The sequence below is a fragment of the Panicum virgatum genome, chromosome 9K (genome assembly GCF_016808335.1).
Source record: "Panicum virgatum strain AP13 chromosome 9K, P.virgatum_v5, whole genome shotgun sequence".
Taxonomy (NCBI): Eukaryota; Viridiplantae; Streptophyta; class Magnoliopsida; order Poales; family Poaceae; genus Panicum; species Panicum virgatum.
In genome coordinates, this window is record NC_053144.1 from 49,007,445 (window position 1) to 49,075,146 (window position 67,702).

The 67,702-nt window shown below is 47.7% G+C and overlaps 9 protein-coding genes and 1 pseudogene across 11 annotated transcripts; 6 read left to right on the top strand and 4 right to left on the bottom strand.

Annotated features, from left to right (window-relative positions):
- Positions 1-661: 661 nt before the first annotated feature.
- Positions 662-2,794, bottom strand: LOC120651912 (RHOMBOID-like protein 2). Its single transcript, XM_039929547.1, has 5 exons — positions 2,327-2,794; positions 1,781-1,944; positions 1,523-1,686; positions 1,170-1,423; positions 662-968 (listed from the first exon to the last, which is right to left on the bottom strand). The coding sequence occupies exons 1-5, from the start codon at positions 2,629-2,631 to the stop codon at positions 857-859; spliced, it is 999 nt and encodes a 332-aa protein (XP_039785481.1). The 5' UTR covers positions 2,632-2,794; the 3' UTR covers positions 662-856.
- Positions 2,795-7,034: 4,240 nt separating this feature from the next.
- On the top strand, positions 7,035-8,217 carry LOC120651913 (dentin sialophosphoprotein-like). Its single transcript, XM_039929548.1, has 2 exons — positions 7,035-7,984; positions 8,069-8,217. The coding sequence occupies exon 1, from the start codon at positions 7,118-7,120 to the stop codon at positions 7,973-7,975; it is 858 nt and encodes a 285-aa protein (XP_039785482.1). The 5' UTR covers positions 7,035-7,117; the 3' UTR covers positions 7,976-7,984; positions 8,069-8,217.
- Positions 8,218-11,558: 3,341 nt separating this feature from the next.
- On the top strand, positions 11,559-16,106 carry LOC120651914 (shaggy-related protein kinase alpha-like). Its single transcript, XM_039929549.1, has 13 exons — positions 11,559-11,978; positions 12,640-12,897; positions 12,984-13,076; positions 13,438-13,497; positions 13,610-13,882; positions 14,001-14,075; positions 14,336-14,392; positions 14,474-14,614; positions 14,864-14,914; positions 15,001-15,096; positions 15,179-15,262; positions 15,513-15,615; positions 15,698-16,106. Exons 1-13 carry the CDS (start codon positions 11,919-11,921, stop codon positions 15,757-15,759), a joined length of 1,413 nt encoding a protein of 470 aa, XP_039785483.1. The 5' UTR covers positions 11,559-11,918; the 3' UTR covers positions 15,760-16,106.
- Positions 16,107-17,938: 1,832 nt separating this feature from the next.
- On the top strand, positions 17,939-21,905 carry LOC120651915 (probable E3 ubiquitin-protein ligase XBOS33). Its single transcript, XM_039929550.1, has 10 exons — positions 17,939-18,310; positions 18,385-18,444; positions 18,848-18,919; positions 19,036-19,241; positions 19,310-19,470; positions 19,556-19,614; positions 19,727-19,773; positions 19,893-20,036; positions 20,591-20,682; positions 21,003-21,905. Exons 1-10 carry the CDS (start codon positions 18,134-18,136, stop codon positions 21,536-21,538), a joined length of 1,554 nt encoding a protein of 517 aa, XP_039785484.1. The 5' UTR covers positions 17,939-18,133; the 3' UTR covers positions 21,539-21,905.
- Positions 21,853-25,339, bottom strand: LOC120651916. The gene is made up of 3 exons (XM_039929551.1): positions 24,722-25,339; positions 22,460-22,939; positions 21,853-22,365 (listed from the first exon to the last, which is right to left on the bottom strand). The coding sequence occupies exons 1-3, from the start codon at positions 25,103-25,105 to the stop codon at positions 22,066-22,068; spliced, it is 1,164 nt and encodes a 387-aa protein (XP_039785485.1). The 5' UTR covers positions 25,106-25,339; the 3' UTR covers positions 21,853-22,065.
- Positions 25,340-28,918: 3,579 nt separating this feature from the next.
- LOC120651917 lies at positions 28,919-31,270 on the bottom strand. Its single transcript, XM_039929552.1, has 2 exons — positions 30,673-31,270; positions 28,919-29,957 (listed from the first exon to the last, which is right to left on the bottom strand). Exons 1-2 carry the CDS (start codon positions 30,994-30,996, stop codon positions 29,352-29,354), a joined length of 930 nt encoding a protein of 309 aa, XP_039785486.1. The 5' UTR covers positions 30,997-31,270; the 3' UTR covers positions 28,919-29,351.
- Positions 31,271-37,100: 5,830 nt separating this feature from the next.
- LOC120648067 lies at positions 37,101-38,401 on the top strand (annotated as a pseudogene).
- An 11,966-nt stretch (positions 38,402-50,367) lies between these two features.
- Positions 50,368-55,175, bottom strand: LOC120651919 (mitochondrial inner membrane protein OXA1-like). The gene is made up of 9 exons (XM_039929553.1): positions 54,641-55,175; positions 54,458-54,548; positions 52,973-53,014; positions 52,813-52,871; positions 52,467-52,542; positions 52,242-52,373; positions 51,706-51,813; positions 50,946-51,000; positions 50,368-50,845 (listed from the first exon to the last, which is right to left on the bottom strand). Exons 1-9 carry the CDS (start codon positions 55,099-55,101, stop codon positions 50,604-50,606), a joined length of 1,266 nt encoding a protein of 421 aa, XP_039785487.1. The 5' UTR covers positions 55,102-55,175; the 3' UTR covers positions 50,368-50,603.
- Positions 55,176-55,750: 575 nt separating this feature from the next.
- LOC120648750 (actin-depolymerizing factor 10-like) lies at positions 55,751-57,648 on the top strand. 2 transcript variants are annotated; one of them, XM_039925424.1, is made up of 3 exons: positions 55,751-55,898; positions 56,151-56,419; positions 57,167-57,648. In XM_039925424.1, the coding sequence occupies exons 1-3, from the start codon at positions 55,872-55,874 to the stop codon at positions 57,321-57,323; spliced, it is 453 nt and encodes a 150-aa protein (XP_039781358.1). In that variant the 5' UTR covers positions 55,751-55,871; the 3' UTR covers positions 57,324-57,648. The 2 variants fall into 2 exon arrangements, with proteins under 2 accessions (XP_039781358.1, XP_039781359.1); XM_039925425.1 differs by lacking the exon at positions 55,751-55,898 and adding an exon at positions 55,927-56,036.
- A 3,639-nt stretch (positions 57,649-61,287) lies between these two features.
- On the top strand, positions 61,288-66,109 carry LOC120651920 (probable trehalase). Of its 2 annotated transcripts, none has more exons than XM_039929555.1 (11): positions 61,288-62,164; positions 62,863-62,982; positions 63,229-63,344; positions 63,420-63,520; positions 63,619-63,728; positions 63,874-63,946; positions 64,155-64,325; positions 64,428-64,515; positions 65,010-65,109; positions 65,237-65,450; positions 65,685-66,109. In XM_039929555.1, the coding sequence occupies exons 1-11, from the start codon at positions 61,575-61,577 to the stop codon at positions 65,808-65,810; spliced, it is 1,809 nt and encodes a 602-aa protein (XP_039785489.1). In that variant the 5' UTR covers positions 61,288-61,574; the 3' UTR covers positions 65,811-66,109. The 2 variants fall into 2 exon arrangements, with proteins under 2 accessions (XP_039785489.1, XP_039785488.1); XM_039929554.1 differs by having other exon boundaries at positions 61,289-62,164; positions 64,992-65,109.
- Positions 66,110-67,702: the final 1,593 nt, after the last annotated feature.

The following is a 67,702-nucleotide window of genomic DNA, read 5'->3' on the forward strand; positions in this document are numbered from 1 at the left end:
TACCACTGTACGGGTAGGGCCGCAGGACCTGAATCCGGACCTTCAGTAGCTGCACACCTAGACCTCTAGGAGATCGAGCGAGAGGACATTCTTGATGACCTTGAGTCACTGACATGTGAGACTCGCGTCTTCCGGGTCTTACACGTTAGTGACTCAATTTCACCGAGAATGTCACCGAATCTCAATCTCGTTTCTACCGAGCAGACGGAGAATCTTGAAAAGCAGTGGTGCCCGTCTTCGTGGTTTTGTCCTCAGAAACCGATTCTGTTGAAACATCATTGAATAGAATTTTGAACTTCAGTTTATTACTCCCTCCGTTCCAAAATGTAGATCGTTTTGACTTTTCTAGATTCATATATTTTGCTATGTACCTAAACATATATTATATCTAGATGCGTAGCAAATACTATGAATCTAAAAAAAGTCAAAACGACCTACATTTTGGAACGGGGGAGTAGAATCTTTCTATATTTAGTGAAAGTAGTTTCAACTCCATTCCCTACATCAGACCGTCATCTGGTCGTGACACCTGATTGTTTTCTTTTATTGATTGACTGAATATAAAAACGTATGTGCACACCACGGTGATCAGTGAAAAATCGTTTCTGGTTCAAGTGTAGACAACACGACTGCAAACACAAATTACAAAGCAGGAGGGCAATTCAGATTAAAGTCATTTCCATTTAAAATATAGCTGAATAAATAAATGAATCGTTGATTGATCAATCAGGTTCTGATGATAGTATATACACCACAGTATGAGCTGTATCTATCTATTCATCCAAATGCTCGCCCGAAAAATGTTCACAAGGCGCCATCTCCTGGTTTCAGTCCAAGGTGTCTCGAGCACTAGTCTTCACTTCCCACAGCTCCATCTAGATGTCGGGACGCAGCTGAGGTAGTGGCACCACTGGCAGTGGTCGTTCGCGTTCACTCCCTTGAAAAGCATCCCCATCCCGACGGCGAATCTGCGCAGGTTAGGCAGCGTAAACATGAGTTCAAAATCATTCAAACCGACCTAACTGACAGAACACATTTTTATTTTGGGTGGCGAAAGTGAAAGCTGACAGATTTCATTAGGTTGGCATTATGGCACAATTAAGATATAGCAAGTACTACCATGTTAGGTCCCAGAAAGAGGCGGCACCAGCATGTGATGTGATGCTTACCCGAGGACAGCGAGGACCGAAGCTACGGCCAACAGAACCCATTGATAGGGCAGGTACTTCTTGGTGGTGTACTTGATGTCCGAGGGCCGGACATAGCGCTGCATCCAACCGTAATGCGGGCGCATCAGGAAGATGAACCCCAGGAGGAAACCAGTGAGGAATCCTCCAATGTGCGCAAAGTTATCAACGTGCGGGAGGATGCCAATGGCGAGGTTGATGGCGATGACGATTAAGAGGGTCACCAGGGCTGCAGCCTACAGATTACATTCAGTTTCGAAACTGCATTCAGTATATCGATCTCCTTGCAGAATGAGTAGTAGGCTAGTAGCGAGTAGGGAAGAAATGAAATGCACCTTGTTCGAGTAGATGGTCCAGTTGGTGAAGAGCTCCGACAGCATGGCTCCAAGGAGTCCAAAGAGAGCTCCAGAAGCGCCAACAGAGATGTTGTTCCTGATGAACAGAGATGAAAGCACGCTGCCTCCAACGCCAGAAACAATGTAGATGACACCGATTCTCACTGCAAGGAAAACGAGAATGCCAATTCAGATTCAGATACAGTGCTGGTCGTTCCGGCATATATTGGGACGAGTGGTTCATATAGCAGTGCGTACGATATCCAAATTGTTGCTCTAGTCTGAGTCCGATGAGCACGAGGCTGAGCATATTGGCTAGCAGGTGGACAACGCCGGCGTGCAGCCAGATGCACGTCAGGAGCCTCCAGCCCTGGTGCTCGTGCACAACTTTGTCCCACACGAGTGCTCCCAGCTTCTGCAGCCTGCGGGAAAAGGAAGTATTTTGGCGTCAGAAATCGTCCACCATCCCCATCAATCTCAAGAACAATACATGTCCGAAAAACAAATAGGATATCGTATATCAGTGATAAAGCTGGTTTGAATGGGAAGACAATCAGAGATTCGGACGAGATGGGATAGATTCAGTTATGATTTGCCACGCACGGGGCACTCGTGGTAAGAAATCCTCGATCTATCAATTAGTTATGATCGGTGATTCTATCTATATGTAGTAGATTGATATCTGGTATTCATGGAAGAAGCTTGAGATTTGGCCGAATCGTGGCAACCATAAGCAATAACTGAATAATGGAGATATGAAACTAACTGAAGAAAGCTGGGGATCAAAGGCGCTGTGACACTTACGCCGCCGACGATGGGCCGAGGAGCGGGTTCTCGCTGAGCGGCTGGAAGGCGAAACGGTGGAGGAACCCGCGGGCGACGCAGGCGCCGCCGCGACGAGCCGAGGCGGCGTGGGCGGGGCAGTTGTTGACGTACATGACGACGGCGAAGAGCGCGATGTTGGCGGCCACGACGACCGGCACGAACCAGGGCACCCACTCCCTCTCCCCCTCCCGTTGCGGGTACATCTGCTCCGGCGGCGGCGGCGGCGGGTACATCCCCTCCCCGCCCCTCCCGCCCTGCTCCACGTCGTAGCGCGCGGCGGCCATGGCGGTCGTAACGCTGGCTGCTTGCTGCTGCCGCGCGGGCCGGGATGCGGTGGGTTGCTGGAGCGAAGCGGCGGGGGTTTGCGGTCTCGCGGAAACGGCTGCGGCGTGGTGGTGGCGGAGGAGGTGGTGGTGGTGGTGGTGGACTGGTGGTAGTGGAGCCGTGGAAGGCGAGGCGTGTGAATAAATGGCGGCGGCGGTGGTGGGCGGCGTTCGGGCAGTTACGTGCGTTGCTTCCGGCGCGTGTGGCGCGGACGCGTCGCAGCACGGCCTGCTGGTCGATCCGCGAGCTGGCTGGCTGTTGGCAGGCGAGGCCGCGCGGCGAGCGGGCGAGGAGGAAGCCGTGGAGCGAGGCTGGCCGAGGCGTGGGCCCAGCTTGTCGGCGCGACGCGGGGGGCTCTGCGGTTCCACCGGTTCAGGCACGCGGCGCCGTAACGCGCTTCTGTGTTCCGAGAGTGGGGTGCGAGCCAACGAACCACCCCATGTGTAACAGTTGGCACGGGCGCCCGGCCCACGCGGCGGCGAGGTGGACGGCGGCGGCGGCGATGACGACACGGCCCACCTATGGCTCGGATGCGTCCCGTGTTCGGCCCAGCCTGCACCTCTGTTTGAGCATAGCCTGCTAGGAGAGAGGGAGGGAGAAAGGCTAAATCGCGGCGCTTTTTTTCTTTTTTATATTAAAAAAAATCAAAATTTCAAAAATATATGTCTATTTTGAAATATTCCAAAACTACCCCCGGTCGCCCCCCATAGGGTGACATGCCTAAGTGTAATTTTTTTTCTTTAAATTTGCAACGAGGTCCCTGGCAAAAAAAAATGCAAAGGGGCCTGTCGCTCCCCCCCAACGGGCGACGGGGGCCTGTCGCCCACCCCAGGGGCGACAGGGTCCTCCCTCCCTATATAAACCCTGGCCGTCATTCCCTTGTCATTTGAGTCTAAAAATTCAGAAAAAAAGAGAGGTGTGAGGAGAAGAAAAGCGGCGAAGCTCTGCCGAATTCCGCACTTGTGATTTACCGGTAACTTCCGTATGAATCCGTTGATATTGTATAACAATTTAATTTAATTAGCGGATTAGCTAAAGTAGATTTGGTGCTTTAGAACACTCGTTTAGTATTATAATTTGAGTACTATTACAGACTTGTTTTTAAATTAATTATGTATTAGAATAGAATTATGACAGTACCTTATTGATATTGCAGCATAAGACAATAGAATTATGACAGTACCTATATTTTCACGCATCGATTTGGTATACGATATGTGCATTATTTAAATCATTGTTCGTCATTTGGCGCACCACACTATAGCGTCAATGTCTTCGTCAGGATCAACCTACATTCCGTGGAGCAAGTGTGAAGCCACTGTACCTGAAGGAATTGATGTGTCAATGTGCTTCTGCGGTTCGTTATGCAAGTTCATGCAATCTGAGGTTTTAGGAGATGACTACGGCATGATGTTCTTTATGTGTGAGAACTACGAATATGATCCACCTAAGCGATACGGCAAAGACCGGGCCAAAGTAGCAGGACAACATACGCTATTTTTCTCTGTGACCTAACATTGAGTTATGATTCTAATTTTTGTTGGACAAAGTCTCCTCCGCCTCTTTGTGATTTTATGCAGTGGTTCGACACCGTGCAGTCACAGCAGGTAAAGGATTTTGTGGAACAACAAGCAAGGTGGGCTGCAGAACGTTGGCGCCGAATGAAGCACGAGGAACAGCAAGATGAGAAGCGCAAGAAAGAGTAAGAAGAGATCCACAAGAGGATGGAGGAGGTGGATCGTAAGGCGGCGGCCGAACGTGAAGCTGACAGGGAGAGAAAGCGAGAGAGGGCACGCCGTGCGAAGGAAGCCGGTCCCGAAGCAATTAGAAAGGGCAAATATCCTCGGTGCACTCAGTAGAGTAGCACCATGTAATCCCGGCATTTTACATTCCATAAGGCATGGTAGGTTTAGATGCAACAAGAAATTACCTTGTCGCGTGCACATGCCACTGCAATTAGTTGTTTATGTTTTCAGTTGAGAGGTTGACTCTGTGTGTTGTAACTTTTACCATTAATTTGCAGTTGTAGCCGGGAATCTATGAAATCTTAGAACTTGTCATTAATATTTTCGGAGCTTTTCATTTCACTAGAATACTAAAAAGCAAACATTTAATTAATATAACGATAAAAAATAAGAACTAAAAAATACATTACATAATGTGAACCATCAAGTTTACATCATAATACAACGATAGTGGAACACACATCACACATGCAGTGGCATGGCAGAACCCGTTGCAAACTACGGTAAACAGATTCTGGACTAACCTAACATGCCTTAGGTAATTTAAAAAAAACACAACAAACACAACGATGCAGCATGTCACTAGCACTAGGGTAGTCCTAGTAGCCGTACCCCCACGTAGCAAACTGCGTTGAGCCTTCTCCGCAGTATCCACGTAGCAAACTGCGTTGCCCCTTGCACTACCTCATTTCTTCTGTACTCCCACTCCTGATTTCGTACGTCTTCTGCGACATGACTGCCAAAATCATGCTCCTTCCACTCTTTTGGCAATGAGTACTGCTCGTCATCAGATGAGCCCTCATATTCTTCCATCTCTATTGCGGTTTGGTTTTCTGCCTCCATCTCATCCACAATGCTATGTATCCCCTCTTCCTCATCAACAAGGCCTTGTGGTCCCATGTTTTGGTTCTCTGTCTCTTCTGACTCATCTTGCTCAACATAATTGGTCTCTCTTCGAATACTCGGAGTTGCTTGATCTGCACCATGTTGGATTTCATTTTGTGTCTTCTCCCGGATTTGAACAAGAATGGCTAGAGGCCACCCACGCTCTAGAGCTACTTGCATGTACTTCTGTCAGTCATCAGTGCTGTGTATCATCATCAATTCCCATAAATCACTTTCTATCTCCCAATTAACAAGATACTGGACGGTCATCACATGTGTCAACGGATCAACATGGAACCCACGCTGCAGCCACTTACATATGGAACAAAAACTCTTTTCCAGAGATTTATCTATGGCGCTAGATGTGCACTTAATGGCAGAAAGGTCTACTCCATTTGGCCCATACAAAACATTGTAGTCACCATAAAATACTTGAAACTGCATCTTGCTCGACATATCTGTATATCACAGAATAATTATCGAGTTATACTCTTTACTTCACTACTTTATTCAATAATCCGTAAAAACTAAGTATGGAATTCAACTACAACGTATAAATATTCATAACTACATGATGACACTCAAATTTTATACTGCATATGCCAAATTCTATTCTAAATCGTAATTAATTTATAAACACGTCTCTAATAGTACTGCAATTGTAATAATAAATGCGTAGTATTAATTTTCTAAACTAATTTACTACTACGCAACTAAAAACTAAATTATCATTAAACACCTACTTAAATGGTTCTACTATAGCACTAATTAAATTAAATTACTCTACAATACCAATGGAAAAATACATAAATTAAATGTACTAACCTGCAGATCACAAGTGCGGAATCTGGCAGGGCTTCGCCGCTTCCCTTCTCCTCACCCTCTTTTTTTCTGGATTTTTGGTGGAATTTTTGGGCTCAAATGAGACAGCCCCCTTGTATTTTTTTTTACCAGGAACCTCGTTGCAAATTTGAAGAAAAAATTTACACTTAGGGCCTATCGCCCTATGGGGGACAACCGGGGGTAGTTTTGAAATATTTCAAAATGGACATATATTTTTGAAATTTTGATTTTTTTAAATATAAAAAAGAAAAAAGCGCTAAGTCGCGTGGCCTCATAATTTTTGTGGTGGCCTAAGCCCGCGTTGTTTCCCCGCGGCCCATCTTATTTTCTTTTTCTTATTTTCGCGGAGGCACAAAAGACCCATTGAGTTTGACTGACTGGTGCAGTCTGCAATGGTGCGGTGATGCGGTGACCAAGGTTCACAATTTCGGCGGAATTTCGGCGAAATTCCGGAAAAAATTCCGTTTCCGCTAGTTACCGGGAAGAGAAATTTCGCTACTTTTCGGTGAATTTCGTTTCGAAATTCAAAAATTCAAAAAAATTTGTAAAAAAAATATGAAAAAATTATGATAAAAAACTAGGTGCATTTTTGAGCGACTATCACTTGAAATCGTTCAAATATAAGTTGATTTGATTGGTTAAAATCACTAAATGAGTTCGGACCCGTTAACGATGAGTGGACCCGTTAACCCGTTAACAAGGTAAACCTTATCTGCTCGTCAGCGTGAGGGGTGACGGTCGCCCGAGCTCTTTTTTCCCCACCACGGTCTCCTCTCTGGTCCCCTCCGCCGCCGGCGGCGATTTTCGCATCCCCGCACCGAAATTTCGGCGGAAAGGCGGCGAAATCCGGGCGGGGTGTAGCGGATACCGTTCCCTGGAGACGCTGGTCTTTGTGAACTACAACCTCCGCTTGCGTCTGCAACGTGCTACTAGAGGGGCCGATCCATATGACTATGATCCAGTTAGCAGTTTCATGGATCTTTCTTTGTACCGGCAGTCATCAGCAATTCAAAATTGGATGAAGCTTTCAAGGTCCAATGGAGACCCAGCATTTGATGAAGACTCAGACTTCACTGACACTCCATTGCCGAGCCAGATGTTCACTGACATAGGCTCTTCTCATGGTCACGATGAAGATGTGGAGACATGGGCCGAAGAAACAATTGGGGACACACATCTGGGAAAAAGGAAGACTAAGATTGGTCCCGAAATGAGAAAAGGGAAGAAACCACGCACTGAGGAGGAGTTAGGTAGTGACGATACCACACCTGAGCCTAGTGGTGGTGAGGACATTGGTGATGATGATGATGATGATGATGATGATGATGATGGTGATGGTGATGGTGATGGTGATGGTGATGGTGATGATGATGGTGATGATGATGGTGATGATGATGATGATGGTGATGGCGAAAGTGGTGGTTATCGTATATCTCCTACTATAAGGTTCACTGGGGAGGAGGACTTCACCCATGCAACACAAGATACAGATCATGGAGCACCTACTTCACAACGACAAACAACATCGACAAGTCGACATGGTCGACAGGCCCCACTTGCATATGATGAAGATAGCTCCAACTCTGCCTCCAGCGGTCAGTACTACAACCCTTACAGTACTTCTCCCCCTGCAGGGGGCTTTCTGTGGCCACCACCAGGGGTGGTGAACCCGCCACTTCCGCAGGCAGTTGCAGCATTGCCTTATTTGGATTATCACGGTTACCTATCATATGGAGCTCCACAGTTGCAACATCACCCACCTACGTACGTGTATTTGCCACCAACAGACGAGCCGTATGAGGGACCACCGGGAGAGAGATTTGAGGACTGAAGAATGCAGGTACTTATCCTATCAACAGAAATTATCTATACGTTTTGCTTCCTCTACTTATTTAATTTATTTCACATAAATATTTAAATGCAGAGAATATGCTACATGGATTATTCTGGACTATGCCTTTGCCTCTTTTGTATCTTTGGATTGTAATAATTCTAATGGACTTTGGATGTATTGCGTTCTATGTGTGGACTTTGGACATGAGTTATGTGTAATAATTGTAATGGACTTTGGATGTATTACGTTGTATGTGTGGACTTTGGACATGAGTTATGTGTTAAATGGTGTATTTGTCATTGTTTTGTGGAGTTATATATATGTTATGCATTATAAACTGTCAATATACACATAATCAGGGGAAATTTTGCCAAAATTTTCAATTTTTCCATATGTACACATCATTTTCTGTTAATTTGCATCATTTTACGGTGACAAAACCGGAATTTCGGTCAAAATTACCGAAATTCCGGTCGGAAAAAACGAAATTCCGGTCGGAATGCAACGAAATTTCGTTTTTCAAATTCAAAAACCCTTTTCGGTCGGAATTACCGAAATTTAGCGAAATTTCGCCCGGAATTCCGTTTCCGCCGGATGGCGGGATTCGGTCCAAAAACGAAAAGGAGAACCCTGGCGGTGACCGACTGACGTCTGACGGTCTGAAGCCGATTTGACCGAACCACACTGAAGCAGCCACGCTACAGAGGCAGAGCTATCAACGGGGGCGGTGGCGGCGAATGACCCGCGATAGGCGGCGACCGCCCCGCGGCAGGGGCGGCGGAGGGCTTTTTACTGTTTCCCGGTGACAACGGCGTCGAAGGTTCACTGCACGCGTTCAGTTTTCACCGGCCGCTCCTGCAATTACCACCGCCACGATCAGCGGCCGCTCCTGCAATTACCACCGCCGGGCGTTCTGCCCGTCCGGTCGTCCTCCCAACTCCACCGATCAGGCGCGGTTGCCACGCCGTTCTTCTCGGATAAGAGTACGGTGCACTGTTGCAGCGAGTGAAGTTTCGGCGGCTCCCGGCCGAATGATTGCCGGCCGGATGCGCCGTTCCGTCCGCGCTAATTCACGATTCCGGAACCGCGACAGCGACGGCTTTGAGCCGTTTTTCTCAGCGCTCCTGCTCAAGAGTGAAGACCACTGCACACTGCACCCCCAGCATGGGGTCTGCGCCGTGGAAGGCCCCTGTCCTCTTGTCTCTCCGGACACGCGTGGACAACAAAATCCACACAACAAAACAAAACACGGTTTCTCCCAAGTGAAAATAAAGCTGATTTTCGTAACTAGAAGACTACGATCTACATTTAGACGCTAGATTCGTAGAGTCGGGCAGGCATATTCGCATATTCAGTTATTCCCTCATGGATCTCTGCTTTCGGGTCTAGGCGCTAGAGCTACGCAACCACCCCGGTCCAAGTCCAACCAACATTTCGGTGGCTCTTGCCTCTTGGAGTCTTGGGTCTGTGTGTTGCTGGAATGCCCTACTCCGGCCCTTTATAGATTTTTACGTGTAAAAATTTTGAAATGAAATTTTACTATTTCGGAGTACTAAATAAATTTATTTTTAAATTTTTTGCACCGATGGATTGTAAATCGCGAGATGAATCTAATTAATCCATAATTAAATCATAATTAGCGGATGATTACTGTAGTATTACTGTTGCAAAATATAAATTAAGTATGTTCATTAAATTCATCTCGCGATTTACGATTCATCCGTGAAAAAATTTTATAAATAAATTTTATTTAATACTTCATACATATATCCAAATAATCGATACGATATTTTTAGTTGTAAACTTTATGGATGCCTCCACCGCTCCAGTCTATCCTACGGTTGATACAGGTGCGGCTTCGATTGGCGTCACGTCGCCTAAAAAAATCGGCGTCAAGTCCGACGAGATTCTCTGTTCCAGTTCCGGATGAGGGCTCGCCACGAGCGCGCTCCCAGCAGCCTCCCAGGCTCGGAGGAGCCCAAGATCGCGGGCGACCGGCGGGAGACCGCGGCCCGGATACCCCGGGAGGGGTGGCAGCCTCGCCAGTGCGCGCCTGGCCGCGCGCAGCCGTCCGATCGGGTGGGCCGGGGGATCAGGCGGCCGGGTAGCGGGAGGGGACCGGCGCGCGGAGCCCGGCGGGTGGTGGCAATCATTGGGCTCGCACCCGGGAGCTTTGACCGCCACTCGCCTCGCCTGTGCCCAAAAATTCCGGCGGGGTCTCTTTTGCACTTTGCTACCCGCAGCCTTGGGCAATTAATCACCCGTGGTCCCTGTCTAGTTTTGAAAGCCCAAACCATTTAGCAATTTAGCATGTTGATTTCTCCTCAAACCACACAAAGAAGCAACGGCTGAGCAAGTGAGCATGGTTCAAATGGTAAACGCCACGAGTAAGTTGGCACTGGACACAAGATGAATAGTGCATCTCCGTTGAAGTATACGACTACTATAGCTATAAGCCGTGTTAGACCGCACAACAAAAAAAAATTATATATCCCACCAATTATCTTGACGCGATCTGAATCCTATCGGCAAGATAATAGAATGTTCAATATATTATCATATCTCGTCATGTTGCTATAGTATACAATGCTTTCGTATGAATTAAATCTACTACCAAAATATCAAAATGATTCAATACGTTACCATGATGTGGCTCTATTATTTTTCGTAGTGTGCTTAATTAGCATCGGCGCAATTAATAATGGCATACCATCATCAACTAAGTTTATATTTATTATTAATAATACTCAAACCAATGCGACAAGTTTAAGCTAACATTATATAAAAGTACTGTAATAAGTTGCAACGGTTGCAGCATCTCGGGTATTTTTTATAATGGGTTAACTTTACCATCGATAGCCTTAGAATAGACGATACATCTTGTAGCATACATTAAATGCATTACCTTTTGTGGATCAATGTTATACGAAAATGAAGGACACATTATTTAGCATCTTGCCATCATTCAATACTGAGATAGCTCTAACATTAACCTAGAGTAATGGCAATACTAGTATAATTCAAGCTATATAAAGCATAACAAGTTGGACGAATAAGGTTATACCCAAGCTAGTTGAGCACATGATCGTAAGCCGCAAAGGGTATTTTTGTTAGAAGGCAAAGCCATAGGTAAAAGTCCTTTGCTAAAAATATATGGAAAATAATTCTGCAAAATACAACACTAGGAAGCATTTGCTAAGGTCTGCGGAAGTGATGGATCATAGGGGTGCCGAGGAGTTTTTGGTATGTCATTTTCTCTCTCTCATGGATGTCTTATGTATGAGATGATTTACAACTAGCTAACTGCATGCTGTCTAGTTGATTTGAAACAAAGCATTGCTGTGGTTTTATATTTTCATTTTGATGCACTCACAAATGTGACCTAAGAAAAGTGGGTAATACTACACAAACAACCAACGACTGTTTGAATAAATGGAAGTGTGCGATACACAATCAATCCTAAAACTATTTGAAAATAAAGCCCGATACAATGATACCGAAGAAGGCCAGGGGGCCGAATACAAGATTTCCCAACTTTGCCGTTTTGGCGACCATCACCAACAACCGGAGGGGAGAGAGCGCCAGTCACAAAGCTAAAAAAAGCACCGAGAAATCTAGTGGTGCAGCGAGCGAACCTCCCCGTCCCCTCCCCTTCCTCCGCCTCCCAATCCCAATTTTTTTTTTCCACCGCAGGCCTCTCCCCCGGCTCCCCGCGACGACGACCCCGAAGCTTCGCGAAGCTTCCAGGGCCTTACCCCGCGGGCCGCCCCTCCCCAGATCGCCGCCTCCGGCAGCGGCGAGGCGGCATCGCGAGGGCGGAGGAGGAGGAGGAGGAGGAGGAGGAGCCGGGCGACGGGGACGGCGGAGGCGGGCCAAGGCGAGGCTAGGGTTTGGGGTCGGGGTCGGGCTGCGTCGGCCGGCGCCCCGGTGAGGGAGGAGGATGCATATGATGCGGCGGCTGAAGAGCATCGCCTCCGGCCGCTCGTCCGTCTCCGATCCGGTGAGAGCTTGACCTCCCGGCCCTCCCCCCACCGCGATTCGTGGCCTGGGAACCCGCATTGGGTGTTTAGTGATGCTGTGCGAATGTTTGGTTTCGTTCCTTTGGCATTCATCCAATCGTCCCTTGCAGCATCAACGTGGTTCGTTCCGTTCTTTTGCTTGTCGCGGCTGCCTCATCTTTGAAATGCCTTGCACTGCCGATTGCCTCATCTGGTGGCAAGGCTTTATTTTGCTTTGGTCGATTTGGCATTGGGCTCCTTGCGCTTTAAAGGCCATCTTGTTTGTTTCTGCTGAAGTATTTATTTCTCCAGTTGGTCTAATAGATGCGGTTTTGACTGTAATGTGTTAGCAATGTGAGCCCTCGTAGATCCATATAGAAAATGGATGGTGGCCTATTCATACTAATCGGATAAGGGCATGTTTTTTGTTCGTTGGCTCAAAAAAAATCATTCAATCAGAAATGTTTTATGGATTAACGAGGAAATGGTCCCCTTTCACCAAAAAAAGGACATGCGAAATGGGGGATTGTTAAATTGGAGGAGATTTTTCGTTTTTTCCCCTTTCATATAAATGCTAAAGAATTACAAAGAATTTCTGAGTTTCCCATTGGTTTTCTGCCATCTGCTAACGATTGCTTTGGAAATTTGCATTACTATTATTAGGGTGGTGACTCTGGCTCCAAAAGGCCAAAGTTTGAGCAGGATGGAGCAGGAGATATTGTTATCGAACCACACTTAAATGAGGACAAACCTCTGCGAATAGACCAAGAATCATCGTCATCATCCAATAGGGATGCTGAGGCAAGCACATCCACTAGCATGAAGCCTGTTAAAACTGAAGAACCAGGAACAGATCTTCTTCCAAAAGAAATGAATGATATGACGATCAGTGATGATAAAGCTGATGGCCACAATGATAAGGTTATTTCAATTTCATTGACCCAATAGCTTGTCAAGCTCATGCCATCTTTACTGTGGTACTCATGCCTTGTATTCTCTGACAATAGGAAATCGAAGGGGTTACTCTTGATGGAAATGGAACTGAGACAGGACAGATCATTGTGACAACAATAGGAGGTCATAATGGGAAGCCAAAGCAGGTGATGTATTAACTATTCGTCTATACCTTCTAACATTGAGTACCAATTATTTTGTTCCTTTATCTAAAAGGAGCGCTGAATATCAGTGAAATACATCACATTGAAAATTCCTGCAGGCTATGTAAACAGGGCCACATAATTTTTTTCCGACCTCCTGTGTGTAGGACATTGCACTAGCACTATACTACTTTTGTGTATTGTAATTGGACATACTTTATGTGATGGCTGCAAACTCTGCTTTGAGAAAATATGCCTCTGAATGTATTGTCCTACTATTCTTTTTTATTTGTTTTAGAACATCATTTTTTTCAAACTCGAACTTTGAATCATTGACTTGACGCTGTTTCAAATGGTCTTACAGAAGGTCTCATACATGGCAGAACGGGTTGTTGGTACTGGTTCATTTGGTGTAGTTTTCCAGGTATGTCATTTGCCATCATTTGGCCTCATGGAATACTTAGTTACTTTCTATACATAAGTACATAAGTTCACAATGCTGGTGGCAAAGTCATTGAACACATCTTGTATAACAGGCAAAATGCTTGGAAACTGGTGAGACGGTGGCAATAAAAAAGGTGTTACAAGATAAGCGGTACAAGAATAGAGAGCTCCAAACTATGCAGTTACTTGACCACCCTAATATAGTTCAGCTGAAGCATCACTTCTTTTCAACAACTCAAAGGGGAGAAGTTTACCTCAACCTTGTGCTTGAATTTGTATCTGAGACAGTTTATCGTGTTGCCAAATACTACAATCGGATGAACCAGCGAGTGCCCATAATATATGTTAAGTTATATGCATATCAGGTTTGTGAAGATGTTCTTTTCACCTAATCAGATATCTCTCCCAACAGATTAGGTTCATTTGTTGTTAATTGTTATGGAATGAATACTAAGGAATGATCTGTTATTCCATCATGTGCAGATGTGCCGTGCGCTTGCTTACATTCATCGTGTTGTTGGTGTTTGTCATCGTGATATTAAACCTCAAAATCTACTGGTAAATTCCTTGATACACCTTTTCTTATGGCAGTCTGAGTGGTTGTCGTGTTGCAAGTACTCCGCCATTCCGTTTTTTGACCATTAGGATGTCATCTTGCTTTTAATGCCTGTGAATACCCACATGATAATGTAAGGGCATATTTGCAGGTTTTCTCATGGAAAATGTGTCTGGTTACATCTTTGGAGTATTTTTCTTTCCGTTCTGTTCTATGCAAACTACTGAACATGTTTCTTATTGCAACTTGGTTAACCTTCCAGGTCAATCCTCATACACATCAACTTAAGATTTGTGATTTTGGGAGTGCTAAGAAATTGGTAAGCTCCTCTCTTTTAGTGTCTTAATGAATCATGCTGAATATCTTCATGTATTTATTAAAGTAAAGAACTCCATTTCAGGTCCCTGGTGAGCCTAACATATCATACATTTGCTCACGGTATTATAGGGCTCCTGAACTAATATTTGGAGCTATGGAGTATACTACTGCAATTGATATCTGGTCCGTTGGCTGTGTGGTAGCTGAGCTTATGATTGGTCAGGTATAGGATCTCAATTATACAAATTCACTTTTCTTCCAGTTAATTATGCCACCCACCTTCTGAGAAGGAAATGATTTTTATTTACAACTGTAGAATCTTTTGGTCTCATTTTTTCTTGTTAATAAACTAGAAAAATACAGTTTTCGTCTTTGTGGACACTAAGGATGCCAATCAGCTTACTGTTAATCGAGATACTCTTTCTTGAATCTGCTGACAATTTTTTATGCCTGTTTTGTACCCCAATGGCAGCCTTTGTTTCCTGGTGAAAGTGGTGTTGATCAACTGGTGGAGATAATAAAGGTTTGTATCTGCTATCAGATTATGTCACGAAATCTGCTGACATTACTATGTAGCTGAATGTTCTATTTTTCGGGTTCTTATTAAAGATTTTGGGTACTCCAACAAGAGAGGAAATCAGGTGCATGAACCCTAATTACTCTGAGTTCAAGTTCCCTCAGATAAAGGCCCATCCCTGGCACAAGGTTAGTGGATCTCTTGTCTCTATGGTATCACATTTCAGCTGTTGTCAGTTTACCAGCTTACCTAAGTTTGTTTTTCATGAAGCTTTTTGGTAAGCGCATGCCACCTGAAGCTGTTGACCTCGTGTCAAGGTTACTTCAGTACTCACCAAACCTGCGCTGCACGGCTGTAAGAACTAATTTGAGATCTCAACTGTACCATTTAGTATAGTCAAATTAATTTAGTTGTATGTGATACAAAGCTTTCTGTTTCCCTTCAGCTAAACTAGTTATTTCTTCTATATGCCTATTGTTATCTGAAACACTAGTATTTTTGCACTATCACATTCATATTATTACAAACATGAGTCAATGACCCTTCCATTTTTGGAAAAAGGACTTCTGAAATTCAGGTACATTCTGATTAAACATATTTTCAGGTTGATGCTTGTGCCCATCCTTTCTTTGATGAGCTGCGAGACCCCAAAGTTTGCTTGCCAAATGGGCGGCCCCTGCCACCATTGTTCGACTTCACAGCAGCTGGTAAGATTTCACTGCATTTAATATTAGTCATGTTTCATTGCACCCTTCTCGCTAACCACTACATTGGAACTGTGGGATGCAGAACTTGAAGGGCTCCCAATTGAGCTTGTCCATCGTATCATTCCTGAGCACATGAGGAAGTGAAGAGGTGGGCCAGCTGGAAATCCTTGTTTCCTTGTTAGTTCTTCTGAGATGCGCAGGGCATGCTATGGATCGGTTTGGAGTAGTGGTATAGCTAGCCAACGCCTTGCTAGATGTAAAGAGGGCTGAAAGTTCCTCAAATCGGGCGCGCCAGTGAGCCTAGAGGCAAACCTAATGTTTGCTTGCTGCCCATGGCGGAATTGGCTCGTATCATTGGCATTTCATCTTGTGTCCCCAGATGTGTATCGATAACTTAGGCTGTTGTATTACCGGGTTCATGCTGAACAAGAGAATTCATAGTGCTTGCTTCCCTAGCTGGGAATCCCAGAATGTCGGTTTTGATTACTGCACGCCACTCTTTCCATGCCACCGATGTCTTGGCGATAACATCTTTTATGCTCGCAATCGCGACAAGTGGATGGTTCCACGCAAGATGACAAGATCATACAAGTGTACCAGCTCCATGATCCCATCTGTATCCGTTTCTTCCGTTTCCTGAAGGGTCTCTGGACCTTCCAAGCCACATGATTGATACCTTTGACCTGAACTGCTAGTTGCCGTCGCCGACAGTTGCGTTTACGGCCACCAATGCAGCATAAAGACGCGCTGCATCGCTCCAGGTGCAGCGTGACCAGATCTGGTATCGACGAGCTGACATCCTTTTAAAACTGCTGCATAGTCTACTCGCATGTGCCTTGTTTATGTGCTACTATGACCGTATTTTTTTTCCCGATCTAGTGACGCAAAGAAGAAAAAAGAGAAATGTTTGTTTGCCCAATTAACTTTCTGGTCACCGTCTCACAAGGATCCGGAATCCAGGGACAAATCAGTAGCGGAACCAAACCTCACCAACAGCAGCCAAGAACACGTCTTCTTTGCAGGTGGTTCCCAGTTCCCACACAAGTTCAGTTAAAAATGTGGCAAGTTGACACCGCGCAAGCGCTAGATATTTCCTCCTCCTGCTAGATTATATGCCAATCTAACCGCATGTGTCAAATTTGCAGGCGCAGCGTGTTCTTCCACCGGACGTGCGCCCAGATCAAGGGCCTGAATTCCCGTCTCGCCAACTAACCCATTGAGACCACACGAGCTGCGAGCTGCGAGCTGCGTGCTGGAGAAGAGGAGTGGTGATGCGCTGTGCCGAACTCGCCTGAGAGACGCGGGCCAGCAGTGGGCGCGTACCTATTGGCGTGATGCAACGGGTTAAACAAAACACATGATGGGGCGCCTGCTCCCGGGCGATGACGACTTGTTTAGCGGGCACGCTGGCGCCACCTAGAAAATCGATTAGAATTTCGTGTCATCTTTTGGACACGAGCGCTCGTCAGGCAGCAGGTGCCGTCTACCGGTCCCCGTGACAAAACCATGGCCCGACCAAAAATTTTGTCACTCCTCCTGTACCCTTCTCGCTCGTCGGCGGCTGGCCCCTATTTCCGGCGGACGGCTGGCCCACCACCGTCCATATCAAAACCTGTGACCTGCAAAAACGCAAACACGCCACGCAGACCCCACTCGCCTACCTCACTGACCCCGTTCTGGAATTCTCCTTTCCCTTTACCCTTTTCATTCTCCTTTTCATATGTCGTAACTAGTCCAAGCATGCGAGTGCGTAGATCATAGACAGTTAAACATGATAAAATGGGCTGCGGGTGAACAGTTTTTTTTTTACAGATTTGACAGAGAATTAGCCGAGGATGGCATTGGCAGCATGCGAAGAAAGAAGTTCTGTTGAACTGAACTCATAATGAAAATTGAAAAGGACTTTTGCGGCTCATCTTTTCTACTGTATACTCCCAGATAAGAACCCACCCACTTCTTGTACCACCGAAAACAAAAAGGTGAAAGAAGAAGAAAAAAAACTGTGAGCGTTGGGGAACGTGAGTGCTATCATGCAAATCAACTTGTGTCAGCCACTAAGCACAATCGCAGCTCACATGATCACATCCAACGCATGCTTTACTCACTCCTCCTACTCCTACTTGAGTGAGCCAAGAAAAAGAAAAGAAAAGAAAGAGATGCGCTGTTGAATCCAAAATGAATAAAGAAACCCAAACCATGAGAATTAGTAAAAATGTGATAATTAGGAAGGATAAAAAGTTAATAAAGGCCTTCCATTTCCACTCCCTGACCCTGACCTGCTCCCCCTTCCTCCGGAGCTGCGAAATTTTGAGACCCCAGCCAGACGACGCGAAGACCACCCACGTCCCCACCCCACCAGCCCCCGCAATTCCCGCAGGTTGCAGAAGCGCCCCTCGCCGGCGGCGGCGGCGGCTCCGGCGAGCGGCCACGGGCGCGCGCGCGTCCCCGGAGGAGGCGGATTCCGCCCTCTGCCGGCGCGCCGAGTGGGTGCGGAGGGCCCGCCTCGCCGGCGCCGGCGATGGGCAACTCGCTGGGGTGCTCGGCCTCCGGCGAGCGGCTCGTGTCGGCGGCGCGCGACGGGGACGCCATCGAGGCGCGGATGCTGCTGGAGCTCAGCCCGGCGCTCGCGCGCTACTCCACCTTCGGCGGCCTCAACACCCCGCTCCACTTCGCCGCCGCCAAGGGCCACCTCGACGTGCGTGCGGATTCTTCCGTGTTCTGGGTGTTTCTCCTTCGATTTGGATCACGAATTGTGGGTTTCCCGTGCAGATTGTCACGATGCTGTTGGAGAAAGGTGCTGACGTTAACGCGCGCAACTACTGCGGCCAGGTAGATCTTTGTGCGCTCTCTGGGTTCAAAAGTTTTGATCCTTGTGCTTCTACTATCTTTGTTATTGCAAACCGACAGGCTGCTAAGATCTGCGTGTCCAAGTCATGAATTTGGCAACTCTTACGGCATGCAAATAGATATGGCATATAGTGATATGGAGATTCATTTTTTAGGGGCTTACTTATGTACTCTGCTCATATAGTGATATGGCATAAGAAGACTCGGCCCTTTGTATTATATATACTTGTCGCCTTATGCATCAGAGCTGAATCAAGATTGGATTAGATTTCGTGGTTCTGACACTCCTGCACGTGGCATATGTTTTTCTGTTCATTTCTTCAGTTTTTATCTGTATCGAATACTTTGTTGATTGGTTTCATTTGTTTGGATGGATGGATCAAAGACTGCATTGATGCACGCATGTCGGCATGGGCACTGGGAGGTGGTTCAGATGCTTCTTCTCTACAGATGCAATGTATGGCATTTTGTAATATAGCTTTTCTGTCTATTACTTTTCTGCTTTAGCGCAAGCTGGTTGCTGACTGTTCCTTTTTTTTTCTTTTTTTCTTTTTTTTCTTTTTGTTGTTTCAGGTTACCAGGGCAGATTACTTGAGTGGCCGAACGGCATTGCATTTTGCCGCACATGATGGATTTGTTCGGTGTGTAAGGCTTTTGCTTGCAGATTTTGTCCCTAGTGTGGCCTTGGAGGATATTGCCACTTCAGTAGTGGATGGTGATTGTCAGACAAATGGCGGGAGCAGTCCCAATTCTTCATTGGGGCAGAAGTTTAATGAACCGTATGTATTTACGATGAATCACAGTTACTGTTTGAAAGAACTAGCCATTAACATCATGCTTGTTTTAGTGCTCGTGTGAGGTACATAAACAAGCCTGCTGATGGTGGTGTAACAGCACTTCACATGGCGGCATTGAACGGTCACTTAGATTGCATGCAGTTGTTGATTGACTTGGGTGCTAATGTCTCAGCCGTCACATTCCCCTATGGCACTACTGCAAATTTGATAGGCAAGTGTTTGTTCTTAGCTCATGCAATAAGCAATGCTAAATTTCTTCATTGAAATGAGGTATTAACAATGCACTGGTGGAGCAGGAGCTGGCAGTACGCCATTGCATTATGCAGCCGGTGGGGGGAAGCTGGAGTGCTGTGAGGTAAGTCAATATCATAAACAAGCATCACCTTTTCAACAAGTAGTTTTTTTTCTTCAATTTAGCCGTCTCTTGAGGAATTTACTTGTTCTGATATTTGATGCTGTTTCTGCAGCTATTAATATCAAAGGGTGCTAGCAGGTTGACACTCAACTGTAATGGGTAAGCTTTCTTTTTTTTCCCTTTCGGGTAATTTTCAATGCTAGTAATCTTACCATTGTACCTATTAGTCAAACTCTTTTGAGTAATCTTAATTTGTTTTTACATTATCCTGTTTTTAGGTGGCTTCCCATGGATGTTGCTAGGATATTTGGACGGCGCTCTTTGGAGCCATTACTTTCTCCAAATTCACACTCGAGTGTCCCTGTATTTCAACCGTCCAGTTATCTTGCCTTGCCACTCATGAGCATACTTAACATAGCTAGGTTGGTGCTTAATAACACACAACTTGTTTTCTTCTGCTGGAAGTAAAGTATATCGACACTTCTTACTTTCATAGACAACACTGAGTGCTGGCTTTTGATATATGAACTATCGCTATGCTAGAAGGCTTTTGATATGTTAACGTATGCCCTTTGCTTTTTGGAAAGTAAAGGAGGATGCCATGAAAGCAGTTTCATTCTGTATATAGTGGAAACGATATTTGCAAACAATTGGGCCAGTTTAAATCTCTAGTAGAATTGCAATATTTCCTGAGATTGTTACTTCTACTAAGGCAACAGCTGAATTATGGTCTCGATTCGGTTGGATTGTTGGAAAGGAGTAGAATCTGCCTCTCTTTTGTCATCTATAGTCAGATCTCATACTCCAGTTTTTTATCATGTTTGTTTCCAGTAATCTGAAATTATTTATATTGGAGACTTGGAGTTAAACTGCTAGATTGAAACTGAGTTACTTGTGACTAAGAGTTATTCAAATGATTAGAAGTTAAAATGCATTGAACATTTGTTTATATATTTTATTTAATGTGCATTTGCAGAGAATTTGGGTTGCAGTATAGCTTACCCTCAGTGGATGATAGTGATCTCTGTTCAGTTTGTCTGGAAAGGTCTTGTTCTGTTGCTGCTGAAGGTGAGCCCGTTATCACATTAGATGCTTAAATTTTACTTAGAGAGGGTTCTTCAGTACTTCTCAGTTAACATGACACTATTACTGTGCATGAGATCCTACTAGTTGTGCTTCCGTGAAATGTTAAAGAACAGTAACATAAAGATATAGATGTAAGTTAAATACCAAAACACTGATGGCACTTGTATATGCGACCTTTGTTTGGTAAAGTGCTTTCTGGATAGGATTTTAGCTGATCACTTGGTAATGTACATCATGGTACAGTATGAATCAATGTGTAATGTATCATTCTGGTACGCTGACATTATTTTCTGTCTGTTCAGGTTGCAGTCATGAGTTCTGCATCAAATGTGCTCTCTACCTTTGCTCAACCAGCAACATCCGTGTTGAGTTCACAGGCCCACCTGGATCGATCCCATGCCCCCTCTGTCGGAATGGAATAATGTCATTCAATAAGTTGCCAAGCACACCAACAGAAGGGCTTAAATCAAGTTCATCCCTCACATTCTGTAACCCATGCATACTAAACACCCGATCTATGGACTCGCCAGCCACTGTCTCCAGAGCTGAAATCAGGCGTAACCGGGTGGCAGCTGTCTCTTCGGAGCTAGTCTGTCCAATCACTTGCAGCCCTTTCCCGTCGTCCGCCCTCCCAACCTGCAGGTGCAGCGATGATGATCCATGTGGTGCTACAGAAGCACAGGATTCCGAGGACCAATCTCCACGCCCCTCCCACAGTGCAAGTATGGAGCTGGACAAGAGGGGAGAGGATCTCGACCGGACCAGCTGCTCAGGCATGTTCTGGAGTCGAAGAAGCTGTCACAGGGAGCAGCAGTGTGATGCTGAGATCAACGCATGATTCTTTATTTCTGGTTGTGAATATATTTGGATTCGTAGCAGCTCAATGCGGGAGATGAGCACCAGCTATTTTTCCTCCCCAGCTGTGTTCTTTTCCTATTTGCAGCCAACATTTTCTTGATCGGTGAGATCCTGCAGCCTTTGCTGCCGTAGCGTGTGTACTGTACTGTAACAATTTTGTTACAAGTGGTCATGTCCCTGTGAATCTAGATAGCTTCAAAGTTTCTAGTCAGTCACTGTTCTTTGCAGCTGTATGTAAATTACAGAACTTGGATGAACTTATTTTTCTGATTCAGATGATGATAAATATCTATGTACACCCAGTCAAATACCCCTCATGATATATAAAAAGTCCCTTCTGCTCTTCAGTTTCTTTCTTTGTACATATACAGTAGAGGCTAAGCCTGTCCCTGAGCTCACAGGAAATGCTTTTCTTCAGCGTTTGCTTCTAGACTACAAGACTTGTACCTACAGCAGATCAGTCTTATACTAGTACAAGATGCGAAGGACGCTGCCGTCCTCGAGATGTTATGCCGGCGCCGGCGCCGCCAGGAGCGTGCTGACGATCCTGTCGCCGAGCCCCGGCACCGCCGACAAGAAGTGCCCCACGCCGGCGAGCTCGTGGTAGTTGACCCAGCCGAGCCGCCGGCATATGTGGCGCTGCAGCTGCACCGGCACGACGCCGTCCTCGTCGCCCTGGAACACGTGCACCGGGAACGGCGGCTCCTCGAGGTCCGTCGGCTCGAACTCCGGCCACCTCCCGAACATGACCGCCATGTCGCGGTAGAAGGACTCCTGGATCCCCTGCTGCGTCGCCTGCCTCGCCCTCTGCGTACACGCCGGGTGAAGAGGAAGAGCACATGACGTCACTGCAAATAAGCACGGCTAGCTACCTCCTGAAATGAAATGATCGCGAACGAACCTGGTGGAACATGCCGTTGGAGAGCGCCATGACGCGGTTCTTCTCGTCGAGCGCGTTGGGGAAGGTGCCGGAGCCGTCGACGACGGTGGAGGTGGGCAGCCACGGCTGGCTCATCCACCAGTGCAGCAGCCACGGCGCGTAGTAGGCGACGCGGAGCGACCACCGGTCGCCCGCCGGCTGCCTCCGGTAGAGCTGCCGGGCCAGCCCCCGCGGCAGGCCGCGCCAGCGGTAGTTGATCACCGGCGCCATCATGGCCACCCCGGCCAGCCGGTGCGGGATGTACCTGATGGCCGCCCACCCGGCGTGGCTGCCCAGGGAGGAGCAGACGAGGTGGAACCTGTCGCCGAGGCCCAGCGCGTCGGCGAGGTCCTCCACGTCCAGCGCCGCGCTCCGGACCGACCGCCGCGGGTCCGGGTCGCTCTCGCCGTACCCGGCGCGGTCAAACGCCACCATGTACACGCCCAGCTCCTCCAGCAGCTCCTGCACACGCACGTGTCAGCCTATCTAGGAATGAAAACGATCGGAAACGATCACATCACGTTCACTTTTATATTTTTTATCAAAAATAAAAACAATATGATATTATCTAAAACGAAAACGACATAGATATTACGGTAATTTTGAAAACAAAAATGTACAATCGAGAATACTTCGATAATGATCAGAATCTATCGAAACGATATTTTTAAAAACGATAAATATGTCAAACCATTCAGCAAAACTCTAACTATATGACTTGACAAATTTCGTGCATAAATACTGATGGTTAGATGTTAATCCAAGTATATATCCATCCAGCCATGACATGTATCTCATTTTATAGTACTAAAAATTTCGACAATAATCCCACCATCCAAGAAACTATTCATAGTCCTATGAATTCAGCTGGCTAGGTTGTGATTTAGGGTTAGGACAAAGAGTTATGACTCTCTAAAAGTATAGATATGACATTCTAAAAATAGTGGCTATTCGGTTCCTCGGTTCGGTTCCTCGGTTCGGTTCCTCGGTTTTTGAAGAAATACGGTTTCCAGAAAATAGGAACCGATTGGTTCTAAGAAATTTTAGAAACTGAGTATTTCAGCTCTCGGTTACTTCGGTTCGGTTTCGGTTCTAACCAATTTTTTTTACTGAAAACTAGTATAACAAGAAAAATATACATGTTAGATAGGAAATTTATAAAATATTTCCTCTATTTTAGAGAATAATAATTGGGAAGGGAATAATAACAATATAGTAAGAGAAATACAAAGCAATTGAAGTGTGATACATTACATATAAACTCAATATACTCTTACAAAATGCAAAATTTATGTAATTTGGTTCTTTCTGTCAATTAGGCTACCCGAGAGTAGGAATCCATTTTTTTGTTACTTTGGTTCCATACTTTTTGGAACCAAATAGGGAACCAATTTTTTTCGATTTCAGTTTTGGTTATTTCGATTTAGTTTTCAATTAATTATGCTCACCCTGAGATAGAAGGGTGTTGGCATTGTACATGAATATGATGTTTCTATCGGTAAAATACGGTAGACTACAAAAATATGATAGTTCTCGAAAACGATCGGACAATGCTCAAATTATTTTCATTTTCAGTTTCATATTATTTTATCATTTTCATTTTTGTTTATTTGACAATTATTTTCATTTTGATTTAGCCTTAAAAGTTGATAAAATCTTGAAAACGATTCTCGAAAATCGAAAAATACCATTTTCGTTTTCATCCCTAAGCCCATCGTTCCGCAGTTCGATCAGTTTCGCCATCACGTGCGCCGCTATTTCAACGCCGGCGTGAGGTGAACCCCTGGACATGATTGGCCGCCGTTCACACGGCGCGCTTCATGTAGGAAAACACAGCGGGAATTCTACGTGGGACTGTCGTTTTCAACGCGTGTTGTTTTTCTGAGACGCAAGTTTGGTGAGCGACCGCGACGCCGGCACGGCCGACGTTGCCGCCGTCAGCCGGCCGGGAAAATTCAAGTGCCGGCGGCATCGTCGTCGGTGATCGGTTGCCTTCCTCTTCCTTGGACGAAACGCAAGCGCGCGCACGGGGTTAGGTTGGTGGTGGAGTTGGGGCGACCCAACGGACTTGCTGCCGGTGCTCTATCGATCGGGGCAGTGGTTGCCACGGCCGGAAGCACACGCATGTGGCCGTGCACGGTGCCCCGAGTGCTGGTGCGTGAGCCATTCCTTTCCAAGAAATGGAAAAGGAAAAAGTTGGGAGGCATCAAGCGAGCGTGCGTGATGAGGTCAGCACCAACCAACCTGGGAGGCGCGGGGCGAGTCCATGCGGCCGCCGGAGAAGCCGTGCGAGTAGACCACCTTGAAGCGCGCCGTGTCCCGGCTCACCCCGGACTCGGCGTACGCCAGGTACCGCCCGTCCCGCATCCGCGCCCGCGGCGCCGTCACCGGCGGCCCCCCGGGCGTCCCGCACGGCGTCGGCGGCGGGGGGCGGACGGCGTTCGCGAGCCGCCACGCCGCCAGCGCCGCCGCCATGACCGCCACCAGCGCCGCCGGGGCGCCCCGGGTCCTCGACAGCCAGTCGATCGCGCACGCCACGCAGATGAGCCGGAGGACGCCGGCGCACGCGTGCATTGCCGCCGCGCTGGCCGTGCGCGTCTCGTCGCGCTTGCCTTCACCGGCGGCCATTGGAGCTGGCGCTGGAGCTCTCTGAATGGAAGAGTAGATTGGGTTGTGTGGTGGTGTTGTTGAGGCTACCAGTCTACTACTACAAGAAGAGGCTTTGCGAGGACGCAGGGTGGTTGTTCTTAAAACGTGTTAGGTCTTGGGCTAAGCTATATACTGCGAGCTGAGCAGTGGTGACGCACTGACGCATTGCCGGAATGCGGTGGTGGAAGGGCAACCCTTTCACTAACCTACCAACGTGTGTGAGAGAGAGTGCACGCATATATACGCTAAGTTATCGACCTCATTGGAGCGTACGTGCTTTCTTGGTCATGCCCAATTGCCAATAGGTTAGATCTCACCTACCACCTTTTTCACAGTGGTCTTCCCAATCTCACCTGAAAACGCTCTGAAAAAAAGAATTGGTTTCAGACACACGTTTGTTTTCATTATCACTAGATGCGTGTGGGTCATGTAATATTAGATATCATACATTTCTTTTAGTTCAGAAAGTCGGAAAGATTCAGTTTGCACGAGTTCTAGTCCTTCGTACTGATGATTAATGAAGACTCACTCTATGGTCATTTCTGAGATTCAACGTATGGCATCACAACCTATAGGTGCCATACCGGTGACTACGGTTTTTCCAGTAGTTGGTGAAGATTTCATAAACCTGGAGACTTGTTGAAAGATTGGGGGAAACACTATTTGCATGGGCATGACATAGGTGATGATGTTCTGCCAAAAGTTGCATCCACCGATTCTTTTTGTGAAGGGAGTTCTGCCACACCAAGCACCTTTTTAGCATAGCTTCTTCCTCTGGATTCAGTCACCTGTCATTGCCTCTTTTTTTTCTTCAGGAGTAGTCCTTCAAATTTTGTAGTTGGGGGGGGGGGGGGGGGGGGGGGGGTTGGTGATGAAGTATGAATGGAGAACTTCATCCCTTTGGCATCTCGTGCCAAAGTACCTTTCTGGAGTCTCCTCACCAACTCCAAATGCTGACCTGTTTGGGGAACCCTGTAGACTGGACCAATGAGAGGCAGCTAGCCTTTTGTGGGTCGGTAGTGATCTTGGTAGGTGAAGACTTGTTTCAGAAGTTGTGTGCAGCATTATCGTCAATGAAGATTGTTCCGTGGACGTGGTTTGTGGTACAAGTACAGTTGCACGCACCTGGCTTGCTTGCGTATTGGAATCATTCTTAAGACATGGTTGAAAGCTCCTAGTTTCATGCCAGTTTTCTTCTGATTTCACATCGACAAGTCTTCCCAACACTAAATACTCTGTTCGATTCTAATTTCTAAGGATACAGAGTCAGTTACGTTAATGGCGCACGTGTTGACATTTAGTACTGAAGAATGGCATGCTTTATCAGTTTACCAGTTATGATGTGGATTCCCTGAACTAATCCTTGACCATGTTTTTTGCATAGTCTTCGTTCGGCCATTGAACAGTATGTTGCCAATGATTTCGTCAATGAAAAGAATGAATCCTCCTCTGAAACTTAAGCCAGTTCGTGGCAAGTGTTGTTTGCATGAACTTAACTGACTTCTTTGGTGAAACATGCATCCACGATCTACTATTCCACTCTTTTCCATGTTGAAAAAATTCTTCACTTCCACTCTTTGTGAGTCACAAGGGCGCAAGTCGCACTGGGCTTGTAGTTGTAGGCCTTGTTTGTTTTAGCTTTAGCACGCTGAAGCTAAAACAAACAGGTGTTTTTTAAACCAAATTGTGATGTGGCCTTCCGGAGGGAGCCCCCAAGCATCAGCCGGCTGCTACAAGCTTGCCAGGAAGATTACCGGCTATGGGCTATGGCGATGCTGCTTCCCTACCACGCTAATGATCGTCGCCGATACCTGGGGCTCTCTGTTCCAAATGTAAATAGTCTTCAATGTTTCCAGATTTTTAAATTCTGTGCTCTTGGCATACAAATTGTACTCGGTGCACGCACCATCCATTACTGGCTATCGCTAGGATCAGTGGTAAATCAGTCAGATGAGGATACCTCCATTGTTGCCTAATTAAACAAATATAAAAGATAAAAAAAATATTAAAAGAAGCCACCATGTTCACTCAGAAGGTCTAGAAATTCTCACGTTAATATAAAAATAGAGAAAGATTTACACCATTGAATTTTATGAAGATCTAATGGTCCAAACTAATTAAGAGTCCATATAAAATATGGTTAATAAATAGCTATTGAGAATTAAAAATAAGAAAATTAGAATATCATGAAAGAGTCCATACCTAATACAATTAGCAAATAGATAAAGTTAGAATTAGAAAATAAGGAAATAGAATCGAGGGTCCATATCAAATATAGTTAATGAATAACTAATTTTAAAATAAAAAATTCAAGAAAAATCAGGACATGAACAAAGAATCCATGTCGAATTTGATTAGTGAGTAGATAGTTTTGTAATTAAAACAATAAGAAAATTAGGACTTAACCAAAAAGTTTATATAGAAGGCGGTTGTTATATAACTAAATTCAAAAAAAAAAATAAGTTACTATAGTGAATAACCAAATTTAAAACTAAAAGCATAAGGAAATTAGCTGTTGGACAAAGACTCCATATCAAATTTAAGGATAAAATTAAATTGAAGAATTAAAACTATAATTGTAATTAATTGTATAGAAATTAAGGATCAAATTAGGAAGGAAAATAGGCCAAATATAAATAGTAAGTAACCAAATTTGAGTTAAAAAGAAATACAAGTTCATGAAAAATTCATGCTTAATATGATTAATGAGTAGCTAAACTTAGACTTAAAATTAATAAAATTACTATTTAATTTTTATATAACTTTTGAACAAAAATTACTAAATAAAACTATATGTCATTTATATTAATAAAAAAATTAATTTAGAAATAAAATATTGCAGATGGAATGGACGATCGGAAGCTAAAAATTAGGAGAGAAGAACGATCGTGCATAAATGAATGATGATGTGATCTAGAATAAAGCAACTCAGATATTAAAGTTTGATATGCACATCACCCATGCAAGTTGCACGCGTTGAGACGGACCGCATACGATCGAGGATGTGTATTTTATGACTTCAGGGTGACAAGCAAAGATCCTTGGGAGGGAGGGAGGTGGAGATAGAGATCAAATAGGTGCTAGCTATAACAATAAATTTGTTGACTCGGACACACGGTTCATTCTGGGAAGAAGATATAGTGTAACTGACATATAATATAGAAACATGCGTACATAGTGCCGTAGTAAGCAGAGATCGAAGAACAAAGGAAAGGAAAGGAAAACAATTTTAATACTATAATAAGAACTAAAGAGATTTCCCCACTGCTCATTAGCGTTTCAATGTAAACTCAAATTTCCCCACTGCTCATTAGCGGTTCATTAGAGATTTTACAACAAGTTGATTAAACTAACATCTATGCATACATTAATTTTGAATTAAAAAATTACAAATACCGGAATAAAAAACTAGCCAACCGTGCTATTTGCACAAGCTACCTTGCTAGTTTACGCCAGAATCCACAAGCTCCATCATACTGTTTTAGAGCAACTCCAGCAATAGCCCTTAAACTAGACCCTCTAAATGTTAAATGTGGGCTGACTATATTTTGCAGGGGCTTCTAGAATTGTTTCCACTCCAACAATAGCCCTCAATTCCAATTTATAGTAGAGTTCTCCCTAGGTACCCCTAGAAATAGAGTGGAGGAGGGATTTTGGAGGCCTACCAAAATAGAGGGTCTGCTGGAGTCTTTTTTTTTCTTAGCCCTCTAAGCTTAGGATAGGATATGAGGCTGTTTAGAGGGTCTGCTGGAGTTGCTCTTATAGCTGTTAATATGTAGCTTTTAACAACCCACCGTGTACCGCTAACTCAATGGTTAACTCATATTACATCCTAAACAAAAGAATGTAGACACGGAGAATTAAAAAATTGAAATAGAATGGTAGAACATCACTTTCTGTCCCCAAATTTCAGGGGCTTCCTGGCAGCAAAATTTCCTTTTACAAAACAAAAAGAAATAAAGAACAAACTCTACATGCTGCCTCTCGTGTCTCCATGTATCATGACCATCTTTTCACTGTTCTGTACTTTGCATAACCCGCTAAGCTACTACCACGGCTTTGCGGTGGCTCACCCGAAAAGTGTCCGAAGCACGGTGTCCCCGAGGCCGGGGACGGCGGAGAGGAAGTGGCCGGTGCCGGGGAGCTCGTGGTAGCTGACCCAGCCGAGCTTCCCGGCGAGGTGGCGCTGCAGCTCGACCGGCACGAGGCCGTCCTCGTCGCCCTGCTACAGGTGCACGGGGCACGGCGGCGCCGGCAGGCTCATGGGATCGAACTCCCACTTGCCGAACATGACCGTCATGTCCCGGTAGTAGGACTCGTGGATCCCCTGCTGCGTCGCCACCTCCCGCTTCCGCCGGAGCGTGCCGTCGGCGGCGAGCGCGCGGCGGACCTCGGCGTCGCGCTTGTTGGGGAGGTGCGTGGTGTTGTCGACGACGGTGGAGGTGGGCAGCCACCGCTGGTCCATCCACCAGTGGAGGATCCCGGGGGCGTGGTGAGACACGCGCAGGGCCCACTGGTCGCCGCGCGCCTGCCGGGCGTACGCCGCCGCCGCCATGGCCGCCGGGAAGCCGGGCCACCAGTAGTTGACCACGGGCGCCAGCATCGCGGCGCCCGCCAGCCTGTGCGGGATGTACCTGAGCGCGCCCCACACGGCGTGGCAGCCGAGGGAGAAGCCGACGGCGTAGAACCTGTCGCCGAGGCCCAGCGCGTCGGCGAGCTCCTCCATGTCCAGCGCCGCGGAGCGCACGGAGCGAGCCGGGTTGGGGTCGCTCTCGCCGTAGCCGGCGCGGTCGAAGCCCACCATGTACACGCCCAGCTCCTCGGCCACTTCCTGATGAGCATCGATTGATGATCATGGCCGTTAGTGCCCCAGCACGGTGAAAAAATAGTAAAAAATGAAAAGAACAAAATAAGATCAAACATTGTCAGTAACGAGAATTGCTCGTGGTTCCGACCTGTTCTTGTTGGTGACGTTCTTTTGATAGCTCACCGCATTAACGAAATGAACGTTTATGTTTAGCGGACGTGATCATTGGAACATGTCAGCACATGCTGTCACCAGAGCGACATTTCATGGCCGTTGACGGAACAAACGATTCTACTACATGGGGACCGGTCTGGGTACCCTCCCTAATCTCGGCCGTTGATTTGTAATCAGGTGGCCGACTGAGTTGACAACTCGAAGCACAGCTGGGACAGCTTGTTCATGTGCGCTCCAATTTATGCGCGTTCAGAGGACAGCTACCACGCGTTTCATCTTTGGGAACATATTCCACTTTTATTAAAAAAAAAGATATGTTTTTCCCCCTTGAAAGCTGAAGAAGAAGATGATTGGGATGCCTAATTGCCCTGGATGCTGGAGCTGGGTGTTATAAATGCAGAGACGAACAGGGAGAGAAATGCAGAGGCGAACTTAACAGTGAACGATAATTGGAGACTGGAGCTGATGTTTGAAATGCAGAGACGAACAGGGCGACGCAATTCTCTGTCGCGTTGTAGGTAGAAGAAGAAGGAGGAGGAGGCCAGGCGCTGACTGACTGACTGACCTGTGAGGCGCGGAGGGTGTCGAGGCGGGACCCCGTGAAGCCGTGCGAGAAGACGACCCGGTAGCGCGCGGTCTCCCTGGGCACGCCGGACTCCTCGTAGGCCAGGTGGCGGCCGTCGCTGAGCCGCACCCGGCGCGCCGTCACGGGCGGGCCCCCGGGCGTCCCGCACACCCGCGGCGGCGGCGGCGGCGGCGGCGGCCGCAGCGCGGCCCGGCACAACCACTCGACCACCGTGCCCAGCGGGTCCACGACGGCGTCGTCGCCCTTGCCCCGCTTGCCGCCGCAGACCAGCGCCGGCGCCGGCGCCCACAGCCGCCGCTCCATGGCCTCTTCGATCAGGCGTCCTCCGTGGGCCGGCGGGCCTCGGGAGCGACGACGGCGTACGTGAGAATGGCGAGGATGGATGGTTGGCTGGCTGGCAGACAGGCGGCCGGCCGGAGGGAGAGGGCTCTCTCTCGAGAGGTGAGGGGAGGGGACGGGGAGCAGTAGGTGGGCGGCGAGCGAGCATCCCGCGCGCCGGTGTTATTTATCGGGGAGCTCTTGCCCATGTGGACGCGGTCGCGCGGCGTGCTCCTCCGCCTCTCGCCGCGCGGGCGACCTGGCTCTTGTTTATTCCCCCGGGCCGGGGGCGAGGCGACGCGGTTTGACGGGGCGTTTCGGCGCGCCCGCGAACGCGCGTCGGTGGCTGCCTCGCTCGCTGGCGGCCGGTGCCCCGTTTGATCGCCATCCGGTTAGAGCAACTCCAGCATGGTTTCTGTTTGAGTGATTAAATTTACATTTTAATTATTTTGTTTAAATTTCTATCTCCAACAAGATCTCTATTTAGGTGACTAAAATGAAAAGGTAATTAAATTTCTTCTCCCACCCCTCAATTTAATCACCCTCTACTTAGACTATAAAAAATAAGACATACCATTTTTTAGTCTATTTAGTTGGTGCTGTTGGAGTAGAGATAATATTTTAGATGACTAAACTTAAAAAGTAAGTGACTAAAATGAGTTTTAGTCACTCCACTGGAGTTGCTTGCTGGTTGTGTGTCCGCCGCCACCCACTCTGCGGCACGGACGCTACAATAAGGATTTTTTTTGAAAAAAAAATGCAAAAAAGCTGCAAGGGAACATTAAAATGTAATAATGCGTTCCCCGTTCTGTTTGGATACGTTATCTTTTGGAAGGAGCCTGTTTGGGCGTGATACATACATGCTGCCACTATTTTATTTTGCACCCTTGAAAAGATTAGCTTGCGGTTCATGAGCAAGTTGTTGTTCGTTTGGGCCAAGGCTCCACGGATCTCTCCCTCGTGGTCACGTGTTATTCTTCTTTTCATTTCATTTGGCCCTTGTTTATTGCTCCCCGGCCTGCTCGCTCCATTTCTCAGCGAGGGTGTGTTTAGATCTAGAAAAAAAATGGTAAAAAAAATCACATCGAATTCTATAGTATGTGCTAGTGCCTAGTGCCACGACAAAGGCTACCCCCCCCAAACTAGAAAGAATTCCACTTGTCCGGTAGCCTTCTTTTTCACGGGCTGTGTTTAGTTCCCTGAAAAGCACTGTAGCAATGGAAAAAATATTGTAGCATGTTTCGTTTGTTTGTGGTAGATATTGTCCTATCATGATCTAACTAGGTTTAAAAGATTCGTCTCGCAACGTACATCAAAACTATGCAATTAGTTTTTTTATTTACCTACATTTAGTACTCAATGCATGGATCATTTGCTACATTTAATATTTCGATGTGATGGAGACGTGGGGTTTTTGTAAGAACTGAACACAGAGCCATGGTTGCATGGACATTGCGTGCAGGCGATGCACTCGTCGCGTGCACTACTCACATAGTAGTACAGCTAGGTGACTCTTCTGGTCCATGCACGCGCACATCTCCAACAGCTGGACTCTTGATGCACGCAAGTTGGGAGCCAGCTGCTCGGGCTCGCCGGCTCAGCACAGCACCACCAGCAGGCAGCAGCAGCTGCGCGCGGCGGACAAGTAACCAGCCACTAACTAGTCGTACTTTTTTCACAGCAAATTAGCAATAGCCACATGCCTACGGCTCGCCAAACAGAGTGAGGCTGGGTTTGACTGCTGCCAGTATTGATTGGAATGTTCTGCCATTATTGATTGGAATGTTCTGCCCAGTATTAATTGGAATGTTGCGATGGTTGCATTGGTGAGGGCGCGAACGAGCCTGCTAGCTGGCTGGCTAGCAGCGCTCAAGTAGCGCCCCTAGCCGACCGGGGTTCGATCCCGGAACGATTTTCCGGCAGACAGTGCAGGAGTAAATCTCTCTCGTTGTGCTCGCCGCAAGGCATGATTTTTGGGGCATTAGTCAGAGTTTGGAGGGTTTTTCTGCGGTCGGAGAAATCGTGGTCGCTTCCTTATAATGAAATATGGTGGCACAAGGGCACTGACTGGCCTGTGAGGCGTGGAGGCTGTCGAGGCGGGACCCGTGTGCGAGAAGACAAATCGGGTCTTGTTTAGTTGCAAAATTCAAAATTTTAATCTATCACATTGAACGAGAATCTTAAATGCATAGAATATTTAATTTAGATGAAATAAACAATAATTGCATAGTTTGTTTATAAATGAATCTAATAAGCCTAATTAGGTCATGTTTAGACACTAAATTGCTACAGTAAATATGAGCTAATGATGAATTAATCAGGCTCATTAAATTCGTCTTGTAGTTTATAGACGAGTCCTTTAATTAATTTTGTAATTAGTTTATATTTAGTACTTTAAATATAAAAAAAATTATTTTAAAAACTTTAGACCCCGTGATTAAAGGAGGCCCGGTAGCGCGCGGTCTCCCTGGGCACGCCGGATTCCTCCTAGGCCAGGTGGCGGCCGTCGCTGAACCGCACCCGTCCCGCGGCGGCGGCGGCGTGCCCAGCGGATCCACGACGGTTGCATGGACATTGCGTGCAGGCGATGCACTCGTGCCGTGCACTACTCACAAACATGTACATGAACCAGGTGACTCGATCTGGTCCGTGCACGTACGCATCTCCAACACCTGGACTCCGGCTCGATGCACGCAAGTTGGGAGCCAGTGGCTCGCCGGCTCAGCACCACCAGACCACCACCAGCAGCGCGCGGTACAGACAGATCGCCACGACGACCCGATCCCCCCGCGGCATTGGTCGTCCTCCGCGCCAAATGTCGTCCGCCGCGGGGCGCGCTGCACGGCACGGACGCTGAGGTGTACGCTGGGGGACCGGACCGGCTACGGCGAGTGAGTGGACAGTAGTGAGGCTGGGTTTGACTGCTGCCAGTACGGAATGTTTCGATGGTAGGTGAGGGCCGGCCGGCTTGTAAAATGGACGGGGCTGCACTCTGACGTTCTTGCTCGTATTTGGCCTCTGTGCGCTTCCACAGAAGGGCAATTCTGGTTTGGAAAAAGTTCTATTTACCTTTTCGAACTAGAGGTCAAGTTTATGTTTCTACCTTAAATTCGAAAACTAGATATTTTGCCTCTTCGAACTCGAAAAACCGGACATATGACCTTCCTGAGTTGTTTTCTTAGTGGTTTTTCTTTTTTATATATATATTTATTTTGGATAAATCTTTGAAAAAATTATAGTAAATCATAAAAAAAAATTGTTGTACTCCACATGAGTAGGTCTATGCAGTAAACATATGACATGATATAATTTAGTAAAAATTATATTTTTAATTTTAGATATATACTTTTCTATAATTAATTCACATACACACACACATTTTGTGGTCTTATTATGGTGAAATTTTTATGGTGATCTAATAATTAAATGATCGAGCTATATTAAAAATTTTATGCTCATTGGATCATGTATGGCTAAGTTATGGATTCAGGAGTTTAATTCCAAGCTATACCAGAGTCCTCAGTTTGTCAAGAATAAATGATCCAATGACCATAAAATTTTTACTGCAACTTAAGAATATAATTATTAGTTCACCATAATTGGACCAAGAAATATGTAGATATGAATTAATTACATAAAATTATATATTTAAAATTAAAAATATAAGGATAAAGTCTATTTTTGGCCATCCAACTCTTGCCGCGGTTTGGTTTTGGCTATTGAACTTCAAAACCGGGTATCTTCGACCACTCAACTATGAAAACCGTTCATTTTTGACCATCGGGCTGTTTTGGTGGCCGGTTTCGCTGACATTGACGCCACATGGCTGTGGGACCCACTTGTCAGTCATCCTCTCTCCTCTTTCTCTTTCTCCCCCCCTCTTTCTTCTCTCCTCTCTCCGGTGAGGTACCTGGACGGCGGGGAGGCCGGGGAGATTCCCAAGCTGCCGCCCCCGCCGCCGCACCCCCTACCCCGGCGCCCGCCACCGCCACTCCCTCCTTCCTCCCCTGCCCCGGCGGCCGCCCCCGCCGCTCCCTCATTCCTCCCCTGCCCCGCTGGCCGCCCCATGCCTTTGTCGCCGCCCCTGCTCTACCGCTTGCCCGGCCCTGCCTCGCCCGCCCTCGTTTGTGTCCGGGCGGCTGCCCTGACTCGGCACGCGAGCGCGCGCGGCCCGTGGCGCAGTGCCCACGCCCGCGACGCGACGCCACGGTGGCTCGGTGCGGCGGCCGACGGGGGTAGGCGGCCAGGAGGCTAATGGAGGCCGGGCGTGCGTGCGCACCTGCTGGCCAAGGGCGCGGCGAAGCTCACCGGCCAAGCTCAACGTAGGGAGCAGCAGCGTGGAGGTGGAGCGACGACGTCCGGCGGCGGAGGCGATGGAGCTCCGCCGAGGAGGACCTGCGGAAGGGGAATCGATCGTGTGAGGTCCAGAATCGGGCGAGGAGAGGACGGGGAAGCTCCCTGTGCAAGGAATTGAAGGGAGCCTCACCGGAGATGACGAATCGAGGGCGGCCGGCGGTGGGGGAGAAGGTGGCACCGCCACTGCATCCTGCTCTCCCGGGATCGACGGCGGCACAGAGGAGCAGGGTGGACCGCAGGGCGAGCAGGGGCGGGGACGCATGGACGGCACCCCGAGGTCCTCGAGGAATGCGCGAGGACGCAAGCGGCCGGCCCCTCCGAGCGGCGGCGGCGAGTGCGGACAGTGCAGGGAGGGAGGAGGGGGAGAAGAGAGAAGAAAGAGAGAGAAGAGGGAGAGAAGGGCTGACATGTGGGCCCCGCCGCCATGTGGCGTCCACGTCAGCAAAACCACACTCAAAACCACCAGGATGGCCAAATCTGACCGGTTTTGAGAGTTGGATGATCAAGGATACCCGGTTTTGGAGTTTTAGGGCCAAAATCAAATTCGGGCAATAGTTGGATGGTCAAAAATGGACTTTATCCAAAATAAAATTTGCATTGCATCTCATTCATTGCATTGGCATATGGTGTTATGTCGCGAACCTATGGTTCCGACCATACTGGTACAACATCGTTTATTGGGCATAACGATGCAGCATCATATCTTATTGGGTATGAAGGCAGGAGACATAGCATTGCATTGCATTGTTGCATTTGGGATGTGAGGTGTATGTCTTGGAGTATGGCTTTGAGATATATTGCTAAGAAGTGATACTTAATTAAGAATTAGTGTGGTTAATCGCATCTTGTATGTGGTTGTATTATTTGATTCGATATACCTTATTGTTCCTTTTTGGTTTACCTGTAATGGAAATTTTAAATTGATGCTTAATGAAATTGTAGTTTAATTAATTAGCTTGTTAAAGTAGTTTACTTGCTGAGATCTCGCATCTCACACTATCTTTTATCTTTCCAGGTACTCGAGTGGTTTTTGCGTGAAGGGATGAAGAATTAGTGGCTCACATCACTCTTTCACATCATTTTCTAGCTTAACTTGTGTTTTGTAATATAAATAGTACTAGAATTTGGTTAGACTAAAACTTCAGACTTGTGGATCATGGTAGTTGTTTCTAGACCCTAGTGGTGTTTATCTACTCTTTAGGTTATTTTATCTTGCTAGTGTGTTTACTTAATCATATATCATGTTATGTTGTTGCTTCCGCTAGGACTCAAAACAGAGGAGATACTGCCAAAATTTCTAATTGACTTGATATATGTTGGTTTATGGCATCCTGGTTAAGGCTCGTTTAGGGGGTGTTACAATTGGCTTAACGACCTCTCTGAAATCTGAATCATCTGGGTCCGTTGGGATATATGGAACTAGTCCGAATTGGAATCAGTTTCTTGAACCGGTCAATTACGGCCTTCCCTTGCCAGATTTGTTCCGTTTTTCACTCCCCCCCCCCCCCCCCCCCCATAAATGACGCCGGAGGGGCGGGATGAACGACGCGAACGAAGTTGCTCGCGATCTCGGAAAAACTTGAGGGTCCCGGGTATTTTTTATTATATATATAAACCTCATCGCCGTCAACAAGACAACAACGAGACGAACGCAAAATTGTTTGTTCTTTGTCACCGTTGCACGTACGTACGTACAGCTAGCAGACTAGCTAGCAGTAGCGAGAGCGGGAGGCATGCCGGAGGACGCGGTTGCTGCAAAGAGACGACGGGGCGGGGACATGTCGGCTTTGCCGGTGCACGTCCTCCAAGAGATCTTCTCCCGCGTGGGCACCGTCAAGGAGCTGTTCATGTTGGCCGCAACATGCCGCCGCTGGCTTGACCGCTTCACCGACCGGACCTTCCTCCGCGAGATGGTGTGTCCAGGCCAGGGCGAGGGCCTCCTTGGCTTCTTCTTGCAGGACGCCAGGCAAGGGGTGACGGTGTGGACGCGGCCGGACGCCGCGCAGCTAGCCTCGGCCTGCTCCTTCCTGCCGGCGCCCAGGTCGCTGCTCGGGCCTGGCCCCACGGCTCGTGCTCTCACCTCCTCTTTGGTCGCCGACGGCGACGGTGCCTTCGACTACGCCGTGCCCCTGGCGGCGCGCCGTGGCATCGTCCTCATGCATCGTGTCCCCCGCCTCCGCGACACCCACCTCCTCCTCGGCGTCTGCAACCCCGTCACGGGCGAACGCCACCTCCTCCCGCCGCTGGACAGGCACTAGTAACATGTGCGGCTACGCCATCGTCACAGCCGCCGACGCCGCCGCCGGCCGCTTCACCTTCTCACAACTGCTCGTCACCACCGTGGACCCCTCCAACTGGGTGTTGCACCTCCACTTGTACTCCGCCGCCACGCACAGCTGGAGCGCGCCCACGCCCATCCTACGCCTGGTCGACGGCCGCTGCCGCTTCTCCCGGGCAAGCCAGAGATCCGCCGTCGTTCACCAGGGCGCGGCACACTGGCTCTGGCTGTGCGACGACACGGATGATGGCGGCAGCCTGTACAAGCTCAGCGTGCAGCTGGGAGCAGCAGCGGCAGGGCCCATCTGCTTTTGCCTTTACAAGGATCCCCGTCCGCGTCGGAGGCAATCCGTTCCTCTGCGTCACCGGAGATGGCAAGCTTGCGGTCGTCTGCGTGTATATCTCGCACGTGGCTGTTTCCACTTGTCGTCAGCAACAGCATTTGGAGGCGGAGGCGTGGGAGCGCACCGCCTTCACGATACCAGCGGCGGTGCCCTACACAGACATACCCCCGCTCTGGCGGCCCTTGGAGAAGTGGTTTGACTTGAGCAGGGGGTCCATGCTCGTGCTCTACAGAAGCAGCGCTGCCGTCTTCATCGTCGACCTTCACAGGAAGACCGTGGAAAAGGTCATGGACTGCTTCCTGCCCCTGTTCGCGGATAAATTGAACCGGACTGCTGTGCCCTACGAGATGGACTTGGTCGACTTCTTCATGCTCAAGCTTGGTGGTCTAAGCTCTAGAGGATCATCAGGATAAGGCCCTGTTTAGTACGAACCCGTAAATGCAAAAACGCAAAAAACCCATCACATCGAATGTTTCGACACATGCATGGAGTACTAAATGAAGTCTATTTACAAAATTTTTTGCATAGATGGGCTGTAAATCGCGAGACAAATCTAATGAGCCTACTTAATTCATGATTTGCAACAGCAATGCTACAGTACCATCCGCTAATTATTGATTAATCATGGATTAATTAGCATCGTTAGATTCGTCTCGCGATTTACAACCTATCTATACAAAAGTTTTGTAAATAGACTTCATTTAGTACTTCAAATTAGCAAGATTCTTTTGCAAATTTTTTTTGCAAAGTAACTAAACACGGCGTAAGTTATAACTAGAACATTGTGCGGCGTTGCCGCGCAGAAATATGCCCTCCAGTTCAGGTTTATTTTAAGAAATTGAACAGCAAAAAGTTTGGGGGGGGGTTCGTAAAATTGGTAGACTGCGGGGTTATTTGGTAAATTTGGCGTCGACGGAGTACCGGTCGATTACTGAAAAGTTCAAGGGGTTTTTCATAAAATTGATGGACTTTATAATTATTTTAACAAAGTCCAGGGTTTTTTTTACAAAATTCACAGAGTACGGCACGATTACTAAAAGTTCAAGTTTTTTTAAAGTAAGGTTCCACAAAGTCCGAGGGGTTTTCCGTTAAATTGATGGACTCGTATTCATTTTAACAAAGTTCGGGGTTTTTTTTGCAAAATTTACGTCCCTATCTATTCCTGACCATCGGATCGCGATCCGACGGCCGTTATTTTTTTAGCTGACGGAGTACCGGTCGATTACTGAAAAGTTCAAGGGGTTTTTCATAAAATTGATGGACTTCATAATTATTTTAACAAAGTCCAGGGTTTTTTTTACAAAATTCACGGAGTACGGCACGATTAGTAAAAGTTCAGATTTTTTTTGTGAAGTAAGGTTCCACAAAGTCCGAGAAGTTTTCCGTTAAATTGATGGACTCCGTATTCATTTTAACAAAGTTCGGGGGGTTTTTTGCAAAATTTACGTCCCTATCTATTCCTGATCGTCGGATTGCGATCCGACGGCCGTTATTTTTTAGCTGACGTGGACGTCGTTCCTGGCCGCGAGTGCGACCAGGTTTCAGTCTTTAAAAGATTAGTAACATTTCAGCATACGGCATTTCTGATTTAGCATAGTGCTACTGTACTACCACCATTATTAATATGTGCCTCTAGCGCACACAGTACCAACTATTGTTGACAGGCACGGGTTGACATCTTTTTTTGAAGGCTTCAGGGTTGGCATCAAACTTGATCAAAGCCTTCACCACCAAGAGTAGGGATGGATACGGGTACAAATCCGCTGGATTTTGTCATCCCAAACCCGCCCGTTGAAAAACCCATGACCCGTCACAAGTTCAATACCTTGCCCAAAGACCCAACCCTAAACGCATGACCGTGGGCACCCACAGGTCCCTCGTGCCCGTTTACAGCAGACAATATTGCATTGTAGAACAGATCAACATATAACAACATAAGTCACCAAACAACCTCAATGCCTTACAGAATAACAAGTTACCACTATCAGGTATTTAGGTTCAGTGTTTAGCTCACGACGAGCAAGATCTTAACGATAACAAATTAAAATGGCAAGTGTCATCCAGCTCCAACATGCGGCAAATACAAGTTTATCACAAATTCAAAGAACAGCTTGCAATTGACTTGTTCCAGTAGGCAGCAGGCTCCACTTTACCACCAAAAGCACAGATCCACTAGACTTCTTAAAGATAGGACTTCCTAAATTGCTAGTTCCTACATAAGCAGAAACACACATTAGTTAGCTGCCATTAATCTCACCAAAAGAAATAAGCAGAGAGAGGAGAGACCGAGCGGCGTGAGAGACATACTTCTCCTAATTCTTAGCTCCTGAAAAGTTCTGGCTCTGACCACCATTGGCCTTCTTTCCAGGTGTCTCGATCGGGGATCCTCTCCTCTTCACAATATCTTCAGCCTACAATATAAACCAAAAATAATAATTGGATTATTTAGCTATCTGTCGATAGTTTTCTTCTGTCCATATCTGACAACCAAAAGAAATGAGCAGCAAGAGGAGAGACCGAGCAGCATGAGAGACATACTTCTCCTAAGTTCTCAGCAGCTGAAAAGTTCTGGCTCTGACCACCCTTGGCCTTCTTTCCAGAAGGTGTCTCAACCGGGGATCCTGTCCTCTTGATAATATCTTCAGCCTGCAATATAAACAAAAAAAAAGAAATAATGGGACTGTTTAGCTATCTGTCGATAGATTTCTTCTGTCCATATCTGACAAAATAATGGGACTATTTGGCTGGTTTTGTTGCAAAATCAAATAGATCAACCAAATCAAAGTCACACTAAAAAGATGGCATATGCTAACAAAAACAATATTGTTTTGTAGTTCCTAACTCAAGTCTGGATACATATTAGTACACTGATTGCAAGATGGTCTCCTGATTGCACAAACAAGTACTTGTATAAAACACAAAGTTGTGCAATAAGTTAAAGCTAGTAAAAACATTGAATAGATTATTACTTATAGCTCATAGTGAAGAAATTTAAAAGTCAGATGCACTACAATTATAATTGAAGATGACTCTAATTGGGTTGTTTTTTAGCTGGTAGCGATGTTTAAGATTCTGTACATAAGAAAGTCACAATATGAAAAGCAGTAAAAGCACATAATAAGCTAGTAAAAAGAATAAGAAAGAGTTGTTTAGTGGAGACCTTACGCAGTGTAGGCATGTGAAAAATGTAGGAATGGAAGAACAAATTCAGAGCGACAACTGGGTCCAATGTCTCTGGTCCTTTTGGATTGAACTTCAACTGTAAAGATTCTTTCTCCAGAATCAATGCAGATAGTTGCTTCCCGCTCAATGAAACCAACTGCAGACAGAGAATGTTAGCACTCTCTCACACACACAACACCCTCTTGCTTGCAGGTGGAGGAAGAAGATGGGAGGAAGAAGAAGGACTCAAAAAGAGCACACGAAGTGGAGCTGCTTAAATCTTGTGAGCTGCAGCTGCTCTCCTTTTTATAAAAACAGCCAGTCAATGTACAGGGTATGGCTAGAGTATAATGCAGCCTCTACTATTACTTGCTACTGCTATAATTATTGCTACCATGCTGCCATATAGTAACTTGCAGCCACTACTATATACTACAGCCATCTGCCGCCCAAGTCAAAAGACCAGGCATGGCAAGCACAGGAGCAGGAGCTCCCACTACTGTTCAAGCATGATGACAAGCGAGAGCAAGGGTAATTATCTAACAATCCTTCCCCTAATTGCACTGCTCTTGCTTGATTTCCTCAACTCCAATCTTGGTCCTCAACTCTGTGAGTCGAACGCGTCCAAGTGGCTTGGTGAGGATGTCCGCGAGTTGTCGAGCTGTCTCGACATACTCGAGCATGATCTGTCCACCGTCGACGCAATCACGGATGAAGTGATACTTGGTGTCGATGTGCTTGCTCCGGTCATGGTGGACGGGGTTCTTTGCTAAGGCGATGGCGGACTGGTTGTCCACCATCAGGACGGGTGCCCGAGCTTCATCTCCGGTGAGCTCTGCCAGCAGCCGCCCCAGCCAAACTCCCTGGCAACATGCCGTCGCCGCCGCAATGTACTCTGCCTCGCAAGTGCTCAGCGCAACGACCTTCTGTTTCATCGATTGCCAGGAGATCGGGCACGCTCCAAGGAAGAAGAGCACACCAGTCGTGCTCCATAGTCCATCAACGTCGCCCGCCATGTCGCTGTCGCTGAACCCAATCAGCTCCAGCTCTCCTCTGCTCCTCCTTGGGTAGACGAGCCCGTAGTCGCGCGTCCCTACCACATAGCGGAGCAGATGCTTGACCGCGGTGAGGTGGTCCTCCCGCGGCTCCGCCATGAACAGGCTCATGTACCCCACGGCGAACCCAATATCCGGCCGCGTATGCGTGAGGTAACGCAGTGCGCCGACGATGCTCCGGTAGCTCGTGGCGTCCACCAAGGGGGCAGTGCTGTCTTTTGACAGCTTCACCTTCTCCTCCATGGGCGTCTGGCACGCCCTGCACTCGCCCATCCCACTCCGCTCCAGCAGCTTCCCAGCGTAGGAGCTCTGGCGGAGCGTGATGATGTCCCTCCCCTGCTCCACCTCAATGCCGAGGTAGTAAGTGAGCAGGCCGAGGTCTGACATGCGGAACATCGACTTCATCTTCTCCTTGAACGTGTCGATGTCCCGCTGCTCAGCTCCGGTGACGATGAGGTCGTCGATGTACACGCTGACGATCACCAGGCCTCCCTTCGACCGCCATGTGTAGAGGGCGTGCTCGGTAGCGCACTTAGTGAAAGCGAGCGATGCGAGGCTGGCGTCGAGCTTGATGTTCCACGCGCGCGGTGCCTGACGCAGCCCGTACAGGTCCTTGCGCAGGCGGAGCACCCTGTGCTCCTCGCCGGCGATGACAAATCCTGGCGGCTGTTGCACGTACACCTCCTCGGCAAGTTCTCCATTGAGGAACGCCGACTTCACGTCCAGATGATGGACCTTCCAGCTCCTCGCTGCCTCCAGCGCCAACAGCAAGCGCACGGACTCCATGCGCTTCACCGGCGCAAAGACTTCCTCGAAGTTGATGCCCTCGCGCTGCACGAATCCTTTGGCAACCAGCCGCGCCTTGTGCCGCACCACCTCGCCGCGCTCATTGTGCTTCACCTTGAACACCCACTTGAGCCCAATTGGCCGGCAACCGGCCGGCGGATCCACCAGCTCCCATGTGCGGTTCTCCTCCACCACCGCCATCTCCTCCAACATCGCCGCCCGCCAGCGTGCCTCCTGTTCTGCTGCGGCGAAGTTTGGTGGCTCCTCTGCGCTGCCCAGATGCAGCTCGAGGTCGTCCAGCACATAGGCCACCTGCCCGGGCGGACTCCCTATGCCAAAGATGTCATCCACCAGACGGAATCAGAGTGGCTCGCCGGAGTAATCGGCGTCGATGTTCGGGGAGGCGCTCGGCGGAGGCGTGACGAAGCGAATCGACGAAACGGTGCTCGTTGCGGCGGAGATCGGAGTCCCCTGCCTCGCTCTCGAGGGTGTCACCTGCGCCTCGCTCGAGGGTGCCCCCTACACCTCGCTCGAGGGTGCCCCCTGTGTCGCACTCGAGGGTGTCCCCTGCGACTCGCTCGAGGGTGCCCCCTGTGCCGCTCTCGAGGGTGTCCCCTGCGACTCGCTCGAGGGTGCCCCCTGTGTCGCACTCCAGAGTGTCCCCTGCGACTCGCTCGAGGGCGCCCCCTGTGTCGCACTCGAGGGTGTCCCCTGCGACTCGCTCGAGGGTGTTGATTCCCCTTCGTCGTGAGCCAGCTCCCTCGCACCAGAGTACACCATGTACTCGATGGTGAAAGAGCTGCTCAGGCCGCCTGGCGTCGTTTCCCCATTGCCGGACTCCCAGCCCCAGCACGCCGCCTCGTCGAAGACGAGGTCGCGGGACACGACCATCTTGCTGCTGGACGGGTCGTAGAGCCGATAAGCCTTGCTCTCGTGCTCGTACCCTAGGAACATCATGGGAGTGCTCCTGTCTTCTAGCTTGGCGAGGTTGGGCTTCGTCTTCTTCACGTGCCTAACGCAGCCGAATGTCCTGAGGAAGGACACGTCCGGCTTCCTCCCGTGCTAGGCCTCGAATGGCGTCGTGCCCTCCAAGCTCTTGGTGGGCGCGCGGTTCAGGATGAACACCGCCGTGCTCATCGCCTCGCCCGAGAACGCCGCCGGCATCTTCTTGGCCTTGAGCATGCTCCTAGCCATGCCGACCACCGTCTGATTCCTCCTCTCCACGACGCCGTTCTGCTGCGGGGAGTACGGCGCCGTGAGGTGGCGTTCAATGCCCTATCCCACGCAGTAGAGGCCGAACTCGACCGAGGTGAACTCGCCACCGCGATCCGTCCGCAGCACGCGCAGCTTCTTCCCCGTCTCCGTCTCCACCTGTGCCTAGAACTCCTTTATCGCCGCCGGCGCCTCGTCCTTGCTCGACAGCAGGTGCAGCCACATGAAGTGGCTGCAATCGTCCACCAGGAGCAGGAAGTAGCGCCGCCCACCGTGCGTTGCCGGCGTGATTGGCCCACAGAGGTCGCCGTGGACGAGCTCAAGGGTATCGCCAGCGCGGTAGCTCACCTTCTTGGGGAACTGCAGCCTCTTCTGCTTCCCGGCAAGGCAGCTGTCGCACAGCTCGCCGGCATGCTCGATCAGTAGCAGCCCTCGCCCCATGCCTTGCCGCGCCATCCTGGCCAGAGCATCGAAGCTCAAATGGTCGAAGCGCGCGTGCCAGCGCCACGCCGCATCGTCGCACCTTGCCACCAAGCACACCGGGCGCGCAATGCGCAGCGCTAAGGTGTAGAGGCGATTCCTGCCGCGCTCAACCTTGGCAAGCAGCTTCCGCTCGCGGTCCCTGATCCGGAGCACGCCGCCGTCGATCAGCACCTGGCAGCCTCGCTCGTCAAGCTGGCCAATGCTGACGATGTTGCTCCGGAGCTTGGGGATGTAGTACACATCCGTCAGCGCCTTGTGCTCGCCATTCTTGCACTGGAATACGACCGTGCCGCGCCCCTGGATGTCGACGCCAGAGTTGTCCCCGAACTTTATGGTGCCGACGACTCCGGTGTCGAGCTCGGAGAAGGCCGCGCGGTTCCCGATCATGTGGTTGCTCGCGCCGGTGTCGAGGTACCACTGCTCCTCTGCCTCCTCCTCCGCCCGCCCGAGGTTGACCCGCGCACGCAGCTCGTCGAGCTCGACGCGCCCGCCGCGGTCCTCTGCCTCGGTGTTGATGGCGCAAACCGGCGCCATGAGCAGCGCAGGCTCTTCCTCGTCATCCTAGGCGAGGTGCGCCCGCTCCTGGCTCCGCGGCTCCTTGCAGTCGCGGGCCCAGTGCCCGATCTTGCCGCAATTGCGGCAACGATCCTTGTCGGCGGCACGATCTCCGCAGTCCTTGCCGGCGCCCTCCGCCTTCTGCCGTGGCTTGCCGCGCCGCCTCCGCCGCCGCTGCGCGAAACAGAGGAGCCCCCCTGCTTCCTCTTGCGCAGGCGCGCTGCCCACTGCTCCTCCGTGAGCAGTAGCTGGCCGCCAGCGGTCGTGCGGGCGGGGGCCTCCGCGCGGTCCTCGACCGCCTTGAGCCGCCCGGTGACTTCCTCGATCGAGAGCGTGCTCATGTCGAGCAGCATCTCGACCGAGAGCGCAATCTGCGCGAATCGCGGCGGCACGATGCAGAGATACTTCGCCACCGCTTCCTCTTCGCCGATGTCGACGCCGACCTGCACTAGCTGGCTCACCAGAGACGTGAGCCGCAACGCGAAGTTCTAGATGGCCTCGCCATCGCGGAACGCGATAGCCTCGTACTCCCGCCAGAGCTGCTGCGCCTTCGCCTTGCGCACGCGGTCGCCGCCGAGCCGCATCGTCTCCAGGCTCTCCCACGCCTCCTTGGCGGAGGCCTTGGCACCGAGCGGGACGACGTACTCGGTCGGCACCGACTTGAGAATGGCCTCCATTGCCTTCTGGTCATCTTCTTCGTCAGTGGTGCCCACGGTCACCGCCGCCCACAGGCGCCTCGCCTTGAGCATCGCCTTCATCGGCACCACCCACTCGGCGTAGTTCGTGCGAGTGAGCATGGGGTACTGCGCGCCGCCGACGTCCCGCACCGTCTTCTTCACGACGTACGTCGTCTGGCGCCCACGGCCACGCTCCTGAGAACGCCCGCGCCCATGCTCACGATCCAGGGAAGCCATGGCCACCAAACTCGAACACTCAAGCTCTGAATACCACTTGTTGTCACTTCCTCACACACACACAACACCCTCTTGCTTGCAGGTGGAGGGAGAAGATGAGAGGAAGAAGGACTCAGGAAGAGCACACGAAATGGAGCTGCTTAAATCTTGTGAGCTGCAGCTGCTCTCCTTTTTATAGATACAGCCAGTCAATGTACAGGGTATGGCTACAGTGTAATACAGCCTATACTATTACTTGCTACTGCTACAACTATTACTACCATACTGCCATATAGTAACTTGCAGCCACTACTATATGCTACAACCATCTACCGCCCAAGTCAAAAGACTAGGCATGGCAAGCACAGGAGCAGGAGCTCCCACTACTGTTCAAGCATGATGACAAGCGAGATCAAAAGTAATTATCTAAAAGAGAAAACGCTGAATTGATTGCATCGGCGGGAAAGATTGTCTCCAAGTCAATCTCAGAAGTGAGACTTCACACCAGTGGTGTATCGTCACTCAAGGTCCACACAGATATCTTATTCTGTCCATTTCCTTGTGCAACATCTTCATCATCATCTGCAGCAGCTCCAGCAAATGCGAGTCCTTCTGAAGTCGCAAGGAACATCCCCGAGTCTATATAGGAATCTTCTGGAGCAAGCACCACCGACAGCTTCTGGTCACTAAGGTCAAATCTCAGTGCTGCTCGCACCTCCTCTCCCTCCAGGTCATGCGTCTCAAGCGTGAAGTATAGGACATCCCTATATAGCACAGGCTGGTTCTGCTCTACCAATGGATGCTCAGTGTAACGATTGTCCTCTAGAGCATAGGTATGACTCCACTTGTTTTTCTCTAATGCCCTGTTTAGTTCCCACCCCGTAAACGCAAAAACGCAAAATTTTGCGAATGAATTTTGCTAATTTGAAGTACTAAATGAAGTCTATTTACAAAACTTTTTGCATGGATGGACTGTAAATCGCGAGACGAATCTAATAAACCTACTTAATCCATGATTTGCAACAGTGATGCTACAATACAATCCGCTAATTATTAATTAATCATAGATTAATTAGCATTATTAGATTCGTCTCGCGATTTACAACCCATCTGTGCAAAAAGTTTTATAAATAGATTTCATTTAGTACTTCAAATTGGCAAGATTCCGTCGAAATTTTTTTTGCGTTTACACCCCGTGGAACTAAACAGGGCCTAAGTTGTAGACGCCCACCCATAGCTGTGTTTAGTTCCAAAATTTCTCTCTCCAAACTTTACTATCCAAAATTTCTCTCTCCAAACTTTACTATTCACCTATCACATCAAATCTTTTAACTCATGCATGGATCATTAAATGTAGGTAAATAAAAAACTAATTGTATAGTTTTGATGTACACGACGAGACGAATCTTTTGAGCCTAGTTAGGTCATGATAGGACAATAATTACCAAAAAAACAAAAAATACTACAGTGTACTACAGTGTCCGATGTGACTTTTTTTACCACCATTTTACAGATCTAAACACAGCCCATGTGACGTTGCCTTCAAAGAATTCTATCTGGTCAAAGGTACCAGGTCTGTCATCACATCCCACAAGAACAGCATTGAAACCATGAAGTGAATAGCAGTCGGCATCACTGCAGTCGGAGTGAGCAGCACAGATCACCGCCCCGGCGCAGTACTGATACGAGCGGGGAAGTGCTCGCCGGTGACTGGTAAGTCAGATCATCTGGGCTCCGGAGCATAAGGACACGACCCTGCCGGACGTCGAGCGCGTACCAGCTGTCGGTGCCGACGTTCGGCGAGAAGCCGAGAACAGTGGGGAGGGGGATGCAATGGGAACAGAGCGGTTCTCACCGCTGGCTGGGCTAGGGCAGGAATAGAAATACCCCACGAACGGCGGCCTGCCGTGGCGTCTGCCGTAGGCTTGGCGGAACTTTTCGCTGGTGAGGACCTGCAGCCAAGTTTTGGTGGCGACGGCGAAGCAGACCAGACGCGCGGGGTCGGAGGGTGGGATGCGGATGCCGATTTCCATCCCCATTTCATTCATATATGCGGATGCCGTCCTGATCCTATTGCCGGATCCGGATGGACCAGTCAGGCAAGCCTGTGCTCCGCTTGGTTACTACGGAGAATTAGATGCAATCCTTCACGCCTGAAAGCATTAACGAAAGGCTTATCTTCACTGGAATATTACTTTGCTACAGTACTTTAGTTGCTTCATTAACAAATCACAGAACAGGAGGGACTACTATTTTTTTAGGGTTGTTTCTAATTCAAGACATTTATCCAGGCAAACAGTCTGCACGACCACGTTTACATACTGACTCGGCAATCATCAATTGGACTTCACGTATGCAAAAGCGTGCGTGCAGAAACAAGCGAAAGATGGTGTACTAATCAAAATATCTAGAAACATACTGCATTTCTTATCTGTTGCTGGAAGCATGTGGATACAATCTATCTATCTATTTATCTATCTATCTATCTATATAACTATCCTGGTACATTTCCTTGCACCAGGAGGTGGCCACGTCGGCAAGAATATATGGGCCGTCAAATCAGCCGATCCAACGACCAGAAGCAATTATAGAGCATTTGACCCCCATATATGGGACCCGTTGACATGGGTCCCACATGTGGGCCCCATCGTGGGCCCGTAGGACCCGACAACGTGGGTCCTACAAGTGGACCCACAAGTGGGACCCACTGTATGTGGGCCCATGGAACCAATTATATGTAGAGTCTACTATAATTTTTCAAAAAAAACCTCTGAACTCTAATAAAATCCGCGTTGGCAAGAATATATGGGCCGTCGGATCGGCCGATCCAACGACCAGAAACAATTCTAGAGCATTTGACCCCATATGTGGGACCCGTTGACATGGGTCTCACATGTGAGCCCCATTGTGGGCCCGTAGGACCCGACAATGTGGGTCCCACAAGTGGGCCCCACTTGTGGGACCCGCTGTGGACCCACGGGACCCACAAGTGGGACCCACCATATGTGAGCCCACGGAACCAATTATATGCGGGGCCTACTATAGTTTTTTTAAAAAAGAAAATCTCTGAACTCTAATAAAATCAACCTGCACTCTACCTACGCCGCTCCACATAAAACCTTACGAGCTTCGGTGAAATCAATATGCACTTCACGAACAACAAATTCACAGAAAACACCTCAAAACTTCTGCAAAACCAACCCACTTAACGTGTATCGGTGACGGGTTAAATCGCCTCGCACATTTACACACTGCATATACCACAATATTGACACATATGATGACCGCCACATACAAGCTTGTCGCTACGAATGAACACATGGACGATCCATAGACATATTTCAACGGTCCACACCTCACACACATATATTTAACAATCAAACCAAATTTGGTCGAACCCTAACTAATTCTGGTGCATTTCCTTGCACCAGGAGGTGGCCACGTCGGCAAGAATGCATGTGCCGTCAGATCGGCCGATCCAATGACCAGAAACAATTCTAGAGCATTTGACCCCATATGTGGGACCGTGGACATGGGCCCCACATGTGGGCCCCACATGTGGGCCCCGTAGGACCCGACAAGGTGGGTCCCACAAGTGGGCCCCACTATGGACCCACAAGTGGGTCCCACCATATGTGGGGGTGACGGGTTAAATCGTCTCACACATTTACACACTGCATATACCACAACATTGACACGTATGATGACTGCCACATACAAACTTTCTCGCTACGGACGCATGGACGATCTGGGGACGTAAATTTGGTGAAAAACCCCTGGACCTTTGGTGAAATCAACCCACAGTCCATGAATGTCAATTTTACAAAAAAAACCCCAGTCTTTGTGAATGTCTACAAATGACCACTTGAACTTCAACGAAATTGACAGGCACTCTATTGATAGCAACTTTATGAAAAAAAACCCGCTGGTTCTTGGTGAAACCAATCTGCACTCGACGAACATCAAATTCACAGAAAACCCCCTAGAGTTTTGCGAAACCAACCCACTTAATGTGTATCTATGACGGGTTTAATCGCCTCGCACATTTACACACTGCATATACCACAGAATTTATACCACAGAATTTATAAGCACGGATATAAATTCACGACGGGCCTCTCGGGGGCGCCAAAGGCGCGGCATTTTTTTCTAGTGAAGTAGTACAATTTGAGGCTAGCTACTAGCCAGTCGCTAGCATTGTTAAACGGACCCTCTAGAATTTTTGGGTATTGCTTGTCCGTGAATTTTGGAGTATATATTCGTCTCAATCCTTGGGAGATGAACAGCAATATCAGCTACACAAGTTATGGGAATGCATTTTGTGTATGTCCGATTCTGTGTGTCAAAATTACTCTGCTTATTTCAACCCCGAAAAATGAAAATACAGCCTCAAGCGACGAAGAAAGAAAGCCTCCTAATGCAAAAATCTGACTTTTGGGCCCATATCAGGTGCCCATACGCCCACAAATTCACCTGTTTTTCCTTTTCCCCCTGGATTTCACTTTCTTTTCAAGATTTTTGACCTTATATCCAAGAGCAGCAGCATCAGGTTGCCCCAGAGCAGATCTCTGGGCTCCTGCAATTGCTACGGGTGACTCTACTGCAGGAGATCCACCTAACAAATTGAAGATTGGCCTTTTTGTTGCTGGCGAGGGCTCAGCTGCCAAAGGAGGAAGATTGAACAGCTTCCTCACAGCTGGCTGTCGGATAACTGAAAGAAAAGAAGATACGGAACACAAATTATGAGCTAAGACCGTGAAACAGAACACAAGTTAGAGCAATCAGGTCTTAAAGCATGGGATCCTACTCACCAATACCGTATGCAAGGGAAAATATGTTTGATGTGATCCAGTAACAAAAAATTCCCTGGAGGAAAGAAACACTATGAGTACAAAGTTTTTGAGTTCTGAGGAAATGGATGCACCATGTATCTAACACACAGTATGTCAGTGTCTAATCCTGTTTGCAAGTTCATTCAGTTCAGGGACAGCTAGTGCCATCAGGCAACGGTTAGTTTGTCAGGAGTCGGTCTGGCCAGTACTTGAGCTATTCTTCAGGTTTCAGTCAAAGTAGTTAGTTGTGCATGCATCCAGTGGATCATGCCTGAGTTTTAGGAGCCACTGGTGCCATGCTTACCTGGTCATTCAGACCTTATCAAGTTGTAAGTTTCAATTACAAACAAGAGGAGAGAATCATGTAAAAGATGCAGTTTCATCGCAGCACAAAAGTCCAAAGGGTTCTACTTGTTCTCTGACAACTTGCCTTATAGTCATTGATCTTATCAACACATTTTCTTCAGCCATAGTAAATGTAGTAAACTTGTTAAAATTCACACAATTTAAACCTATGAAGAGATAGGCATGTAGTACCTCTCACATTTTTGCTATAAGAAAAAAGCCTACCCATGTGTCTGTCACTTCGGATTTGAAGCATAAGCAACAACATACTCAAGTATTCCAAATCTTGATTGTTAACAAAATTGTGGTAAAGTGATTCACTGATTCATCTCAAAAAAGATATGATCAATGTAAAAAGATAAGAAACTATCAGCATAAAGCAATATTTTCATACCTTGGCAAAATTCATTGTAAATGGGACTGTCAAAAAAGCCATCCCTCTAGCAACGTTCTTCATTTTACCGGTCATAGGAGTTCCCTCCATTCCTTGTTGCAAGTTAAACTTCAATAGCATAATTATTTGTTAGAGTTAACTGTAGAATTGATAAACAAAATAGAAAACAGTAGAGGTTTTAGGTTTAAAAAATAGGCGGTCAGTAAGCAAGAAGAGAGAACCACAAAGCAGATAGTTTTAAGGATGCATGGCCGAACAGAGTGTAGTTACCCTGGTGAGTTTAAATGTTTAACAAACAAATGCATAATTGCTTATGGGGACCAGATGGTAGTAAATTCAGGTCCTGATTGAGAAACACATGCCATGAATATATGATCATCCACAACTGCTTGTGGAGGCTTCTATTTTAAAGGTGGAGGTAGTTTTTTTCCACTAGAGAAAAAAGTATTCAAGAATGCAATAGAGGTGCAGCAAATAAATTTAACAATGAAGAAAGGACAATCATAAAACTAAATCAAAACAGACAAAGTGCACACCTCCACTGTAGCGAAGGCGGTCAGTCCTGTTACCACAGGAAGGAGGTAAAGAGAATCTGGAGTCGTCAGATCAGTAAACCACAATGCTCCACCTCCTTTCATTGACGGGACCTTCTCAACCATGTTTGATATCTAAAATAGGAAGCAAATAAGAGTACTATACAAACTATTAAACTAAGGTGCAAAAAAGAATTGGAGTGGCAAGAAGATGTATGCGCAACTCACAGCGAAGAAAAAGCTCACGAACACTGGTCCTTGAATCAGAAGTCCTTTCATTGGAGCAAATGGACTAACACCATGCCTATAGTGGATGCAAAAAAGATCAAACAGGTTAATGAAAATGGAGCAAATGCATGGCCCACAACAGGGGGGGGGGATTTGTTATGAGCTTCAATTTTCAATTGTTTCCTCATGTACTCAATTCAGAGGAATAAAAGTGAGAATGTATTAACAAGCAAAAGTTATCAAACAGATATTGTGCCTATGAACAGTGTATATCAACCAGGAAATAAAAACTCAGTTTTAAATCATTGAAGTCTACATAACTAATAGTCTACTCACAATTACATACTTCTTGAATAGTGCGTCCATTTTAGCTTTTCCCTCCTGTGCTGATTTTAGATCCATGGTCTACATGATACAAACTTCAAAGGTTAAAGCATGGCACAAAATGCACTTGACTAACAATACAGTAAAAGCATAATTTAGATTAGCTAAGAACAAGATCTCACATCCGTCTGATCTTTAATGGCTTCCATCTCTGGCTTTATTGCCTGCAAATGGAGAAGTTTGAAAGAAGCAAAGAGTCATCTGAGAGTTATACCTAGGGAAAAATGTGATGAAAGTATGAAGCTCATATAACATAACACTAAGAAAGTAAGGAGCCAAATAAAGTGATTCAATGTAAATCATTACAAATGCCTTATGAAGTACCATCTATACAACATTAAGTCTTATTTTTCCAAATGAAGGTATTGCATTTCACTTGACCACTTAAAGGCACTAAATCAGAAATGGAACAACTTAACCCTTACAATTAGAGTTCCAATCAAACCAATGTTGTTTCTCATCAAGAACCAAATGTGTGATATGATTTGTCCAATATTTACTAATACTACAAAAAATATTTCAGAAAAATACTATGAACATACTTGTTTCGATAGATGCGACCTTATTGTTATATAGTAAACCAAATATACTTACTCCCTCAGTTCCAAATGTAAGCCATTTAGGACATAGATACCAATCTCTAATATGACACTTAAAAGTTTTTAATAAAAGCGTATTATTTTAATTAGAGAAAGGTATATACTGAAAATAATTTTTCATTATGAATTTAGGTATATCAACCATGTGTTATATATCTATGTAATATACATTGATGGACCAAATTAAAAAAGTTTGACCAACTAGAATCCTAGAATGAGCTACATTTAGAATCAAAATGCAGTAAAACATATAAGTGGTCGAAATTAGGATTTTTTAATGGCAGCAAAATGCGGGGAGCAAATATTTGTACAGGAGGGTGTACTATAAGACATTATCTAATAATCAAGTGAGAGAAATTAAGTCTCAAGTACTGACAGAAATGATGGCGGTACTTTGGTAAAACCAATGAATCACATGAAGGAGAAACAAGAAGCAATACACAGCAGTAAATACTAACTAGTAAGTACACTCATTTCTTTTCTTTTTTTCTGGGCAACAATAAGTATATCAACTAACACAACCCAAACATCTAAGAACCCCTGTGCATTCCAACAGATCACAATATCATATTCTGCATAGCCAAGTTTTATTATTTAATGAGCATTGGCAAACTTTAGTGTTCAACATTTTGAGGACAGGTACTAAAAAAAGCTATGCATGTGGTCAACCACCAAGAATCTACCCGTAGCCGAGCTTATGCTTAACCTTTTTTATTTATATAGTAATTGAAGTGCATAAAAGGTGTGATACGACAAGGTCTTGCACACTGCAAATCCATTATTGAGAACCTGATGGGGCATAATACTAGCCCTTTGATAGTGCAAGAAAACAAGATCGTGCCCATGACTACTTGGGAAACATTTTTCTCATCAAAATAACAAAATCTTTCCATGTTCCTATCATCGACTGAAATAGCTACACGATAAGCTTCACGATAAGTCCATGCATACACAAATAGTGAAAACAGGCTACAACGAGTTCAGTTAGATCCATTATGGGGACCTTACATTTAACTTCGTCATGGACTTCAACTGGTTCACAAGCAGCGGGATTGTCGCGGTCCGGATAATCAAAGTTGTCAGCGCGATGCACGCCCACCTAAACACACAGCAGCAGAAAAGGACAGGTAGCAAATCAAGCAGGCGATTAAAGTGAGATCCCGAACCTTACAGCTAAACCGCAAAGCTCACCAGTTCAGCCCAGTAAAGGTATGGACGGCGTCAATCAAGTGCTGAAGCGCGGCGACGGGGAGGAACGAGTCGGCAGCCGCGGCGGCCACCTCCCCCGGGAACGGCGCCGGCACCGCCGCCGCTGCCTCCGTTGCATCTGCAAGGACGCCCGCGGCATCGACCTCCGCGGCAGGGCTGGGCTCAAGGTCGGGGGTGGGGCCGGGGGCTGAGGAGGAGAAGCTGCGGCGGGTTGGCCCAGCAAGGTGGAGCGAGAAAGGGAGGAAGCCTAGGGTTTGGGCCGCTCCAGAACGGTGCTGGAACGGGGTGTCGAGCGGTGGGAGCGGGGCCGGGATCCCCGGCGACGAGCTCGCCTGGTCGTCGGGGGAGCGGGAGGTGAGCGCGTGGGGGACGCAGGGATGGACGCGGCGTGTGAGGTGGTGGGATATTCGCGCGGCGATGCTCCTCCGCGCGGCGAACGCCATGGCTGGGCTGATGGTGCGTGGCGTGGCGGCGCGCAGTGGTCGGAGCTGGCGAGGGAGCGCGTGAAGGCCGGAACCGGAAGCGTGTCTGCCCCGAGCAAAGCATGGGCTCTGCGATGGGCCCTATGGGCTTTCTCGGATTTAGTTGGCCGGGCTTTTTCCATTGCAACTGGGCTTTCACGGCCCATCCGAATCAGCTTCGGCCCGGGGAGGTCGGCGGAGATGGACGGCGCCTGATGGTGGCGTGGCACTGGCACGAAGATGGAAGAGATTTGGCTGGACGCGGCGAGCCGCCGCGCACGAATCCCTGGTATGACAGTAAAAATTTTGCAAAAAGAGAATTTTGTATTCACGAGTACTCATGAGTATTAAATGTAGTTTATTTACAAATTTTTTTAGAGATGGATATAATTTTACGAGCCGAATCTAATGAACCTAATTAATATATAATTAAATACAATGACCATGCTCTAATCATTGTCAAATTATGTAGTCAAAAATCTCATTAGGTATAATATTACTTCACTGCCTATGATTGTGGAGGTACTTTTATAATTAAACTTAATTTAATATTTCTAATTAGTAGTGAAAGTTGTAAAAAAATTTCACTCCAGACCGAACACAGCCGTACTCATCAATGCCTGCGCGCTCCTTCTTCGATTTCCAAAGCTAAAATAATCGGACCCATCTCCTCGGCCCGTGGGATCTTCCCCCTCCTCCGCCGCCCACGGATCAGCGCCACCGCGCCGGAAGACCGGGATTGTGACGGCCACATGGTGGCGGCGGCCGCGTTGCCATGGGTGAGTTCCCATGCCTCATCTCGTCTCCTATTAACCCCCGCCCCCCTGCGGCTTGCTCTCCCGCGCTTCAGATACGCAGCTTCTGATCAGTCCATCCCCGTCCGTCCATCCATGGAGGTTCTTGGGTTCGCGGCAATGGTTCTTTGACTTTCTGTTGCTACTTTTCTTTGCTCCCAATCTGGGCAAGCTGGTGGGCATGTTTGTTTGTCTGTTCGCGCTGGGCTGACGGGGAGGTGGTTCTTGGTTGTTCAGGGAGGCGGCTCGCCGGCGTGGGTCGACGTGCCGGAGCGGAGCAAAAGCGCCTTCATGGAGCTGAAGCGGAGGAAGGTGCACCGGTACGTTATCTTCAAGATCGACGACAGGAGGGAGGAGGTCGTCGTCGAGAAGACCGGCGCGCCGGGGGAGAGCTACGACGACTTCACGGCGTCGCTGCCGGCGGACGACTGCCGGTACGCCGTCTACGACCTGGATTTCGTCAGCGACGACAACTGCAGGAAGAGCAAGATTTTCTTCATCTCCTGGTTAGTGATTTCTTCCCCCGCCTCTGATTTTCTCGTCTCTTGAGCTTCTATGGCATGCGATTTGTTGGAGGAGCAATGTTCTGAATTCTCAATTCAATTGGTGCGTCCCCTGTCCAAACTCCAAAACCATATAATGCTCTGGACCTCTGGTCATACAGTAGCCGCGAGTGCTTCCAATGCGTCGGTTTAGACTTGACAAGGCTTTCTCCATTTTGACTCCTGCGTCTAGACATAGAACACATGATTATTGCAGCTGGACTTAGAACCAGGCAGGGCTGACAGCAGTTGTTACGCATTTTAGATTATCTGAAACTGTGAATTCGTGACATCATGATCTGTCCAAAGTGGTCACAATGTACTGGTTATAGTATGATTCAAGCGCATCGACTAGCATTATAGTTCTCCGTTAACTTCGAAAGTTTTGTAGGTTCATAACCATCAACACAACTGTTATGCTCGACAGACAGCACTTCCAGCTTTCAAAACAGTACTGAGTCACTGACAGTAGAATAAGTACAGATTGCATCTTGAAAGGCAGCAGTTACGCTTTCTACTTTCAGCAAGCAAATTAAGTTTCGAATTTGTGAAGTGCCAACGGGGGATTATAGTTTTAGAGCGGCCAGTGATTTCTCATGTTACTGCAAAACCTGAACTTAGTTTCAACAGGGTATTAAGTGAGGGAGTTTTCATTTCACAACTAAATTCTTATAGCATATTCATGTTAACAAGTGTCTTCTTTCCCTGCAGGTCTCCTTCAGATTCTCGCATCCGTGCGAAGACCATATACGCCGTGTCAAGGAATCAGTTCCGCCACGAGCTTGATGGGGTGCACTTCGAGATCCAAGCAACTGACCCTGACGACGTTGATCTGGAAGTTCTCAGGGGCCGTGCTACAAGGACCTGATTGACATAATCTTCGCTAGCTGGATGGTATTTGGTACTACACTTACATGCCAGTCGCTTAGAGATGCCTACCATGCTACCGAGGTAGCTCGTGTCAACTGATGTAGTAGAATATAGTAGGCTGCTGATCCACACCCGATTCAGCATGCGGTGTTTCTTTTTTTTTTTTTCTTTCTTCTTTGAGGTAGCACCTCTGCCACTCTGTGATTGTCTAACTAGATAAGTTCCCTGGACCTTACATCTAATTATGTAGGAGTAGTACGTAGTATCTTTCTGCTGGACTGCTGCTATGCCAATATAATTGTGTTTCGGACTGGGTTTGAACCGCCGTGGTTTCAGTACTTTCTTACCTGGTTGCTTTTCCTTCAGTGGTGCGTAGGCTACCTTTCAGTTGCTGGTGCGAACGAATGACAGAAACGTTGATCATGGAGGCGTCGTTTTTACGGATCGATCGTGGAACCTTTCATCTACTCCCCGCCCGTGCACGTTGGCACGGACAGCACCCGTCACCCGGCTCTTTTTTCCGCACCGGGACAAGACGCGTCGAGCCAGCCGGGCCGGCGAGCCGAAGCTCTGGTCTGCAGCGACCGGTCCGGCGGTCCCTACCGCTTTCTCCGCGGCCAATCGCAGTAGGCGACGGAGAGTGCTGAGGAGTCACGAGAAGAGGAGCTCCGCCGCGCGTCCACCACGCCGCCGGCCGTAACCACTAACCATTTCTGAACCTTCACCGCGCGCCTACAACCGATGATCGCCCAGAGATGGCAACCGGATGACACGGCAGAAGTGGAAGGTACCGTAGCAGCGACGTTCCTCAAGTCGGCAACTGGGCAGCGGGCTACGTGTCGGGAGCGCAGGTATGAAGAGGACTCCACCGGTCTGCTAGTTTGTGAGGTCGCCACAGTATTTCTACCGCTGCCAAGCCAAATTGCGGTTCGCAGCGTATGGACTGTCGTTGGTTTCAATGGTTTAGGGCCGGCTATTATAGGTTTTGTACATGCTGTCTTCTAGTATCACGTATCAGTCTGTTCTGCTGCAATCAGCCAACAGTATTTTCTCTCACTAAATCAGCACCAGCCACCAATACTTTTTTCTCACAACAAATCAGCAGTCATCCACCAACCATAGCCAGAGTCTGGGCTAAATTTGTTGAAGCAGTTGTAGCAAAAAAAAAAAACAGGTAGCGTATGGTTCGAGGATCAATCACAGCGCCACAACGGTAGTAGTATAAACATTAAATTCTATACCACATCATCATTTATGCTGCCACCAATATTTTTTTCTCACAACAAATCAGCAGTCATCCACCAACCATAGCCAGAGTCTGGGCTAAATTTGTTGAAGCAGTTGTAGCAAAAAAAAAACAGGTAGCGTATGGTTCGAGGATCAATCACAGCGCCACAAACGGTAGTAGTATAAACATTAAATTCTATACCACATCATCATTTATGCTGACATGGTGAGAGGAGAGAAGGGAGAAATTTCATAAGATGAGAGAGGAGTTTCATCCCTATAAAACTCAACTGCCGCAGTTATCTAGTTTTCAGTCTAACCGTGATATGAAACTATGCATTGAGACTTATTGATATAACGGTATTAAATACCACCCACCGGGCTCCTGGCTCTCGCCTAATCCCACCTCACCACGGCGTTCCCGGCATCCACGGCTATCCGCCGTCCAAGTTCGGCACCACGGCACCAGCGTTCCGTTCAGGAAGAGTCGAAGCCCGCGAAAAAGCGCCAATGACACCAAGGAAGCAGGGGAAGTCCGGAAGTGCATGTCCGCAGGGGCGGATTCAAAGGGGACTAGGCCCCTCTACCTTTTTAAAATCAATGAATACCCCCTAAACCCTTTGGGATGAAAAATGAAGAGAAATGAAGAGAAAGAAAAAGAAAGGGGAGATGAGCCCCCTTTACATGTATGAGTTAGATTCGTCACTGTACGTCCGTGTTAGCCTCAACCGCATGATGCAACGTGTGGACTTGGTAAGCAATGTTGTGAAGTATTTCGAGACACGAAGAACACCTCAACGACAAATTGGTAAACATACAGGTGAATAAGAACTTTTACATGAACACATAGAAGCGTACACAAGTGACAACAGTTTATTCCTATGAGGACCTCCACGAGACGATGATATTGCTTTTTTTAATATAATATATACACTCACATACACGCGCACACAATTACTCTGAATACACTTGCACAACTTTACCCTACGAGCCTTTTTAAGAAACTGAATCAACAAATTTTCGAGATTGATGAAATCACCATAAATGCCTCATTATCAACGAACACATCATCTACTTCTGAAACAAGAACAACGGTTAAAGTTCGAAATAAATTTAGAAATACATGAGCAACCATGCCGATTCGAGATGTAAGTCAAATAGTCAATAAGATTGTTATTGCCACTGTGGTCAATTCTAGATGGTCTCGCATAACAGCTTGTTAACAACATGGCAACATGGTAAGTGACTAAGTGTGTGTGTTTCACACAAAGAACTATTCTTTGTTCAACCAATCGATGTACACTATCGAGCAGGCGTTATGCCTCCTCCGTTGGCTGATGATATCGTCGACCCGGTAGCTGTTCTTTGATCGCTAGCAAATAGCACGTTTGGCTAAGAGTAAATATTATAACAGGCTAAAAATGAATTTTGTTTTGATTCTTGATCCTTCCGTTAGTTTGTCAAGCTAACGATGTTAAAAAAGCAATAGAAAATGACTCTTTTACCCATGGCACCAAATGAAACACTATAGCAGCATACAGTAGGCTCGAAACAATAGGCAGCCTAAAATACGCTTGTATGATTTTATTGTACGCAGCTATAGTATTTCATTTGGCGCTAGGGGTAAAAGAGTCATTTCGTGTTGCTTTTAGTACCATTACATTGTCAAAATGAACGGAAGGGCCAAAAGGCAAAATGAAATTCATTTTTAGACCAAATAAACAAGTTCAATCGAAAAGAGATCCAGAAACTAAGCTCTAATTTACTCTTCAATGGAAGAGGGCGGAGGGCGGAGGCGTTACGCATGACCGCAACGTCTGTCCGTGCGTTTGAAATGCAACTCCAGTTACAATGCGCCGTGCCCGTGGCCCCGTGGTAGAAAGTTCGCCGGAGACCGGAATGCAGCCGTCGCGTTCGCGGTTGGGGGACTTGGGGCAGCACATGTACGGATGCACCGCGCGGTGGCATGGACCCCGGAAAAGACCAGCGCCCAGCATCCCCGGCGGCCGCCGCGACGACCAGCACCAGCCGCCAGCGCTGTGGTCGTCGTCGCGTCGTCGCCGCTCACCGAACGTCGTGGCCGCCCGGTCCCGTGCCCGATCACAATGGCCCCGTTTGTTTTGGTAGCCGCTAGTGAATAATGATATTTTGACTGTTTATTATGGTGTCAAATAAAGTCAGTTTATAAAATCAACTCCAGAACCCCGCGACAGTGACCCTGAAGAATCTAATGAGGTCATTGATGCACGATTATAAGGTGGTTACTGTAGCATCACTGTAGCAAATCATCGATTAATTACCGTTATTAGATTCGTCGTGAAAAATTACACCCATCTCTAATTTTTTTTTATAAATAGACTTCATTCAGTCCTTCGTGCGAGAAAAATTCTCTTCTACCGCTAAGATTCTAGCGCGAATGCAAACAAGGCCAATCACACAGAGTCACAGACGACAGCAGCAGTCAAGTCACCAGGCCAGGCCCAAGCCAAAAGGCAGTTTTGACACGCGACGAGACGCGTCGAACCCCAGCCGGCCCGCCCCGGCCGGCGAAGCGCAAGCGCCGAGTGCGACCGCGACAGCGCGCACGCCACGGCACGGCACGCGGCACGCCAAGCCACAACCCACAAGCCAGCAACCGAGAGCGAGAGCCGAGAGGGCACGCACGGTTCAAAACGCCGCGGGGGCGGGGCTCACAGTCTCACAGGTAGAGACGCGGCCCCAAAAGCCCCGGTTCCCCAATCCCCACCAGGGAGGTCGCCTGCCTTTTGCTTTTGGAAGCAGCAGCCAATCGCGCGGGAGGCGGGGGCGGAAGAGTGCAGAGAGGGCCAGAGGGGGTGTCACGTGGCGCGCGCCGCGCGCTCGTCCTCGTCGTCCTCGCCGCCGTAACCGCCCCCCTTCCTCTCCCGCGTCCACGGGCCCGGACGGCGGCGTAGCCTGCGGCTACGGTAGCCTAGCCCCCGCACCGACACCCCCACGTTGCACGCAGGCAGCGGCGTCGGCTTCCTTTTAAAAGCCTCGGCACATGGCTGCGGAGCTTCCGCATCCCCACCGCGTCCTCCTGGTCCTCGTAGTCCTCCTGCCTCCCCTTCTCCGTCCCCGCGCGGTCGCGATGGCGCCGACTCCCGCCGCCGGGTCCGGCGACGAGGGCGCCGGCGCGCTGCTCGCGCTCCTGCTCCGGGTGCAGTCGGAGGCGCTGCGCGCGCTGGGGCCCGACGGCTTCGACCCCAAGCTCTACGTCGACCTGCCGCTGGCGGCCGACGAGCGCGCCGCGGCGGCCGCGCTGCCCGGCCAGGGCCAGGCTCCGCTGTCGCGGGCCGAGCTCGAGTCCTACCTCGCGCGCTACTTCGGGTCGGCCGGGTCCGACCTCGTCGCGGCGGACCCGCCGGACTTCGAGGCCCACCCGCGCGGGTTCCTGCCCCGCGTCGAGAGCCCCGAGGCGCGGGCGTGGGCGCTGGAGGTGCACGCGCTCTGGAAGGACCTCGCGCGCCGGGTGGCGCCCGGCGTCGAGGACCGGCCGGACCGGCACACGCTGCTGCCGCTGCCCGGCGGGGTCGTCGTGCCGGGCTCCAGGTTCCGGGAGGTCTACTACTGGGACTCCTACTGGGTCGTCAGGTCCTTCTCCTTCTCCTATCCCTCCGGTCGCCGCTTTGCTGTTTGCTCCATTGGTGCTACACTTTCGTTGTCGCCTGCTGTCATCAAACGATACTAATTTGGTCTCGAACTCAATTTGGTACATATAGCTCTAGATCGCGTGGTACAATACTATCGAGAGATCTTTCTCCGGGACGCGATACTTTAATTGACGAGTCCAGGTCTGGAGTCAGATTGCACAGTGCCTTTCCTTGTTCTTGTTATAGGTGCCTGTGCTCCGGTCGAACATGCAAGGGAACCTCTCTATCTTCAGTTGTCTGTTACTGAACTTCGTCGTACGTTTGGGCGTGTCTGTTGTGTTCGGCGTACGCTTCGTCATCGCCACGTGATTATCTGAATACCAGGGGCGGCTGAATTTTCTATGGGTGGTGGTCGTGCTTTGCTGGCCGGCGAGCTTGGTGGTCACATGCTATTAGTATCTGAGGCGAGGATTTTGACAGGTTCCGATCTGTCCTTGCCACCTCAGGGACGCCGGCCGCAGCCTAATGTTCTAGATCCTTATTTCTGAAACGTACTTAATTTTTTAATTATATACTGTACAGCTAAGTGTCTGATCCCAATGGACCTTGGAAACGAAAAAACCCTTGAATATTGATCTAGACTAGAGTTGTTGTCAGTCTTCTCGTTTTTGTCTCTTATAGTGGTATGGCTCATTGCAGGGGATTAATGGTGAGCAAAATGTACGACACAGCAAAGCATGTTGTGCTCAACCTTGTATACCTGGTGGAAAAGTATGGTTTTGTTCTGAACGGTGCAAGATCCTACTACACTAACCGAAGGTGATAATTCTGCCTGCACCAAAGTGATCTTTAGTTTGCACCATCCACAGTGCAAAATATTGTAAGAAAGATAGCATAAGTGCATAATTAGCTTCATTTGAAGATTGGAAGGCTTATTAAATAATGATGAAAACTGCTACTTGCAGTCCTACACTTCTAATTGCTGCCAGTGACGTGCATAGATAGAACTTGTAAGTGGAATATATTGCATTTGTTCATAATCTGATAGGTGCTTTATCTTTGCAGCGAACCACCACTTTTAAGCTCGATGGTTTTGGAAGTATACAGGGCAACTGGTGATGTGGAGTTTGTTAAGAGAGCATTCCAGTTTCTGCTGAAAGAGCATAGCTTCTGGATGTCAGGTAGCCGATGGAGACATCAACCGTCCTGATTTTATATTTTGGCATGATTAGAAGTAATGTAATTTCTTTATGCAGAGATTCATAATGTAGCTATTAGGGACAATCATGGCCAGGTTCATAACTTGTCTCGATACCAGGCGAGGTGGAACAAACCTAGGCCGGAAAGTGCGACAATTGTAAAGTCTAACTTTGATTATGTTATCTTGCCTATGGCATTGTATGGAAGTTTTGCCATTTAAAGGAGCAACTAACTATAGTTTATTCTTCTTTCAAGGATGAGGAACTTGCTTCGAGTATCGATTCTATAGCCGATAAGGAAAAACTTTACCACCAAATTGCTTCAACAGCAGAGTCAGGATGGGATTTTAGCTCTCGATGGATGAGGTTGGATGTTTGATAACTTACATGTCCTGCGAGTACATATTTTCTGTTTTGTATATTTCTAACAAACGACGCCCCAGCTCCAATGACACCACTCATTTTGTAATGTGCAATACAAATTATTGTTAATTGTTTAACTTTCGTGTAGAAATTCTACTGACATGACAACGTTGGCAACAATTTACATTATACCTGTGGACCTGAACACATTCATATTTAAGGTAAGATATTGAGTTTGTCATGATATTTGATCAATTCCCATGATCTATGGGTTTACATGACTTGGATGCATGATATTCAACATATCTAGGAAGATAATTTCGGGGGAAAATGATGTGTTCACAAAGTGTTATTCAATTATTATCAAAGTTAGTAATGCTTGCAAGTTGTAAATGTGATGAAGCCTTACTACCTTCATGCACGATACAGATGGAGCAGGACATAGCTGCCTTTGCTAAAATCATTGGAGAGAATGCAATCTCGGAAAAGTTTTTGGATGCTTCAAAAGCACGTCATATTGCAATTGACTCTATTCTGTGGAACTCTGAGATGGAGCAATGGCTTGACTACTGGCTTCCTACTGATGGAGATTCCCAGCAGGTGCTCTTAACAATAGCTGTCGATCTCTACTGGTCTTATCCAGTTTTCATTTGGGACGTAACACTTTCTGGTGGTTTTTACTGATGTGCATTATGATTCCAGGGAGTCTACCAATGGAAGTCTGACTCACAGAACCGCAAAATATTTGCTTCCAATTTCTTTCCGTTGTGGTTAAATGCTTATCATTCAGGTATGTCCTTGACTTTTTTTTTCTTTCTCATGCCCGAGAGTGCAATGCTTTATTCAAGCTCTTTTTTGCACGGTCTCTTCAGGATTGCTCTGCGCACTTAACTGTTGTAACAGAGAACTAAAAAGTAGCAGTAACTGCAATTTTTTGTTTGCCAACATGTTTTTGCCAATTCTTGATGATATTGCTCATTGGCATGCTGCTTTCACGTTTTCATAAGGGATAAAGATTCATCTCCATTATAGACCTACTAAGAAAATATAAGCAAGCTCTTAAATTCTTGTGTTAATATATGAGTGCAAAAGGCAACTTTTTATGTCAAGGGAGTACCATGCTACAAGCATGCAACATTCTACAGTTACAAAACTGAAATTTTTTAACTATTCTTATTACTGGAAGAATAGTAATTACATATGAAATTCTAGCATTCTAAGCCTTTTCCCATTGCTCCTTACTTTGGCTGCCTGAAACTAAATCAGGATCAGCGAAATTTGCAGACACTGCAAAATCTGAGAGAGTCATGGCAAGCCTCCAGAAATCTGGATTACTCTGTGCTGCAGGAATAGCAACTTCTCTAACGAACACAAGCCAACAATGGTTAGTTCCCTTTGGAAACTATGTTTGACAAAAATTATGTTTGACAAAAATTCAGCCAGGTGAAATTTTGTACGAGGAAATACTTTTATTTCGGGGTTATTTAACAATTGAGCAAATAATTGTACAGGGATTTCCCAAATGGGTGGGCTCCGGTGCAGCATCTCATAGCCGAGGGGCTGTTGCATTCTGGATCAGAGGAGGCGGTAAAATTAGCTGAGGACATTGCTACAAGGTGGGTGAGAACAAACTACGCCGCCTACAAAGCAACCGGCGCAATGCATGAGAAGTACGATGTGGAGGCCTGTGGAAAATCTGGAGGCGGTGGTGAATACAAGCCCCAGGTATGGTAAAAATACCCTTCCAATTGTTGATAATGAGTGGCTGAGCATGTTAGATTACTGGCAACCTCATATAGTTTTATGGCAACCTCATATAGTTTTACACCTTGGTATAATCTTCTAGTGGTAATTACCAAGGCAGTGAATCCGTGATACTCTGTTGACCAATATAACCAGAGATCTAGCATCCCACTTGTCTTCTCTTTTGACTTGAGCTCATGGACATCTTTCTCGCAGACTGGTTTTGGCTGGTCCAATGGTGTGGTGTTGTCATTCTTGGAAGAATTCGGGTGGCCTAAGCACAAGGAAATAGGTTGCTCACGACAGGGTGAAGTTGGTCTCGCCGAAGCGCAGTCTGGTTAGGTTACAACTGTGCATGCACGAGTACACGATCGAGTGGGTGTAATGTAACACGTGGGCGCGCGCATAGCCGCACACCGCATGCATGCAAGTATTTGCATTGCATTATGCAGTAAGCCGGCAAGTGGTTCTTTTTGTGTGTTCTGTTGTTTGCTCTTGGTTGTACCACGAGGTAGCAGAATGCCAGAGTCTCCATGCATCTGCTAGGACAATGTACATTATGTATGGTAGTCCCGAGACCCCGTGTTAAAGTGAAATATCCTTTTTGCCCTCTTGAATAAGTCAGCTCTCTGGTAGCCTAATGATGGAGTGAAGAGTCCTTCAGTTGGCAAAGGGGACGTGTAGCCCACTAGCCCCTAATAATGCCTTATTTGGATAAATACATTCCTCCTCACTCCTCAGTATGTATTGTCGAAAGGACAGAAGTGAAAAATGAACTAATTTTCATTTCAGTTTCTTCTAATACGCATGGATTAGTGGGGATTATTTAATAAAATCTAAGTGAGTCCAAGACAAGTTTCCAATTTTTTCACAATTAGAAAAAATCAGCATGTGTTACTTTTTGTATGTTCCTATTTACAATTGACCTGTGGTTAGTTGGCCGTAACATTTTGCGATGCACAAAATCTCCCAATTGGCCAATTTGATGCAAACCTCTCCGGAGTATTTGTATTTGTATTTATACATAACATATAAATAAATCACTCTCCAAGCTACATCAAAACCCGTGAGTAAACTTATGTACAAATTGAAGGATCTCTTGTATGTACAAATCAATAAGTCAGTTCAGCTGTCATGTAAAACATGCCTCGAAAAGGGTCACTATGTATTCTTCCTTTCAATTAAAAACGGTCCCGAAAAAAAGAAAAGGGTCACCATGTTTTTTTGAGGGGTCAACGGAGTGGGAGAGAGTCCCCACCTGGTTTCATTCATTCATAACAGTGGCCCATAAACGGCCTGATTGTTTGTAAGTACACGGGTTTTCTAATGGTTTTATATTGCCAAAGAAAAAACTAAGTACTCGCTGACGACCACATCGTCTCGTGGCAGTCTGCAACTCCACGCTCGGGCTTCCAGTTTGCACATCTGTAAGAGGTGTGCAAGGGGCATGTCCTCCTGGCAGAAAACAATCACGTTCCTTCTCTTCCATAGCTGCCAGCAGCAGAGCAAGACAAAGGTGTCGAAGTGTGCACTCGGCAGACTCGCTGGCCTGCCGAGGCTGCGTAGGTCACAAATAGAGGCATCTGTGAACCCCAGGTGTAGCCAAAAACTAGCTGCAAACGGGCACTAGAAGATCAGGTGTTCTGCCGTTTTAGGAGAACTGTGGCAGAGGTCACAAGTGGGGTCAGCAACAATCTTTTTCCTGAATAGGTTGGACTTGCTTTGGAGCCTCCCGTGCATGAGCAGCCAAGCAAAGAATTGTACCCGCGGTGGTGCACAGGAGCGCCAGAAGGTCCCCGTGCTCGGATCAAGTGGGTCTCTGCTGGACTTGATCATCTTGTACAGTCCGGATGTGTGCAGAGTACCATTCTCCATTGCAAATGCAGAGTTCCGTCCATCTCTGTTGTCTGTCAACACTACACGAGACAAGAGTTCATTGACGGTGGCCAGTTCCAGTATCGCCTCTGCTGTCAGCCGAGGGACAAGATGACAGCGCAGGCCTTCCGCGACAATCAGGTGGACATGTTAGTTTGGAAGCTTGCAGTGGCTGTATAGAGCCGGGAAGCGTTCGGCTATGCTTTCCTCGCCCGTCCAGACATCATGCCAGAATGCAGTTGATTTGCCATCCCCCAGTTCTACCGTGGTAATCGCCTGGTACAGCGGCAGCATCTCGCGCATGAGCTCCCAGTGGTTCCCCTGAATATCGCCCTCAAGGTTCGCCAGGCACACGTGCT

Coding starts and splice junctions, on each gene's coding strand:
- LOC120651914 (XM_039929549.1), top strand. CDS start 11,919: ATGCATATGATGCGGCGGCTGAAGAGCATCGCCTCCGGCCGCTCGTCC. Junction 13,077..13,437: donor ATAATGGGAAGCCAAAGCAG/GTGATGTATTAA, acceptor ATGGTCTTACAG/AAGGTCTCATACATGGCAGA. Junction 15,616..15,697: donor GTTCGACTTCACAGCAGCTG/GTAAGATTTCAC, acceptor TGTGGGATGCAG/AACTTGAAGGGCTCCCAATT.
- LOC120651913 (XM_039929548.1), top strand. CDS start 7,118: ATGGATCTTTCTTTGTACCGGCAGTCATCAGCAATTCAAAATTGGATG.
- LOC120651912 (XM_039929547.1), bottom strand. CDS start 2,631: ATGGCCGCCGCGCGCTACGACGTGGAGCAGGGCGGGAGGGGCGGGGAG. Junction 1,945..2,326: donor CTCGGCCCATCGTCGGCGGC/GTAAGTGTCACA, acceptor CTTTTCCCGCAG/GCTGCAGAAGCTGGGAGCAC. Junction 1,687..1,780: donor AGAGCAACAATTTGGATATC/GTACGCACTGCT, acceptor TTTTCCTTGCAG/TGAGAATCGGTGTCATCTAC.
- LOC120648750 (XM_039925424.1), top strand. CDS start 55,872: ATGGTGGCGGCGGCCGCGTTGCCATGG. Junction 55,899..56,150: donor CGGCGGCCGCGTTGCCATGG/GTGAGTTCCCAT, acceptor TTGGTTGTTCAG/GGAGGCGGCTCGCCGGCGTG. Junction 56,420..57,166: donor AAGATTTTCTTCATCTCCTG/GTTAGTGATTTC, acceptor CTTTCCCTGCAG/GTCTCCTTCAGATTCTCGCA.
- LOC120651920 (XM_039929554.1), top strand. CDS start 61,575: ATGGCTGCGGAGCTTCCGCATCCCCACCGCGTCCTCCTGGTCCTCGTA. Junction 63,947..64,154: donor TGAACACATTCATATTTAAG/GTAAGATATTGA, acceptor TGCACGATACAG/ATGGAGCAGGACATAGCTGC. Junction 64,516..64,991: donor GTTAAATGCTTATCATTCAG/GTATGTCCTTGA, acceptor AAACTAAATCAG/GATCAGCGAAATTTGCAGAC.
- LOC120651917 (XM_039929552.1), bottom strand. CDS start 30,996: ATGGAGCGGCGGCTGTGGGCGCCGGCGCCGGCGCTGGTCTGCGGCGGC. Junction 29,958..30,672: donor ACACCCTCCGCGCCTCACAG/GTCAGTCAGTCA, acceptor GATGCTCATCAG/GAAGTGGCCGAGGAGCTGGG.
- LOC120651915 (XM_039929550.1), top strand. CDS start 18,134: ATGGGCAACTCGCTGGGGTGCTCGGCCTCCGGCGAGCGGCTCGTGTCG. Junction 19,242..19,309: donor GGGCAGAAGTTTAATGAACC/GTATGTATTTAC, acceptor TGCTTGTTTTAG/TGCTCGTGTGAGGTACATAA. Junction 19,774..19,892: donor TTGACACTCAACTGTAATGG/GTAAGCTTTCTT, acceptor TCCTGTTTTTAG/GTGGCTTCCCATGGATGTTG.
- LOC120651916 (XM_039929551.1), bottom strand. CDS start 25,105: ATGGCCGCCGGTGAAGGCAAGCGCGACGAGACGCGCACGGCCAGCGCG. Junction 22,940..24,721: donor ACTCGCCCCGCGCCTCCCAG/GTTGGTTGGTGC, acceptor GTGCGTGTGCAG/GAGCTGCTGGAGGAGCTGGG. Junction 22,366..22,459: donor CCAACGGCATGTTCCACCAG/GTTCGTTCGCGA, acceptor GCGTGTACGCAG/AGGGCGAGGCAGGCGACGCA.
- LOC120651919 (XM_039929553.1), bottom strand. CDS start 55,101: ATGGCGTTCGCCGCGCGGAGGAGCATCGCCGCGCGAATATCCCACCAC. Junction 52,872..52,972: donor CCATTAAAGATCAGACGGAT/GTGAGATCTTGT, acceptor TGTATCATGTAG/ACCATGGATCTAAAATCAGC. Junction 51,001..51,705: donor TTACAATGAATTTTGCCAAG/GTATGAAAATAT, acceptor TCTTTCCTCCAG/GGAATTTTTTGTTACTGGAT.